This window comes from Triturus cristatus, chromosome 7 (genome assembly GCF_964204655.1).
Source record: "Triturus cristatus chromosome 7, aTriCri1.1, whole genome shotgun sequence".
Taxonomy (NCBI): domain Eukaryota; kingdom Metazoa; phylum Chordata; class Amphibia; order Caudata; family Salamandridae; genus Triturus; species Triturus cristatus.
The window spans coordinates 1,164,840,991-1,164,913,079 of record NC_140590.1 but is presented as its reverse complement, the minus strand read 5'-3'; positions in this window follow the sequence as shown (position 1 = coordinate 1,164,913,079).

Sequence of the window (72,089 nt, the reverse complement as noted above, 5' to 3'; positions counted from 1 at the left end):
AAGACCTGCTGACCTTCAGGAGAGGACTCAAGACCTGGCTTTTCGACGAGTAGCAGCAGCACTCCCCCCCTCCAGCGCCTTGAAACCCTTACGGGTAAGTAGTACGCTTTACAAATTAACTGATTGATTGATTGATTGATTGATTAATGTTATCACTGACCCCCATCCCACCCTGGCAAGGTATGGGGCAGGAGCAGGTGATTCATGCGCTAGTGAGGATAACAGCACGGGCTCTTATTTCTGGGGTGTGTTTGGCGCCAAATCCACCACATGCACCACAGCATATTGTGCCCCAAATCCATTTCAGCGCTCGGAAGTGGCCTTTATTGTTACGTGGCGCTATACGGATAAACACACAGTAACTTGCACTTTACTCCTTGTGTCTGGTGTGTCTGCTTTCCTATTCCACTGAGAAATATTGAGAAAGAAAGGTGTGTGTGTTTTTTTAACCCATCTGGTTTCAAATATTTTTTTTCAGATGTGGAATTCAACAGAGAGCTTTTGTTTTGTATTTCGTATTACCTATTTGTGATGATTATAGACAAACTTTGCCAGGTAGCCCCCCTCCCCAACAAATAAATAAAAAAACAAGGCTGGCCAGGCCCCTGGGGATGGGGTGCCAGGGGCATAATTGGCCTCTGGAGGGGGGCCACGCGGTCCCCCTCCTCAAAATTGTTTTGAAAAAAAAACAAGGCTGCCAGACCAAACAAAAAAAGGAACCAACAACTTGCCGGAGGCACCGCCCCCTCCCTGCAGCATTCTCCAAGCACGCCCCCTGGCGCGTTGTAAGTTGAGGAATTAATTCCTGTTCAATCCTGAGGGTCCCTGGGGGCCAACTAGCCCACCAGGTACTTCCAGTAAGAGCCACAGAGTTGCGTTGCAGAGAGGTGGTCCGAGCCAACGCCCATTTTTACACCACTCTGCAAACGTGGCTTCTGATGCACTGGTGGTGGGGCGATGAGGTCCTCTTGTGTCCTGATGCCCTCAGGACACAAGTAAACTTCATCATCCGAGCAGCTGTGTGCCAGAAGTGGCCTTTGCAGCGTTGAGTGTAGTTGGTGGACACGATATCATGCGGCGAGATGATGTCCGTGATGGAGTTGGCGAAAATCTGTTGTGTGTAGATTTAGATTCCGTATATAGGTTTCCCGATTTATGCCCTTATATAGGTATAATTCATATTGCCCTTATTTAGGCATAGAAAATCCAGCCCTTATTTAGGCATTGTCCATGCTAACCAAATACAGGCATGGTCTCCTACATCCGTTAATCTACGTCACAACGAGTTCTTGGAAAACCAGACTCTTAAGCCTTTAGGAATTTCCCTTGCTTGTATATTGATTTCTTCAAGAACTCATTTAGTATGCAGCAACATCTATTCCTTAGGGGTTCATTCATGACATTCCGATGCCCACCTACTTCTTACCTCGTACTACACTTAGGTTAGGTACACTGGGGTAGACCTATTTAGAAGCATCGGATGAGTATTCACATTTTAGCCAGTGTTATATATGTATGTATTTTATGAATATATGTCATAGCTACAAACCATGCTACTGCAGTAATATTTTATCTTACTGCTAACTCTGTACATATTGTACTTCGCAGCCTCTCTTATGATTGTAGCAGTTCATATCTCTTGCACGAGAAATAAGACTGTTCAATAAACCCTTTTAATTGAAACGCTCGTCTCTCTATTTCTATGCAACTCTGTAGAAAGGAAGCAGGCACGATTGACTGAGTGACACTGTTATCTATTGTTTCCACGGATCTGAGATTGTTCCGGCTCTAAGGGAAACAAAATTGTCATGTTTATGTGGTTGTCAGAAACTAATCCCTTCTTGTATATTCGAGAAGTTTCTAGTGACCTCTGAGTTAGCTGGCACACACAAGTAATTAAGTTTAATGTACTCGATAGAGACATACTGACCTCAGTCCTATGTCAAATCTGTAGTGTATGTTATTCCAATGCGCAGAGCCTATCAGGGATATAGGAACTACACTACACAGGGTTCCTTTGAGGGTGGAGGTAGGGCTTGCCAGTATCTTGAAGTTGAAAGTGTGCCATCAGGTCTGTGGGCTCGTCGGAGAGTGTGCTCCGGTGGAGGATGGATTTGTGGACGATGGCGATTCCTGCTCCCGGGCGGGTGGGGCGGTCCTTCCAGGAGATCTTGTATCCTTGGGGAATGGAAATGGAGATGTCCGGTCCCGAGGTGGTGTTAGTCCAGATTTCGGTAAAGAATGCTACGTCCGGTGTAGTGCTGTCGAGGAGGTCCCAGATTTCAGTGGCGTGTTTGTGGAGGGATCGGATTTTGAGGAGGATGCATTGCAGGTTCTTCGCTTCAGTTGTGTCTTGCGGGCGGATTGCGTTGTGTCAGTGGTCTTGGCTGTGCAGCAGGTGCAGCAGGTGTGAAGGCAGCAGTGACAGCTGAAGGGTCCGTGGGTGTCAGCTGGTGATGCTAGCTTGCACTTGTTGTTGCGGCCTGGGTTGAGAGCGTGGAGTGCCGCTGAGTCGTAGTGTTGGTCGTGCAGAGATCCAGGGTTCCTGGCGCTAGTCGCAGTCGGGTCGTAGACGGGTGCAGACGAGCTTGCCTCTGGCACCCTGGCGGCGCGGCTGCTGCGCGGCCACCATTAAGTAGGGGTCGGGGAGGGCTGGACAGCTGGGAGGCGGGGAGGGAGCTGGATTGGGCCGGTCACACTGGTCGTGCTGGGGGAGGGGCCACAAGGGCAGCAGCGGCAGGGAAAAACGGGCTGAAAAAGTCAAAAGGAGAGAGAAAAGTGCAAATAAGGCAGCAAAAGTGCAAGAAAGAGTGGAGGAAAGACACCGAGGACACAGGAGAGTGAAAGGGGGAGATTGAGATGAGGGTAAAAAATGAGTGAAAAACGGAGGAAAGACACAGAAGGAGAGTGAAGGGGGAGCATGAAATGAGGGGAAAACGACCGAAAAAGTACAAGAAAGAATGGAGGAAAGACACAGAGGACACAGGAGAGTGAAAGGGGGAGATTGAGATGAGGGTAAAAAAAGAGTGAAAAAAGAGGAAAAGAGGAAAGACATAGAAGGAGAGTGAAGGGGGAAGCTTGAAATTAGGGGAAATGACAGAAAATGGAGGAAAGACCCAGAAGGAGAGTAAAGGGGGGAGATAGAAGTGAGGGAAAAAACAAGTGAGAAGGAGAGAAAAAGCGAAGCAAGAGAACGGAGACAGAGGTCCACCGGACCAGCAGGGATGTGGCGCAGGTGAAACCTACGGGTGGAGGAGGGCCTCGAACACCAACACTCGAGAGTGCAGGGGCTTCGGGAAGGCCTCACTTAATGGTGGAGCTGCGAGGGAGGGAGAGCAATTTCACTGACAATGTGTCAGTGGTCTATGCATCACGTTTAGAATGTTGCAGGATCTTTGTTCAAATTACCTTAAGTAAAAGCTTAAATAGTATCTACCAGAGAGGCCCCTCCATTCCAGTGCAGCAAGTAATATCAGGCTCCCTAAGTTTAGACACACCTCCTGGGGTGGCAGATGTTTCGTGACAGGGGCACCTAAACTTTGGAACTCCCTGCAACAGCATAATAAATATCACAGAAACTTACTTTCCTTCTTTAAGTCACTGAAAACATGGCTTTTCCTTCTTCTCACATGCTCTGAGCAACTGTTTGTGCTTTATAAAATGAATTAACATAACATAACATGTTGTGGGAGTGACCAGATATCCTGATCAACACTGAATATGAATATAAATGTAAAACACATTTCAATTACTAAAAAGTTCTGAAAAAATATATATATATTTGTTGAAAACTTCAAATGTATTAAGTATTCAAAAACCTCACACATACACTCTTAGACACAAACACACACACACCAACACACAGTACCTGAAGTGAAGGAGTTACAATAATACTTAGAAGAATAGTCAAAAAGATCCTGTCATTAAAACTTTGAACTCTGGAACAGTGCTTTTGATATGGAACCAGGATACCACAAATTGAACGTATTTTCTCTTAAACATATGTATCTGATTTAAAGGAAAATAATATTAATGCTAATTATCATATACAGCCCATCTTAGAAACATATTTTTCTATTGAAGGCTATGACCATAGATACATTGATGGCCAATACAAATGAAATGTATCCACACTTGTAAATAGTCAAGACATTGCAACAACTCTTAGACTCTCAATAAAAATCAGACATTGCAAAATTGTCTTATAGAATTCTTGTCTGCCTGGTTCAATGTGGGTTGTTTGTTTTACACCTGTATTTCCGGGTGTCAGTTTTCTCATGTAGTAATGCTCTGAGCAACTGTTTGTGCTTTATAAAATGAATTAACATAAGATAACATGTTGTGGGAGTGACCAGATATCCTGATCAACACTGAATATGAATATAAATGTAAAACACATTTCAATTACTAAAAAGTTCTGAAAAAAAATATATATATTTGTTGAAAACTTCAAATGTATTAAGTATTCAAAAACCTCACACATACACTCTTAGACACAAACACACACACACCAACACACAGTACCTGAAGTGAAGGAGTTACAATAATACTTAGAAGAATAGTCAAAAAGATCCTGTCATTAAAACTTTGAATTCTGGAACAGTGCTTTTGATATGGAACCAGGATACCACAAATTGAACGTATTTTCTCTTAAACATATGTATCTGATTTAAAGGAAAATAATATTAATGCTAATTATCATATACATCCCATCCTAGAAACATATTTTTCTATTGAAGGCTATGACCATAGATACATTGATGGCCAATACAAATGAAATGTATCCACACTTGTAAATAGTCAAGACATTGCAACAACTCTTAGACTCTCATTAAAAATCAGACATTGCAAAATTGTCTTATAGAATTCTTGTCTGCCTGGTTCAATGTGGGTTGTTTGTTTTACACCTGTATTTCCGGGTGTTGTAGATCAAGACCCAGTTTTCTCATGTAGTAATTCCACATTGCAAAATGGTATGAGAACGTTCTCCTGCTTTTAGATGGTGGTAAATGTATGCAATAAACCCCATGTATTATGTGGTATTACTGACTAGAACAATTGATTTCACACTGTAATTCTGCATCCAATGGGGTTTAACTCGTAAATGAATTGCAGAGTTTTTGATTTCTACAGTACTACAGGAACTTGGTGTATGGTAGTTTCTACTTCACCCCCAAATTACAAGGATGGGCAGAAACAATAATGAGATCTTTTTAGCATTTATCTCTTCTAACATCCTTTCAGCTTTCAGACATTCCAATATCAGCAGAAACTATGGATCACCCTTTAGGGACTCCTGAAAATTATTCTAACACATTTACATTTGTCTGTCTTCAACAAAGTGGCATTTTATAACTTGATCTTAGTGACCCTGTTAATGGAAACCAGTTGAGGATAAATAGGAGATGAAAGGTTGTGTTGAATGTTTCCCACCACAAACAGTTTTAATAAAAAAGAGTTTCTGCCGTACAAAATGTATGCATGTTGAAAACTATTTTAGCCGTTATGTAAATGTAAAGGAGGTCCATATTCTCTCAGGGGACGATTCACAGAACTAATCTGAGATAAAATCCTAAACTTACTACTTTTGGTATTCATAAAAGGCATTTAGTAGTAGTAAAATCAGGACTCCTAACTTTACTACTACTAAACTGAGACAACATCCTAACTTTACGACTTTCGGTATTCACAAAAGGCATTTAGTGGTAGTAAAGTCCTAAGTTTACTACTACTAAATGCCTACTGGCTAGGCTCCTCACCTATACCTAAGAATACGATAAAGAGCCTAGGCATACAAATTGACTCAGATCTTTCCATGAGCTGGCAGATAGGTCCAGTTAATTCTGCCTGCTTTTTCCAATTATGGAAATTTTGAAAAAATTCACGTTTTTGGAGCAGAGAGGCCAGCATTCAAATCATCATTGCCATGATTCTATCAAAAAATTGACTATGTGAATGCAATTTATCTTGGCCTTCTGTGCAACCAGAAATACCGTCTGCAGCTGATACAAAATCAAGCTGGTAGAATCGTCTACCAATAAGGCAGATAATGTCATGTCAAACCATTGCTGAAGGAGCTCCACTGAATTCCAGTGGAGCAGCGATCCATGTTCAAAACAGGATGTAGACTATTCAAAGCCATACGTGGCACAGGTCCCAAGTATATATTCTCTATGCATATGAATCTATTGGTGGTCCCCAGATTCAGACACAAACGGACAGGAGGGTTGTGTTTCTCAATACAGGGACCTCAATTCTGGAACTCTCTCTGCCCACCACTTTGAGACAAGAAACAGACCACATGCGATTTATGAAAAAGCTGAAAACTTGGCTTTTTACCCAAGCTTACAGTTAAACTTGGGCTTTCTAAAGTGGTGACTTCATAACCCAGCACCAAGAGACCTGATGGTGCACGTGCACTTAAGAAACTCTTATAACATTGCATAACATAACATTTAAAATGTGAAACTAAGATTGTGTGAAAAAAGCTCCATTTATAAAAAAAGGTCGTTCAGTGCACGTTTCTATATACAGCTTTCAAATAGACCATGCAATTCCTCCCAAAAAATGTAAATATACTCACTACAAATCATCATATGGTAGTATATCATCTATCTGACATACCATCATATTGATTAATTTATGCTTCAAAATACACAACTGAGTCTTATTGTCACAAAGGTGGTTAGGAACTCCTCACCCTTCCATAAGGAGACTTTGCAGTCACAGTGATGATGGAGACAGCACAATTAAATTAATCTTGTTTATTAATCAAATTTATTGTTGCATTATGTATTTGATTCAAAATGGGTTAGGAAAATATTTTGCTTTTGAATAATAAGCATGTGCAATTTTGTATATTTTTACATAAGTTTGTATTAATTTATTGAATAATGTAATGTGATTCAACCTTATTTCCCATGGGTTTTTATTTTAAGTCCTTATGGGGCACATGTGTGAAAGAACAGGTTTCCGTCTCCTTAATAGTGATTTTTTGTGAATCGCGATTAAGGACTCACAAACTGCTATATAGGTAGGTTTCACATTTAAAATAGTGATTTCTACGTATTCTTCATTTGCGAGTCTCAAATTGCGAGTCACAAATAAGGAATGGCTTCCCATTAATTTCTATGGTCCAAGAGGCTCATAGGAATGAATGCGAATTGTGAGTGCAGTTTGCGGGTACCCAATAGGGTGCAAGGGTTCCAAAAGGACACCCTTAAAAACCCCTAAAATGTGCATGTGTGCACATGTTGCGCACATACATGCCCTAAGGGCATGTATGTGTTCTACATGGCACTTTGAAAAGTGCTTTTTTCGAGGAAATCGCAAATTACCACCAAATTGAAGATGGTGGCAATTTGCGATTCCCTACAGCAATATCGCAATTTGTGATGGCTACTGGAATAGCATTTAGGGAATCGCAAATTGCGATTCTCTAAATGCATGCACAAATAAGAGAATTGCAAATGTTGTGATTCCTTATTTTGAGAGCTGGTTTTTCTTTCCTTCATTGCACAACAGCTAAGTTTCAATCGCAAACGCTGAGACTCTGCGAATTTCAGTGTTTGCGATCGCAATTTAGCTTGATACATCTGGCCCTGTGACCATTATTTTCTATGGAAGGGTACTGCAGTACCCGTGGTTGGCCATGTGCAATGCTGGACTTATTACTGTTTTCTTTTTTTAAAGTAGCAACGTATACTTGGACTTTATGATTACCAAAAAGTAATAAACTTACTCAAAAGTGTAAGCTTACTCAAAAGTGTAAGTTACCTTTGTGAATCAGGCCCTTGCTGTTTAAATTGTCCCTAAGCTGCCAACAGATCATGCCAGAATACACACACTTCCTGCCTATTATCTGCAACTAGAACTAGAAGACACCACTGCCAATACCCATCTCACTGTTCCAAACATTCAACAAAGCAAAACATGATCCGTGGATAATGTACTGCTCCTTGAATATAAACAAGTTCATGTGTCCTGGAAAGTCTTTATTTTGCAATCCTAATTAATCCTAGGAGGGTCATTTTGCACCTGCCTGATAATCCATTGATTTGGCAGGAGGCTAAAAGCCAGGCCTCCATTGTCATTTGCCTGACTGGTGTATTTCTCATGGGAAAGGAGCAACTAGAGTGATCATACCATTCACAGCACTGACTTTTTTAGATTGGGTGACATGAATAAAGCCCTCATTCGGCAATCCTTTTTGTGTTTTCAATAAACCAATGGCCACAATACAGGGAGTTTGTTCACGGTCCCTTATATTTGTGATATGGCAGACACACATATAGTTCATGCAGCGAAGTGTCACAAGGCAAGTTGCTACACTGTGTTGAGTGAATGGGAGCAAACTGCATTGTAGTTGCAGAGATATGGTGCTGTCCAGCTGTCTCCCTGCGCTGGAGGACTTTTGACTGCCTGGCACCAAATTAGGCACCCTTGCTCCAAGGTCCCTGAGTTGTGGTTAGGATAATGTTTGTGCAGGAAGGGCTACCTTCCGGCACAAACAGTATCCTCTGAGGTGTATTCCTCTTTCTTTGTGTGCTACCAAAAGCAGCACACAAGTGAAGAGTAAGTAATAAGAAGACATATAAATGTTTCTCCTCATTACACTAGACTCAGTGAGGTGCATCATTTTGGAACAAACGCATGTTTAAAGACTTTAGTAAATCTGGGTTTGTATCAAAATACATAGGTGGATGCACAGGAACACCCTGCTTCATCCATGTTTTGCTTGTCCGAAACAAGGTAACCTGTGGCAGATCAGGCTTAAAGTGGCTTTGTGAATATCATAATAGATTTCAATGTTGGGCCTGTACAAAAAAAATGTGAGTCATCATCAAAGCAATTCTGGGCCAGAGTGCTTCTCCCAACAATAAATGGAGCAAGGGAAACCTGACTTTTGGTGAGATGATAACTCTGCAGGTTTACTGAGGAACTTTAGTGCGTATTATGGAGCTAGAGCAAGGAAATTACAAATACAGAGACAAAGAATAGGGCCACTGTGGGGAAGGTGGAGAATATGCCTGTGGTGGCTATGGCTATAGAGTAGAAACTGGCAGAGAGTAAGAACCACTTACGCCTGGCAACATACTTTGCTGCATGGTTCCTGATTTGCTCAGATAGTTTATCATTAGTGTCTGCTTTGTTTGCCCATCTTTTTGTGTTTCCTCTATTTAGATGATTGTTCTGCTACATGCATGTTCCATCTCGCATTTATTGACAGTGTGTCAACCTGCTGCCTCCTGTGCTCCAAATCATACAAATCAATGCATGATGAAATACATTTAAAAATGTTCCAGATTTTCCTCCCCAGTTCAAGTTATGAACACAGACACTGATAAGCAAAGAAAGTACGACTATTATCCTTCATGTAAATTTACACTGATATCCAATTTTTAGGAGCATTATTACTAAAAGATGGTGGGCAGTCACAGAGAGTTATTGACCAGCAGGGTAAGTTAGAAGACCTGATGCATTGATTAGGTTTTCAAGAGTGACATGAGCTGAGTTTATGGCTTCTCCTGTCTTGTATCTTATGTTGCAAGTGTGGTTTCTAGTTACTATTGAACCCTGAGCCAGCTTCTGTATTTAAAGATCCTCACTGAATATTTGCCCAGAAACTGAGAAAGGGGGTATTATAACCAAAATCAAAAGGTTTGTTTTTGGACTTTCAGGAAAAATGTAAAATGTTTGTGTCAAAAACAGTTAATAGCAATAGATTATTTAGTCAGTTTTGGCTGTATCTACTATTTCTTTTGCTTTCAGTAAAACAAATAAATATTGATGTGATGAAAATCAAAGAGATAGGTCAATGGAGAATTGAAGGATGCCCTCAATTTCTGGGTAAATATTTAAATAGCAGCAGAGAGAATAACATATATGACCTTTCTATAGTTATCAGTAGCAACTTAACATATATATGAGAGATCTGGTCGACGAGGGTAGACACTCTTTTTAGCAAAAAGTACTTTCTAATATGATAAGTTAAAAAGTCAAAAAAGATTCATTTAATTTAATTATATAAATGATATGTTCAAAAAATAAATTGATAGTAATTTCTGGGTGATGTCTCTCAAGTTCAATTAACTAAGGTGCTTTGTATGTGTTCTATTTTGTGGGAACCAAAATCAAATGTAATGTATGTTTAAGTCAGAATCCTGTCACATTTGAACTGGAAAGAATGATAATAACACTTCTTAATTAAAATATGACTGCTATATTCTACTGTGACATGAAAGTAAGCAAGGATTATGTAGGTTTCCTGGATGGCATGCCAACATGGAATAATGATGATCTGTGGCTTCACCTAAGACTCGGGCTAAAATGATTACCGTCATAGAGTTTTTCTCATGCACTGAAGGTATTCTATAATCCAACAAAAATGTAATTGCTCTGCATGTTAAGCTTATACGCTAGTGAAAGAGAAGCATAGTATACATGTATCTTGAATGGATGTTTATTTATTACTAATAGTGATTGGCTCATAAAATCCTATTTTTTCTTCTTTAATTTAATCAGATACTAGACTTGCCCATCTTTCTTACTGCTGCTTTTGTTTGAATAGTTTTCAAATTGATTTATGGTAATAATACAACTGAGTATTCATTTCTAAAATTTAACATCAGTATGGACTGTTTTATTTCAAAATCATTTTGCTTCTAAGTCACATTTATGTGCTTCATTTATCTCCTATTTCATTACACAACTACATTTTATTATTTCAGTAGCCGTGTATTTGTTTTCTTCCACCTTTGTTATGCTTTTTCTTTTGACATATCATTCACTGCAGCTCCATTACTTTGTTTGAATACATACATTGACAGTGTATATATAATTTGAATCCCAATTAATGTTTTTTTAAAGATACTGCAAACAAAATAGCTTTTTATTAAAATTATATAATTCTTTATCATCAATTATTGGAGAAAATGTGCGTTGAGAGATAATTTTGGTTTCTACTATTTTTGTACTTTTTGTAGAGTGGTCTTCGTTTATTCATCTACAATTTAAAGACTTTGGTCCTGATTTATAGGTGAGTTGGAGAACCAAAGTCTGTCACAGCAGGGAAGGACATTATTTGTGCCATCCAGATGATCACTGCCTTCAGAGCAGCCACAATACAGTGTTGCCTCCGAATTCACTGCTAGTTTGATATGCAGCCATCTTTTAGGCAGCAAACAAATAATGGACGGAATGCTGACAATACAAACATTCTCCCCCAGTCGAAAGATCGGGGTCAAATCCATCATTCTTTTGCCCACTACGCCATCCCAGTTTGGACCCAGCCATATGCATCATTCTTGACCCTGTGCCTCATGGGAACAGTCCAGACGGAACTGCCAGGCCAGGTCCTCCCTGGACCGGAAACAAGCATCCTGGGACCGGTTTCAGGGTATGTCACCCTTCTTCAGCCAGGCTAGCTTGAATCCAGTGGCACAGTGAGCAAGGGACCCACGTCTGGGTATAGCCATCCCACTTAGGGCAAAAAGTGTTACAGCAAACAAATGATGGATGGAATGCTGACAATACAAACATTCTCCCCCAGTCAAAAGATCTGGGTTAAATTCATTGTTCTTTTGCCCACTACACCACCCCAGTTTGGACCCAGCCATATGCAAATCAGTCTTGACCCTGTGCCTCATGGGAACAGTCCAGACCGAACTGCCAGGCCAGGTCCTCCCAGGACCGGAAACAAGCATCAAGGGACCGGTTTTTGGGTATGTCACCCTTCTTCAGCCTAGCTAGCTTGAATCCAGTGGCACAGTGAGCAAGGGACCCACTTCTGGGCATAGCCATCCCACTTAGGGCGAAAAGTGTTACAGCAAACACATGATGGACGGAATGCTGACAATACAAACATTCTCCCCAGTCAAAAGATCTGGGTTAAATCTATTGTTCTTTTGCCCACTACGCCACCCCAATTTGGACCCAGCCATATGCAAATCAGTCTTGACCCTGTGCCTCATGGGAACAGTCCAGACCGAACTGCCAGGCCACGTCCTCCCTGGACCGGAAACAAGCATCCTGGGACCGGTTTCAGAGTATGTCACCCTTCTTCAGCCAGGCTAGCTTGAACCGGTGGCACAGTGACAAGGGACCCACGTATGGGCATACCTATCCCACTTAGGGCGAACAGTGTTACAGCAAACAAATGAAGGAGGGAATGCTGACAATGCCAACGTTCTCCCCCAGTCAAAAGATCTGGAACACGAAACCGGTCCTAGGATGCTTGTTTGCAGTCCAGGTAGGACCTGGCCTGGCAGTTCGGGCTGGACTGTTCCCATTGGGTACAGGGTCAAGACTGATTTGCATATGGCTGGGTTCAAACTGGAATGGCATGGGACACAAAAAAACAATGAATTTAGGCCCAGATCTCTGTACTGGGGTGAATGTATGACATAGTTCTGCATTCTGTCCATCAACTGTTGTTTTTACATCTTTAAGGCAGCAGCACACAAAACTTATTTGATTTTCAAAAACAAATTCGCAAACTGGGAATTTGGGCCTTTTTTTCCTTTTATTCTGTTCAACACCCACAGGTTTTTCCTGATGTTGACAGATAGATAAACTACATCAGACCTTCCTTTCTAAGTAAGGTGGGCAGTCTGATGTCCTTACTCTGAACGCTGTTGGACTGAGCATTCTGATGACGGTGCAAGCTGGGCTATTGTTTTTTGGAAAGATGACATCAGCTAGACTCATAATATGGACTATGGATTTGATGGACAGGGTACTCAACCAGTTGTGTGTCACTGAGGGACACATTTGAACTGCTGTATTTTAAAATCCCCATCATGTCTGTGTGTATGTTTTGAGAAACTGTAGAAAGAAAAGTGTGACTGTTGATCCACCATACAATGACGACATGGCAGATATGTCAGCAGTTTCCTAATGTTATCTACCTAACATAGTCCCTAAAATGGGAATCTGTCCTCAATTGGATTGTTTCAGTGAATATGATTAGGACTTTTTGACACTATTGCTGTTTGGGACCATCATTACCTCCATTGAATAGGATGGACCATCTCACACACCCTCTTTGAGCAATAAATCAGCATCAGTGATGCTCCCTAATAGTGGAACAGATTCAGGTCAATCGTCAATCAGAAACCAACATCCACCAAACCCCTAAAAGGAGGCTAAGATTAAAAGATGTGGAAGGAGTAAACAGCTGCTAGTTTTGATGGCTGTCCCATTATTGCCTATTTCTAAAAGGTTACTATTCTTAACTTTGACTATTATGGGCAGACTCTGGTTTGGACAAATATGATCTAGGGCGTGGATGGAGCAAATCTGAGGTGGTCATTTCTTATGTGAGTTCCTGTTAGAAATTTGCTCTTTTGGCAGGGTCACCCCAGATTTGATTGCCTTTTGTTGAACTTAAATATTTATTAAAAATACGAATTCACTAGTGAAGTTTGCTTGACATAAATATTTAAAAAGTCAACCAATTACATGTGAAGCCATTTCCTAAGTGCAGTTTACATTTTTGTATCTTAATATTGTGTCCCAGTTCTTTCCTATGAACACTAAACCCTCCCACAATGAAAATAGCTTTGAGGGCATTCTGTGTACTTTACACATGCTAACCAGTAGTAACAGGCTCGTGCTCATCTTTTCAATGTGATAAAATTGGCATGCAGTGGATTAGTTTATTTAATTTATCTGAGTCCCTAATATATGGTACCAAATGTACCCTGGGGAGGTACATTAAATGCTACCAGTGGACTACAGCACTCATTGTCCATTCACTGTAGTGGCACTGTAAAGCATGTCTCCAGACCTACAATTGTAGCCTGACTGTGCAGTTTAAAACAGCAAATTCACCAAGATAACTCCTTTTTGACAGGTCTAAATCATCCTTAAAAATATTTATATGTCACCCTAAGTGCCCATAGAGCAGTGTGCATGGTTTTTAAAAGCAGAACATGTGAACGTTTATTGCTAAACATATCCTTACAGTACACATTCTCTCAAAGCTATTTGTACCGCAAGAGGGTTAGTTGTTCCATAGGAAAGCATTGGGATGCAATCTTTAGTAACATAATTATAGAATCTGCCTAGGAAACAGCTGCAAATATAATTTGTTGACATTTTAAATATATTTTACAAGTTAAATTCTCTGGTGAATTCAGAATGTTATTAGATATTTGAGAAAGATGACTTTTAAAAAGTCACCCACCATGAATTCCCTCACTGGAAATGAAAGTTGCATTTTGGACTTTCCCTTCTGCCAGCCAGTAATGAGCATTTCAGTGGGACTGAATGAGGTGTGAACTTGCTCCCATGACAGCCACAAAAGGCCTTTGGTGGGGAAGGTGTTGCTGTGACCTTGACAGTATGACCTGTGTGCTGGACCTAAGGGAATGTTTAATCTCAAAGACCTAACCTATCACAAGCAGATGTATCTAACACCCAGGCCAGCACCATTTGTTTGGTCCTCCAATCAGACCGGTCTCCATCACAGAAGATCGCTTATTAACATCACAGTGTGGTATACTGCTGGAGTGTCAGGTAGATCTGCTAGGGTTTCTCGTATAACTTTGGGAATAATATTCAAAGGACTGAACCAGAATGCCAAAACAATTTCTGTTTATCTACTGTCTGGCAGCTGAAACCTCAGCTTTGTTCTACCAGACGTCTGTCTCTGAGTTTATTGGAGGTGCAGGAACTGCCTAAAACTGGATTTTAGTGTTAGATTAGGGAGGACTGTAGAATCACCATAGTACACTTCTCACACATACCCTCAGCTCTCAAGGCCCAATTTTAGTGTGGCTAAAGACTTTTTGAAAATGCTAAAAGTGGGTAGTGTTAGCCTGAGAACTTTTACCTCATTGATAAGGATGCACACAAGGGTCATTCACACCTACTAGTTCATGTGAGGCTTAAATGTTGCATCTCCAGTCACCCACATCAAACCACTCCTGGACCAGTGGAAGACAACTGAGACCACAGAAGAACCCTAAGTGACTGGACCTGCTCTCCCTTTTATACCCAGGCCAAATAAGAAGATTCAATGGGTCTGAACGATTAGCTCCTATTCGAGCTACAGGGAAACAGAAAGCTACAAGAGGTCTTTCTTGCAACTGTCTACCTGACCAATGATGGCTGGACCTGGACTGGACCCTGATGTTGGCTTCTGTATGACATCCAGTGAGTCTTTAAGTTATTTTTCTGGGATCCTGCACGGAGTAACCTATCTGACAAACTGAAGGCTTGCTCACCTCATTTAGGGTCAGGCGCACCTTCAGTATGTTGACTACAGTAGTGTCTGACGCTGGCATACACACCTGACAGCCCAAAAGAAGAAGGGCCCTCAGAGGTTTGATAATTTATCTGTTTGGTCATGTTAGTCTCTCCTTTTTTTTTTTTTTTTAAAGAAATCAATAAAGTTTGCTGCATGGCTCTTTCAAATTGACAGAGGCGTCCATCAAACTTACAGTGAATTTAGCTGCCATGACAGTCGTTGCTGTAAATGCAAGAGATGTCCACTGGGCATGTGTACCTCTCATAATTTGGCAGGCGGGGACTCTCTCAAAGTGAACTCTATCCGCCAAACTATAAATTAAGCTCTAAGTCAGAAGCTAAAATTTTTTGCAAAGACAAGCCTGATTAATGTGTGTGACCCACACTCCATCGCTGTCAGTGTCAAATTGCGCCTAGTTCCTGATTTATTGTGACTATTGACTATCATGAAACACACAAAAGGTGAAGGGAGGCTGCTTGCAATAAGTCTAACCACTGGCAATCACTCGCGGTAGCACTCCTGCCCATCGTTCTTTTGCTCACCTGATGCCAAGTTTGAACCCAGCCAAATGCAAATCAATCTTGACCATGTTCCTCATGCGAACTGTCCAGCCCAAACTGCCAAGTCATGTCCTCCCTGAACCAGAACACAAGCAACATATGACTGGTTTTGCCCCAGGTATGTCCCCTGTCAGGTAAAACTTGGTCTCAGTGACACAGCGAGCATGGGACCCACAGCTGGGCATACTCATGCCACTTAAGGTAGCACACACAAAAGGTGATGGGAAGCTGCTTGCAATAAGTCTAGCCACTGGCAATCACTTGGGGTAGCACTCTAACCCATCGTTAATTTGGTGACCATGCCACCTCTGTTTGGACCCAATCATATGCAAATGAGTGTTGACCCTGTTCCTCATGGGAAAAGTCCAGCCTGAACTGCCAAGCCAGTTCCTCCCTGAACTGGAACAAAATTAACCCAGGACCGATATACTTATTGACTATCGTTTGTACTTTGCGCTTCTCGTGATATCTCTGCTTGAAACTTTAGAAATCATATCTGTGGTTTTCCTTATTGTGTGTTTGTCATCATGGAGTCATTTTCTGCATTAAATTGTACTCTCTTTTCTAATTTGCTTTGGGACTTTTATTGTTTTGCCTTTCAACATTATTACTGTTTTGGCACTGCATAGGTCCTTTACAAATGTCTCTAAGTTACGCATGTCTGCTCTTTACAATAACAATGAAGGGGTTGAGCGCATGTGAATTTAGTAACTATAAGGATTCACCCTGACAGGGAATGTGATTAGTACATGAGATGGGTACTTACCCCCCTTGAATAATAATCCAATTTTCCACAGTTCCTCAGTGCCCCTATAGAACCTCAGAAATTCTGTTTGAATAAATGCCATAAACCATTGAAAGAATGTCCTGTGCTGATGCAAATGATCATTCACTGGCTGAGGCTCCAACCTCATTGTGAAGTCCTTTTGGCAAAATAAACCAATATGATGAGCACCACCTCCCCATAATCCATTCTTCTTTCTTTGCCTTGAGCAAGTGGATTGCAGCCTGTTCAATGCCATCAGATTGAGAGCAGCAGAGATCAGCTGCATCATCTCTATGGTGGGTGTGGCTGGGAAACAGACAGAAGGTAGTGGCCAAACTAATGACTAGTTGAAGAAAATATAGCCACTTTCCAAAAGTGCAATGAGATTCATACTATGACCTTAGTATGGCATCTCATCAATCAGGAAGCAGTGTTTCGTGAGGACTTTGTGTTACCAGCTCAAGAAAAACAATCATTCTTTGATCCTCTGTGCAATTCATATCACAGTTGACATCCTGTTAGAATAAACCATACCCCTCCAATCAATTTGCCTTGACCGCCCTTGAAATTTTAGGGCCTCCTCCTCCACAGTCCTGATGAAGACCCGCTTGTGACACTCCACTAAGCGCCCATAGGGTTGAAACGTCGACGATCTATTGTGGCACAGATTGCAGGACATAGTTGTTGCCAACTATTTAATTTGTTTAACTTACTTGTTACTGCATTTTGAATCTGGCCTTTCAAAAACAAACCACATCCTCTCACCCTCACCTCACTGCACTATGTATTTATATCACCACTGAGCACCATTGTATCACTATATGAATTTGGAAGTATAAAATTCTGCAATGTGTTTTTGTTTATCGAATGTTATCAATTCTGATACATAAATCAATGAAAATCCTTTTCTCTGTGTTCTTGTTCCTCTTCCCCCCTTTTGTTCAAGAAATGTTTTTGCTTTCAGAAATGTATTATATGTTATGCTGAAGTAACTACGGCTAACTACAATACGCATTGTTTCTACCCAAGGGAACCATTGTTCTTTATACATTAAATACCCAGGTTCCTAGGGAAACAGGGTCACCCCATTGTGTTAATATATATCAGATTGAGAGCAGCAGAGATCAGCTGCATCATCTCTATGGTGGGTGTGGCTGGGAAACAGACAGAAGGTAGTGGCCAAACAAATGACTTGTTGAAGAAAATATAGCCACTTTCCAAAAGTGCAATGAGATTCACACTGTGACCTTAGTATGGCATCTGGGGCCAAAACCTGCCTTCTTGCCATTTTGGTATGAACATCCAGCTGGCAGTGGAACAAGATATTAGGTCATGGAGGACCCATTGAGGATGTAATATCACTCTCATTAAAAACCATTTGATATACTTGGCACCGACATGGGCCCTGAGGGATTGTCACAGCAGACACTCACAGGGTTACGCATATTCATAGGGTGTCCAATGACCCTTCTTGAGTTACAGAGCTCCTGCCAGGAATGGGGCTGATATAATGAATATATACCATTAACTGAATGATACGCTGACAGGTCACTGTAGAGGCCAGTCAGGAATAATGGAAAAGGCCAAAACAATTGATCACTGTAGACTGGGTACAGCTATTACCGCACTGAATGCCCACATTGGGAGAAGTACAGTAGATGGTTGCCTGTAACAGAGAAGTAAATTTGCCTATCAGACATTACACAGAGAAACACAAAGGACCACATGTGGGTTGGAAGAGAAGGACTAAAATGGTTCAGCAGCACAGCCCAAACAAATATATATTTCTCAGCCACAATATGTTTGAGGAAATAAATGATTTGTTACAAGAGCCTAATGAAACTAGGGGTGCAGTGAAGACAATAGTGTCCAAGCTGATAGAAGCCCTTCATGTAATCCACAACTGAAAAATAGTGCTGGAACAGAAAAAAGATATGGTTAAAATTGAGGTTAACCTACTAAGGGCTGATTTCAAGAAGCTCAATAGCAGTAAAACAAAGCAAATTAACTCTCAGATGGGGAATTGACTGCAGATAGGAAGACATAAAAAGCAACGATGAAAGCATTGCACATTGACAACAGGTCACACCAATCTAGATTGGTAATGCAGAGGGCACATTAAGGAAGAATTATATATGAATGATTGGGCTGCCAGAGTGGGTTGAAGGGCCAAGTATCAAACTGTTCCATGAAGACTTGATATTGAAAGTAATTCAAATTCAAGGGTTGAAAGTCCTTCTGTCAGAGGGTTTATCACACTTCTTGGTATAGAATGCGCACAGGGCCCTGGTTGTTCTGCACCACCAGAAGCCCTCATCACACATGTTTTCAGGTACAGCAATTGTGACCCAATCCTAAGGATGGTCCGATCAAATTCCACTACTTTAAGAGAATTCTGCAAACAGACTGTTTTTGAAAGTGCCAATAAAAAAATATAGGCAGAGCTGCTTTGATCTTCTGAAGAGTATCCTTAGGGAAGAGGAATACAATACATAGTGATTTTCACCATTCAGCTGTGAGATATATTAGAAGGAAAGACATAGCATGTCAATAACTGTTGGAGGCAGAGTAGGGATTGGACAGATGGAGATTCATCTGTCAATGTGAGGATCATGGGGATAGAAGGACATGGAACCCAGGCTGAAATACCGAAAAATAAACTGATCTACAGCAAAAGGCCAGCATGGCCAAAGGAACAATAGTTTTGGCTGAATGGTCAAATCAGTTGACACATGAAGAAGCAGGCCCTGAATGGTGTATTAGAAGCAACTAGCCTACTACAGAGATGTTGAAACATGAACTGCCTAACTATTTAGTGTTAAGTAATGTACACAGGTGTAGTCACCAACCTTCTATAAGGACAAGAAATTGGAAACGTATAAGGCGGAGACAATATTGTGCTCACAAGGAGGGTCAACAGGCTGTAAATAAATCACCTTTCTTACTTTGGTGAAATTGCACAGCAATTATGGTACTTGTGACCTCAACAGGGTGCAATTACAAATGTTGTAGATCATCTTACAGATGATACTACATATACATTACTACTATACTTTTCCTAAAATGTATATGAATAGGTATCAATTGGTTTGATTATGTGTTGTTAAATAGTTACATTTCATGTTTAGTTTCTTTTACTAATTGGTATAAATATTGTGAAGTCATGAGCTTTGTATTTTGTATGTGAATTTTGGTCTTCCTAGCCGTTGTTTGAGGTTTGGATTTTGCTCCCATGCATAACTTTCAGTCTTGTTCCAGTTTCAATTTGTAACCATAATTGCTAGGCTCTAAACCCCTCACTCCATGGTGGGAACACTTGCTTTGTATAGGAGTTCACAGACAAATTGACCACAGGCAAATGCATACAGTCCCTGTACCCCACCCTCTGCAGTAGGCCTGTCACTAATGCAAATGGTCTTCGGTTGTCTGCAGGAACTGACTCCAGTGCCTGGCCTCAGGCCAGCCTCTGCATCCAACTTATAGAGGATGGCTAACACCTGCAGAGCATTGCCGTTAGCTTTGAGACAAGATTTTGGTCAAGTCAGGCTCAGTTCCTAATCCTCGCTGATCTGTAGGGCAGAGCCCCCAGCCATCACCTGTGCCTAACTTGCCATAGGCAGTCAACGTCTTTACTGCATGGCCTTCAGCCAGAATGCAAAACCGTTGGTTGCATGCTCCATCTTATGCCCAGTCCTACACCAAACATTCTGTAGACATAACACCCAGCTGTCCATGGCCATGTGCAATAAGGTTGCCACAATTTTTGGCCTTCACAGCAGGGCCAAGAGGGGCCTTTGGCCAGGCACTGTACCGACTTCTCTGTGGGCAGTAAATCTCTGATGCACATGCCATTTTACTGTGTACAGTGGTGTTGAGGGTGGACACTGACTTTCAGCCAGAGGTTGAACATGTTTTCTTCAATCAAGAGGTCTAGAGACAGAAATTTGGGGCTGTAATAGGGGGTTTCTTTTTGTCCAAGCTCTGCAAATCTCAGTATTGGAAAACGTCATAGCATGGGTAGAAAACAAAAAAAGCTTGGAAACAAATATTATTTGGTTACTTTTTTTAATGAAGAGCTACCAATATGGGTTGCGACAAGAGAGGAATTACCATTTAATGCTAAATCAAACTTAACAACTTTGAAATGTCAGACAATATTTTTTAACATTGTCTTGTATGTGAATAGATTCCATCAGGAGTATCTAAAGAACAGTATCCCATATCGTAAGTTGTAAATAATTGGAGAAATTGAACACACAGAAAAATGTGCATGATGAGCATCAGAACATAATTGACAAGGGTTGTTAGTGAACAATAAAGAACTACAAAGGATACAAAAGTAGGTGAGAACAAAGTAAGAATTATACTGAATTTCTCAAAATAAGCTAGGCAAATTGTGAGAAGTTGGCCTGATACATGCTGTCCACTAGTTATAGTGGGCACCTTGTATCAGTCCAAACAACCCCTTTTGGTGATAGGTTAAAGACAACCTTTATTGAAAGCTATCCTAGTGGTCGCTATGGAGAGCAGCCTTCAGGCTAAGTCTTGAAGGAATGTAAAGCAGCTTGTTTTACCAGGCTATAATCTCCTGAATGACCAAATGAAAGGACAACCACACCAGGTATATATATAAAATATATGTATTTAAGATAAAACACACCCCTCTAGTCTCTTTATGAGGCTGGAGATCGAAATACTTAAGTTACAAGTCAGTATTCGACAGTAAAAGCACAAATACACGTTTGGGCCCTAGGGGCGTACCAAACCATACACCAATAAAGTGGTATAAGAACCACGACTGAACTAGACACAAGGCCTAGAGCCTGTAGAAGTGCTTGGACCACAAGGAACCTCCTAAGGTAGTGACACAGGGGACCCACGGGGGACGCATGCCGTGTGAGAACACAGCCGCGAATTGCCGTTAACTTCTGTGGGGAAAGTCGCGGTTGGAAATTAAGACTTTAAGGACACTTAGAGCACGACTACAAGCAAACCCTTTTGGACTTAGAGGTGTCTAGGGCCAACATCACAAAAAATCTACAAAAGGGTCTGAGGGGGACTAGTTTACAGACTACAATACCTTCAATCCCCAGAACATGTCAACATACACTAACAGAAGGTCTTAAGTCTAAAGAAAAACAAAACGCCGCATGATGCTATATATACTGTGCACACCTCTTCAAAAAATTAATGCATCACTAGGCAGGGAGATTAAGAGTCCATCAGCCCACCCTTATTGGCGGAGCTTCGTCATGTGAGACCCTAGGGGGTCAAAGTCAGGGCCCCTACACTCTCGAGCCACCCGGCTCTACTGGGTACCCGTCCCAATGATCCCCAAAGAGGAAAATCTCCTGCCAAAGTGTGCATCAATATTTCAAAGAATTCAAAGAAATGCAGTGCTATAACGTGATAGTGCTCTAAAAATAACTACGTGGTCAACAAATATGTTTATTGTGAATTGACCAGGTGTCATATCTAAAAAACCAAATTATTCAAAAAAATATACGACTAATTCCTGACTTGGTCTCTTAAGGTCGACATGTTTCAGCCGATCTGGTTGTTTCACCCGGCTTTCTTCAGGACCTAATAGTGATGGTATCAAAGGCTACTGCAGGATAAATTTGGTAAAATGGTGTGTATAACCAGTGAAGCTCAAAATCATAATATTTGTGATATAATTATGTGGCCATTGCCACCCTACCAGACTAGCATTGTTTATGCTTTGTTTAGGTGTTATCACCTCTTCTTCTTTCCTAAAAGAGAAGATAGTAAGGGTCAAAATAGTTTTGTAGGGTTAGCACAGACAAAAACAGCATCAGCGACTAATGTTCAATAGTGCCCTTCTCACGCACTACATATTTTGAAGAATGGCCAACTAGTGGTCCATAATACAAGAACATTCTCTTAGAAAATAAGGGATTGTAACTCACCCAACGTTCTGTGGGAGAAAAGCCTCACCTCACCCGGCAGATTGCTCGGTGTAGGAGGCACCGCTCTGTTAAAAAGATAGGGACACAAGAGGACGAGTTGTGTATATATACTGGTACTCAAAAGGTCCCTACATAAAAGTCAACAAAATAAACCAATCAACTCTTGACTCTAACACAAACGCACCAAATAAATGGCAGATCAACTGTGCCATGCAAACGGTTTAACTTTTAGCCAGCTCTGTTGTTGAACCTCATATACTATGGTCAAAGTAGAGGTTGTAGATTGAGCCGCCCTATGTAATCACATCAATGTAGGAAAATATCCCTCTGCTCCCTAATCGGGATATACTAGTTGAAGTGATGGTACCACCCTCCGTTCAGACCAAGTCATCATACATCTTATTTACATCTAGGGATTTGGAACTCTTTAGTTAACCCATAGTTAGACCAATGACTATATCTGGTCATATATTTAAACTGTTCAGTAAAAACAAATACCTCGGTCAAGGCACACAATCCTAGGTGTCTTTCAGCTTACCTATCCGTCGAGACCTCGAGCTGGACTCCGAGCAGTCTGGGAGGTGTCGACAGCAAGGTACGGACTCTTTAAATAGCCGCTCCGATTAGTCAGAACGGGCGCCAAAATGTCAGGTGTTGCTAATTGTACTTGCCGTGGGTGTGTCGTTGAACAAGCGCATGCGCGAGAGCAGAGTCGCCACTCTGAATGCGTGTGCGCAGCCCCGGATGTACACTAGAACACGCGCATGCGCAGAGGCAGAGTCGCTGATCAGGATGCGCATGCGTAGTACGATGTTCAAGAACTGCTTAATCGGACAGCACAAAATCAAGGGTACCCATTGGTCCTAGCCCCCAAAGTGCCGTGGTATTGACGCGTCCACGAACACTAAAATACTAAACACTGTACAACGCGTGCATGCGCCGTACTTGATGTTCATGTCCAGATCGTGTTAGCATATCCTTACAATAACGAACTGTGTCAAAAGGTTAAAGAATACCTCTTTCGATGCATGCACAGATGTATACGTGTTGCTTTTTTCAAGGTCTATAAGGGAGAGAAAACCAACCTGTCTGTCTCTCTATGATCTATATCTATAGTTACGCTACCCATACCAAACAGAGCATGACATAGCATATCAAGTCGAAAAAAGGGGTGTGATGTAGAACAGGGGATCAACACCCATGTTTGGCATGAAACCAACCTGCCTCCATAAGAGTGGAATGTGGCTGCCACTTCTACCCATTTGGTAAGAGAATAAGATTACGACATGCCGATAAAGCTCGTCTCGATCGTTGGGTTAGTGAAAACATGAATATGAAACCAGGGGAGAGATATATATGTGTGTATCCCCACCTCTCGGGGTGAGTGAAATCAATCTCAGAACAGGTTAAGTACCTCAGGAGATAACCCAAACCTAGGTCTATTTCCATGCCTGGGCCGACATATGGAGAAGTATCTGATAGCAGAATTGTCCTCCAAAATTATGAGGCTATGTAACAAGATATAGTGTGGCATGAAGAAGTAAGGTCTACTTGCTGTGTGATCCTAGTTGCTGCAAATACAGTGGATGTCATATGGATCAGGGAACAGTGGAGATCCTCGTGGTGTATTGGGAGAAAACCCAAACCTAGGTCTATTTCCATGCCTGGGCCGACATATGGGAAAGTATCTAATAGCAATATTGCCCTCCAAAATTCATGAGGCTATGTAGCAAGATATAGGATGGCATGAAGAAGTCAGGTCTACTTGCTGTGTGATCCTAGTTGCTGCAAATACAGTGGATATCTATGGATCAAGGAACAGTGGAGATATTCGTGATGTATTGGGTAATGAAAAACATGCATCACATAACAGGAGAGGGTGCGAATTCAGATGGAGGTCCAAGGGATGCTGTCATTAAGACCATGTGTGTCCGTTTTCATTTTGAAAATCCACTTTTGTTCTCTCACGAACAGGAACTTAGAGGTGTCACTTATATGTTGAGGAATGAATGGTCGTTCGAGCACAATCCATCTCATGTCATCAGCTCTGTGATGTTTTTCCAGGAAGTGATCTGTAAGACACGTGGACTGTTTTTTACACCGAATCGTGCTCTTATGCTCACTGATTCGGAGCTTAATTTTCCTTGTCGTGTAACCGATGTAGCGCAGAGAGCAAGGGCACGTGATCATATAGATCACGCTCTCTGAGTTACAGTTCGTGTGACTGTTCAGTATCCATGGACGATTCGTACCTATGTCAACAGAAGTAGTTTTGGAGGTCTGAGGGCAGACACTGCATGACCCACACGGGTAGTGTCCCCGTACTGGTGGTAGTGACCACAACGTGTTGACACCATGTGCTTGTTCGGTCCGTGGTCGTGTTGTGGAAATGTGGATTTTCCTGATCAGTTATGTCCCCTATCTTGGACCCCAACGGTTCTATATGCATGTTACAAGTACATGTATGTTCCCTCCAGTTCCAGTTTCTAAGACGCAAACATATGTGTGTCTACCGTCGACATGTTCTCTGTCAGATCCGCCATCACAGGGCTGGATATTCGATTCCTAAGTATGAAAGGCCACCGACTTTATATGGCTAAGTTACTTCATTTTTACAGTTCAGGCAAGTAGGCCCGATTCTGTCCTCAAGCCTTTCCCTGCTCTCTGTCTCTGACAGCTTCAGCTTGAGCTCGCATCTGTATCCATGAACTTTGTCCTACTCCCTGTGCAGCTAACGGTGCCTGCCTCGGCCAGTTTTCGCCTGTCTGCCAAGAAGTTGTATTTCACCTTCGAATTATCTATTTTGCTCTCCAGCCGATGCATTCCTGTCCAGTGATTTAGGTAAACATTTCCTTTAGCTCACAAGCAAAGGACTCAGCCTTTCCGTCCTCCTGCAAGTGATTCATAGCCCTGTTGCCATGGAAAGTTTTCTATCCCTCGCATCTCATATAGACACTTAGACGCTTGTACACGTACACAGTCAGTATAGAATAGATTCTGTCCGAGAGTCTCTTCCTTGTGGATAACATAGTTCTTTAAACATAGGATGTTAGATATGATTTGGGATTAGGTTGACTTGACCCCCAGACTTCTCGTCTCCACATGTAGAGCTAAATGTCAAGTCCCCTTCACCCCCTAGTTGCACGTCAATTACACGTCATGCTGCCGCGCGCGCATCTATGCCAAGTATTATCTTATAGATCCACCTATGTCTGATAATTCTAACCAATCATGTTTCTTTTATTCCTTATTACGCCTAGTTTCGATTATGTCACTGTTTTGTCACTTTTCTTATCAAATGTTACGCCTTCTACATTCGTTTCATTGTAATGTACTTATTATAAAAATACATGTCTGTTAATAAATTATTGTACTTCACTTCCTGAACCCTCGTGGTGACGGAACCTGAAGGCCGCGACTCGAGTCGGCCATTTTGAATGGAATAAAGCCCATTAGAAAACCTCTTATACCACGGATTCTGCCTCTTGTTATTTTGAGCTATTTACTTTATTTTAAGATTCCGTATGAAATTCAGTCCGGTATTTTTATTTACCACATAATGGCGCCCGAACAGGGACACTTTCTCATCTCACGCGCCGGCGGTGCGTTGCAGGCCCGGTCTCCTGCCACAGCTGGACGGACCATAAACGCGTACCAGCAGGATTTCCTGTAAGCTCCCTCCGGTCAAGCGGGGGCGACTGAGGCTGCGATCAACCCAGACGAGGCGGTGAGAAGTGCGAAGTATCCCGACCAGAGCCTAGCTGAGAGAGCAAGATCCGAGGTATACAGAGGCCCACCAGGTTTTCCGAAATCCCGACGTCCAGAGGGTCCGATGTCCGCAGTTATCGAGTCCTGTCCATTCTCTGAGGCCTTCCGTTTCAAGGAGCTACTCGGTGAGTACCATCGCCGGGGAGGCGTGTTGACGCGCACATAGGTTGTGCCGGTCAAGACGGATTTGGGTACACAAATCCGGTCTGCACTGTTTAGCAGTGTATATGTACTGTTTAGCAGTATATCAAGTATTCCGAAGTATTCAGTTATTGTCAAGAATTCAGCGTGGTGATTAGTTAGGCAGACTGTCATCATTGTCGATCATTGTTATAATGTTTAATGTTTAATGTTTAAAGTATTCAGAAATGTCTTGCATATTGTGGTATGAATGACTGTTCATTGTTCACTGTTCATTTATGGTGTTTTTCGTATTAAGAAAATTCAAGAGTAAGTATCAGATCAGTTGTCAATATGCCGCTCTTCTCGAAGTTAAGACAGATTACTACCAGAAAAGGGGTGCTTGAAGAAGCAGTTCCTATTCCTCCTAGGGACACCCCAGGGCATTTTATGTACCATAAACATGGCTTAGATGCCATATTGTTTCTTGATCTATGGGTAGATTATACCAAAGGATTACCGGAAAGTCAAAGGTGGCCCATAGCGGGAACCTGGGATGCAGAGTGCATCATGAAAGTGGAGGAAGAGTTATGGAAAAGAAAGGTCAGACAGTCACAGAAAGACGCTGTTGAGTTATGGCGTAAAGAATCTCATAGACGAACAGAAAAAGCACGTAGACAAGAAGAGAGGAGTAAAGAAAGTTCAAATAAAGTTCAAGAAAATCTATTAATTGAGGAAGGTATCCGAGTGAAATCAGAACAAGTGAATAGACAAAGAAATGCTCTTATGAATGGTATGTATCCCCTTCTAGCCGAAGGACTACCTAAGGCTGTTACAGAGATGCCAAAAGACTTGCCACCCCCATTATTTCCAATTAAGGTACATCCAAAGGGGCATCCCAGAACCGCAGAAGATGTTTTTCTTTCCTCATATCTAGACGATGCAGCTCCCGAGTATGCTAACGCCACACCACATAGACCGTCTGGCGGAGGGGTTCAACGTCAGGATCAGGTATCTGTCCCCGTGCAACAGCAAGTCCCGATACAAGCTTCGGCAAGCACATCTGTTTCCGCATCTGTCTCCGCAGTCGATCCTATAGGGGTATCGACACCCATAGTTGCTGTGTCACGTTCAACGAATCCATTCACACCCGACGCCCCAGATGGGGCCACGGGAGGTGCTAGCAGTACCTTTACACCACCCAGAATAAATAAACTTGTTTTTCAAGAGTCAGCGCATTCACGTACACCTAAATTCGTAAGTGAACGTACGCTTAAGGAACTCCTTGTAAATTGTAGATATGACCCAGTGGTTGGTAAAGAGGACGAAATGGTCCTGGCATCATTACGTATCAGGCGAGCCGCAGAGTATTTAGCAAGGTTACCAGGGATGACTACGCATCTAGATAACATATATCATTTTGTTCAAACAGGACGAGATCCAGGATGTATTAACAGAGCTATGGAATTCCAGAAAGTAGAGATACAGGGGGAACTGTTACGTTTCCTCATAAACTGTGTAATCAGAAATCAAGATCGTCCGGGGGTAGACCCGAATGCAATGCTTATTCTTACAAGATGGAGTCAGAATATATCAGAAGGGAGACACGATAAGCAAAATTGTATAATAGCCATGTGCCGAAAAATACGTAAAGAAATAGAGCGTATTCATGAAGAGAGATTGGGAACAGACGAGTTTGAGCAAGATGAAGTGTCCGAATCAGGGAATTCCGCAAGACAGTCAGAGACCATAGCCTATGTAGGCAAAGGAAGATACTGTGAAAATACTAGATGTTTTTCTGATCCCATACACTCTGTATGTCCAAATAATAGCAGAACGTATCCGACGCCTGTAATAAATCTGAAATCTCCTGAACATTCGTTTCAAGCCGCAGACAAAATACTACGAGAACGAAGAGGTTACCACCTCCTCGATTCCATGGATGAGCAAGAATTAGCCAGATCAGCCGTTCACTGGATTGACAGTCCTGAAAAATACGGTGATGAGACCGTAGCACACACGTTTTTTAACCTCAGTACAGATGAACAACGTTTAGCTGGAATATATATGATTCAGCAACTCCTCATATTATATAAGAGCCAACATGCTGACCCTGGTCCTTTAACTGATATATTAACGGAACTACTCACGAACAGATGGAGAGGTTCTAGTAACAAGCTAATTAAAGAGATATTAGTGTCACGTAAGCAGTATGTCCTTTTTGTAAGTCCGGATTCTCTCTCGCTGCCCCACAGAGAAAGAGCGCCGTACTATATGGATAGACAAAATCCCCTACGAGAAGTGCACCCAATAAAAGGCGAAGACAATGAGTTTCACCGTGTATTTGTTTACACACCCATATCAAAAATGGAATTATTAGAAATGAAAAAAGTAGTACCTAGTCATGACAAAGACCCAGCGGGTTTCCACCGAGAAATTAAAGACATGTTACTGATGGGAGAGTACACCTTTCCTGATATTATGACGATATTAAAGGTGCTTTTGCCTGCTGGCATATATGAAAAACTGAAAGAAAAAGAGTGGGAAGTGGGAGACCAAAAGATAGACTGGACAGCATTAGCAGAGGAAGAAAGGGGCCGAGCTGCAGGTTCAGGGCTCGGGGATAAAGTTAAACTATTACCAGGTTTACTAGTACAGGTACTGCCACGTTTATTAACTACAAAAAAGGAAGATTGGGGTGCAATCACAGCCTGTAAACAAAAGCAAGATGAAGACACAAGCGATTATTATGCTCGATTTGAAAAATGTTTTGGTATAAATAGTGGTATAAAAGCAAGTAGTGACTCATATCCACATTTATTTGTGACAAAATTAGTGGAAAATGCATTGCCTCCAGTGAAGAATAGAATATTGAAATTCGAGAGTACCTGGCAAAGTAACACTCCGTCGCAAATGCTACAAATGTTACAGTATCATCACAATAGAATTAGGGATGAACAAGAACACGAGCATAGACGCATGAAGGATACAAAAATGAAAATGCTAGTTTCTCAGACAGTACCAGCAGATGGTCACAAAAAGGGTGTGACACATTCTGGTGATTCTGCAGTTCCTGTAAAAGGAACCTGCAATTACTGTAAACAACTAGGCCATTATGTACATGATTGTCCAGTCCTGAAACGTAATATAGCTACAGGTATTGCAAAGGAGAGACCACGATTAGTTAGACAAGATCAGAATGAACAAGGAGCTATGCAGCATGGACAGTCCATGCCAGTTCAGCAACAGTCCATGCCAGCCTCACAGCAACCCATACAGTTTGTGCCAGCTGCACCACCGCTGCCTGCTACTGCCACACAAACCACAACACGACAAATGTATCAGACTGCACAGTATGAATACCCTGAGTATCAGCGTTACGCATGAACCAGCCTAGAGAGGGAAGTTGACTTACCGCTTATCGAGATTCCTGTAGATCAAGAAGGACCTTATGTACATAGTGAATTATTAGGTCAAGATAGAAAATTCTTACTCGATACAGGGGCAAGTCGAACAACCATAAAACGTAGTGAAGTTCCAGGGGCACCCCTCTCAGGCTCTCAAAATGTTTCCCTTGGTTTTTCGGGAAAACCTATTGTTAATGAAGTATCACAGCCTCTACCACTTACGATAGGACCTTTGACACGAACTACAGATTTATTGCTTACTAAATCATGCCCAGAAAATCTGTTAGGAATTAAGACTCTGAAAGCACTAGGAGCCATAATATGTTGTTCTCCGGAAGGAGTAAGGTTGTTTTTACGTGATTTTAAAGGTCACTATGTGTCCAGAGACATGGATCCCCGACTACAGACTTTACCAGTACATCTATGGGCACAAGGCCCTACGGATGTTGGCTGCATGAACATTACACCCTATCGAGTTACATTGAAAGCAGGAGTGGTACTACCACGAATGCGACAATACAAGTTACCGCATGATGCTGTAGTGGCTTTGTTGAAAATCATTGATGAGCTGATTGCCCAGGGAGTAGTTGTAGAAACAGACTCCAATGTATGTAATTCACCGATAATTCCGATTCTTAAACGAACTGATCCTACTGCTCCGCCAGTATACCGATTGGTTATTGATTTGCGTGAACTAAACAAGTGTATTGTACCACAATTCCCTGTGGTCCCTGATATATCATCATTGTTGACAGCAATTGATTCCGAAGCAACATTCTTTACTGTAATTGATCTCAAGAATGCCTTTTTCAGCGTCCCAATAGATCCGGAAAGCCAATACTTGTTCGGATTCAGTTTAAATGGGCGCAGTTTTAAATTCTCACGCGCTCCCCAAGGATTCACAGAAAGCCCCAGCATCTACAGCCAAGCATTGAAACGAGAACTTGACAGTATCCACATGCCAGTCAATACTGCACTGCTTCAATATGTCGATGATCTGCTGATCACCGCGAGAAGCGAGTCAGAATGTGAAAAAGCTTCTCTGACAGTTTTACATTTCCTAGCCGACAAGGGGCACAAGGTGTCCCCTTCTAAGCTGCAATTCTGTGTTCAGCGAGTTATTTATCTTGGTCACTCGCTGTCCAAGGAGGGAAGGCAGCTTACACCAGATCGCATCCAGTTAATTGCTAACATGTCAATACCCCGGACACAAAAGGAGGTGCGAGCTTTCATAGGCCTCACTTCATATTGTAGGCAGTGGATCCCTCAGTACGCATTTCTAGCAAAACCACTCATTCAGTTAACCACACAGGAGGCAGCCACATCGACTGTTCTCCCTTGGACTCAGGAACATACACAAGCTTTTGAAAGCCTAAAGGAAGCTTTATGTCAAGCACCTGTTTTAGCAACACCATGTTATAGCAAACCTTTTACACTCTTTGTTACAGAACGCGAAGGTACTGCCTTGTCAGTACTCACTCAGGATCAAGCAGGATCATGCAAGCCATGTGCTTATTTTTCCAGTACATTAGATCCCGTAGCTCAGGCTTTGCCTGCATGCCTGAAATCAGTGGCAGCGACAGCTTTAGCAATCAGACAAAGCGATGCCATAGTATTAGGACACCCATTGACAGTTCAAGTACCACATGCAGTAGAGGTTCTTGTGAACCGAACACAAACACAACACTTGACCATAGCAAGACTTACCGGTTATGAACTGACATTGTTTCAACCACACATAGAGATCCGACGGTGTAATACATTGAATCCTGCTACACTATTACCTGTAATTGGAACAGACCCACTAGCTCATGATTGTGTTGAAATCATTGAAATAAAGACGAAACCTAGACAAGACTTGACAGACGTTCCATTGTTAGATCCAGACCTGACGTTGTATGTAGACGGATCATGCATGAGAGCAAGTACAGGAGATTTAGTGGCCGCGTATGCAGTCACAACAGACACTGAAGTTATTGAGACACATTGTATAGATACTCTGTCAGCCCAAGCAGCAGAACTTATTGCTCTAACGCAAGCCTGTATTCAAGCCACAAATAAGAAAGTTAATGTATACACTGACTCACGTTATGCATTCGGAGTTGTACACGACTTCGGCGTGCTGTGGCGAGAGAGAGGTTATCTAACGTCCCATGGTGCCCACATTCAGCACGGGCCCCTCATTCATGCTTTGTTAGACGCAATACATCTACCCACTGCTATATCGATTATGAAATGTAAAGCACACACGAAGGTTACTGATACCATTTCTCAAGGCAATGATTTAGCTGACAGAACAGCTAAACAGACTGCTCAGAATCGCACATTAGACATGACAAAGCCAATAGTTCAGACACCAACACAGTGTATGACAATTAAGGATCCCACACTTGACGTAATTGACATACAGACACATGCCACAGCAGAAGAAATAAAGAAGTGGACTGAACTAGGAGGGATCCAGACAGATCAAGGATGGATGACGAAGGAGAAATCTGTATGGTTTCTCCCTGATTCCATGGTTCAAGCCATTATAGCTACAGTTCACAGTCCAGCACATTTAGGAGAGAAGGCTATGCTAGACAGCATTCAGCACATTTGGTTCAACAAACATTTACGAGCAGCAGCTAAACAAAAAGTTCGTACCTGTATGATATGTTGTCAGTTTAATCCAGGAAAGAGTGTTCCCGTAGAGCAGGGTGGATTTCAGCCTCCTGACCATCCTTTTGAAATCCTCCAGATGGATTATATTCAGATGGAACGTTGTCGAGGATTCAAATATGTCCTCGTAGTTGTCTGCGCTCTCTCCCGTTGGACAGAGGCGTATCCCGTATCAGATTACACTGCCCCGACTACTGCCAAGCAGCTAGTTCGAGAATTCTTCCCACGGTACGGTTTACCACGTGTTGTATATTCAGATAACGGTCAGCCTTTCTCATCCGAATTAATGAAACATGTCTCACTCTTGTTGGGATATCAGTGGAAATTCCACTGTGTCCGACACCCCGAGGCAGCAGGTCTCGTAGAAAGACATAACCAGACACTGAAAATCAGACTGTCCAAAATATGTAGAGAGAAAGGTGTCGACTGGATAGTAGCATTACCAGTTGCACTCTTTTACATGAGAATGGTAGCACACTCTAGAACAGGGCTATCCCCGTATGAGGTGATCTTTGGTAGACCACCGAATATGTGGGGGACGCCTATACCACGCAAAATAACTGACATTGACTGTAACATGCTGACAGATTACTTGGCTTCCTTGATGTCTGCACTACAATCTTCTCGTTCACAGGTAGCTGCAGCCTTTCCCGACAACACTGAGGCGAAACCCCATGACGTTGTTCCGGGTAATCTTGTCTTTGTGAGAAATTTCGACAGGAAAAGTCAACTGGAGCCCAGGTGGAAAGCACCCAAGTTGGTCCTGTTGACCACAAGAACAGCCGTGAAGATCGAGGGACGCAAAGGGTGGATTCATTCAAGTCACGTCAAAAAATTTCATGGACTACCTTCAGATATAGACACTGTGCCCTGCACTCCCTCACAGACTGATTCAAAACTTCCTTTTGTTGAACAGAATGACTCTCAGTGCTATAAATTAAAGCTTAGGCCCAAACAGTCGAGCAATTTGATTGTTTAAGTCCTCTCCAAGGTGAAGCGGTTGAATTGTCTCCGACATGTATCCCTTGGACCTGAGTAGAGAAAATACCCGAGAAATGTTGAAACGACAGGCGTATTGTAAATCACTGCGTAGCTACTGTATGAGGACATTATTAATTTTGTTTTTATTGAGTATTTTAGTAATTATTACGAGTGTGATTTTGCACATATATCATCCTATCTCTAGACATGTTTATAATGTTGCTGCAGAACATTCTTTTAGTGACCTACCGCCACATGAATTATCTTATAGACTTGCGCTGCGCAATAACACCTTCATTAGTATGTTACATCATTCCCATCAGACTAGTAATGCGACCAATTGTTGGGTGTGTGGCCGACTTCCTCCCTATCAGAATAACAAAGGAGTTCTGCCTTTCTTTCCACATCCATTCACACACAATGGCTCCTGTGGAGCATGGTTTAGTTTATTAAATTCCATAGACCCAGACACAGCAGTTTATCAACAACATTGGATATGGGGAAATCTGAATCTAGTTTTATTCAAAGTCTGTCACCCTAATAAGGAGGGTCACCCCAGTAGAACAGGAACTGATTTAGAAAATGAAGTGTATAAATTAGGTAATTTTACGCCTAATCTTATGATTCTGAATGTCAAATCCGAAGTTGAACTAATTCTGCCCACTATGTCAGTATTTCCAGTTAAGGGTGAATTATGTGTAAGAAAAGTTGGTTCCATACATATGGGCCATAGCCAATGCGTTACTACAGTAGAATATAGTGATCAAGGTAAATCTTCATTTAGAGCTTCTCGCCATTCTTACTTCATATGTGGTCAGACGGCATATATGCGTCTGCCTCTAGATTGGGATGGCACCTGTTACATAGCATTCCTTTTGCCACCTGTTTTCCTAGCTCCCCCTGATTATTATCGAAATGTTCATTTAGTACACAATAGAGAGCAAAGAGATCTCCCAGTTGTCGATTATACTGAGACAGCATGGGACAAGTATGTAGATTTCAATAAAGGTATCTTTCCCTATATAGGTACAATATCAAATAGTAAGCTGATACGCAGACTCACCAAGACTCTTGAAGCTGTAGTAAACGAGACTATAGCCGCCCTAGGCAATCTGACAGAGGAACAATCAGTGATGAGAATTGTTGTTCTCCAGAATCGTCTTGTCCTTGACGTCATCCTGGCCGATAGGGGCGGAGCTTGCAGGGTCATCGGATCCAGCTGCTGCATATTCATACCAGAAAATTCGCCATCTGTATATAAAGCTATAACACACCTTCATAAGATTGTAAGCCAGATACACGAAAATCCAGGCACTTGGACGTGGTCCGGGTGGTTTTGGAGTGTGATATCAGCCTGGGGATGGAGAGTTTTATCCTTCCTAGGTATTGGCCTTCTTATGCTCTTCAGTTGTTGTTTATGCCTGCAAGGTGGACCAGCGATTTGTGGTCTGTGTGCCACATCATGCATTCCACATCACAGGTCCCGTTCAGAATGCCGGAAGGAAGAAGAAATGATGCTCCATGAGCAAATCAATGGAATGATGAAGATTGATGTCTCGTGAAGGGCAAGAAGGGGACAAGGAGGGAATGTGGAAATGTGGATTTTCCTGATCAGTTATGTCCCCTATCTTGGACCCCAACGGTTCTATATGCATGTTACAAGTACATGTATGTTCCCTCCAGTTCCAGTTTCTAAGACGCAAACATATGTGTGTCTACCGTCGACATGTTCTCTGTCAGATCCGCCATCACAGGGCTGGATATTCGATTCCTAAGTATGAAAGGCCACCGACTTTATATGGCTAAGTTACTTCATTTTTACAGTTCAGGCAAGTAGGCCCGATTCTGTCCTCAAGCCTTTCCCTGCTCTCTGTCTCTGACAGCTTCAGCTTGAGCTCGCATCTGTATCCATGAACTTTGTCCTACTCCCTGTGCAGCTAACGGTGCCTGCCTCGGCCAGTTTTCGCCTGTCTGCCAAGAAGTTGTATTTCACCTTCGAATTATCTATTTTGCTCTCCAGCCGATGCATTCCTGTCCAGTGATTTAGGTAAACATTTCCTTTAGCTCACAAGCAAAGGACTCAGCCTTTCCGTCCTCCTGCAAGTGATTCATAGCCCTGTTGCCATGGAAAGTTTTCTATCCCTCGCATCTCATATAGACACTTAGACGCTTGTACACGTACACAGTCAGTATAGAATAGATTCTGTCCGAGAGTCTCTTCCTTGTGGATAACATAGTTCTTTAAACATAGGATGTTAGATATGATTTGGGATTAGGTTGACTTGACCCCCAGACTTCTCGTCTCCACATGTAGAGCTAAATGTCAAGTCCCCTTCACCCCCTAGTTGCACGTCAATTACACGTCATGCTGCCGCGCGCGCATCTATGCCAAGTATTATCTTATAGATCCACCTATGTCTGATAATTCTAACCAATCATGTTTCTTTTATTCCTTATTACGCCTAGTTTCGATTATGTCACTGTTTTGTCACTTTTCTTATCAAATGTTACGCCTTCTACATTCGTTTCATTGTAATGTACTTATTATAAAAATACATGTCTGTTAATAAATTATTGTACTTCACTTCCTGAACCCTCGTGGTGACGGAACCTGAAGGCCGCGACTCGAGTCGGCCATTTTGAATGGAATAAAGCCCATTAGAAAACCTCTTATACCACGGATTCTGCCTCTTGTTATTTTGAGCTATTTACTTTATTTTAAGATTCCGTATGAAATTCAGTCCGGTATTTTTATTTACCACAGTGTGTGCACTAGACTGTTACGCAAACTAGGACCCTTTCTAAAAGCAAACAGAGGAGATGGAATGTTCTCAGCGGCCACATTCAAAATGTGCCAATGCTTCCGTATCGTCTTCTGTAGTTTATTTGAGAGGGTGCAAAAGGTGGTTACAAAAGTAAGCCTCTCATTGGGGGTCCTCATAGTGCTGTTGTCCAAAAGAGCATCCCGATGGTTATTGGATGCTCTTTTCCAAGCCTGACGCACTAGTCTTTTTGGGTACTGGCGTGACTGCAACTGGTGAGCCAGTACCTCTGCATGTTTGTGAAAAAGGTCCTTCGTGGAACAGTTCCTCCTGATACGCAGGAACTGGCCCACTGGAAGATTCTCTCTTAAGGCCCTCGGGTGATGACTGTCAAATAACAAGAGAGAATTTCTGGACATTGGTTTCTTGAACAGTTCACAGTGTAGCGAATTGCCGATGGGGAAAATTGAAATATCAAGGAAAGACAGACGCTGTTGATCAAACTCTATCGTGAATTTCAGGAAAGTATTCTGCTCGTTGAGCCAGGCATGAAAGGCCTGAATCTCATGGCTGGAGCCTCGCCAAACCACCAAAATATCGTCTATGTACCTCTTCCACAACACCAGATGTTTAAAAAAAGGGTTGTTGTGGTTCAGTACATGATGTTGTTCGAAAAGATGGACATAGAGGTTGGCGAGGCTCGGCGCAAAAACACTCCCCATTGAGGTACCAGAAATTTGTAAGAAGATCTGGTCCTCGAAGCGAAAAAAGTTTTCGGTCATCGCTATTCTTGCGCACTCCATAATGAAATGGACCGGAGTTATGCTATCCAGATCCCGCCCTTCCAGAAGCCTTCTGATAGATTCAAGGGTCTCCAGTTGCAGGATGCATGTGTAGAGAGATTCTACATCAAAACTTGCCAGAATGTCAGTATCGGGATGGAACTCAATGTCTGGCAACAGCCTCAAAACATCAGAGGTGTCTTTAAGATAGGTAGGCATTTCAGACACCATGGGCCGTAAAAAAACATCTACAAACTTGGAGAGGGGCTCTAGAAGTGAGCCTATCCCAGAAATGATGGGACGTCCCGGAGGGGGTCTTTGGCTTTTGTGTATTTTGGGGAGGCAGTAGAAGTAGGGCATTACTGGATTACTTGTCACCAGAAATCGAGCCTCTTGCGACATGATCCATCCTTCTGCCTCCCCTTCCTCAACCAGATGTTTGATCTCCAAAGCTAGCCTGGGTGTCGGGTCTATTTCCAAAATTCGATAGGATTTGTCATCTGTAAGTTGCCGAAGGCATTCTCTCCGGTAAGTGACAGTGTCCTGTAGGACAGTGGCACCCCCCTTGTCCGCTGGCTTGATAATAACGGACTTGTCTGTGCCAAGGTTTTGAAGAGCTACTCTGTCCTTTCTGGAAAAATTGCAGAAACTTGCGGGCCGTGTGTCACATAATGCCATCATGTCAAACGTCACGGCTTTTTCAAAGGTGGATACCTGAGACGGGACTTGGTGTGCCATAGGTGTGAAACTACTCTTGGGTCGTAACCCAGTGTTAGTAGTATTGGTGTCTTCATAAGAAGAAGTGACATCGTCTGTCGATCTGCTCTTAAAAAAGAAATGCAGCCGGATTTTTCTGAAAAAATGTTCAAGCTCACATCTCATAGTGAAAGGGTCACCTGGAAAAGTGGGCACAAAACCCAACCCTCTGTTGAGGACACTCAATTCACTCTCCGTCAAAATTCTCGAGCTCAAATTGACTACGAGATCGGTTCTTAATTGTTGGTTGTGCTGTGGGTTTGCTGAAGATTGCCCCTGCTCCGGGTGTTCGGGAATGTGGGGTCTGATTGCCAATGAACAGTTGTTGTGCCTCTCCGTTTGCCCCTCGTTCGGCCTGGGCCTTGGTCTAAAAAAGGCTGGTTAGGATAAAAATGGGGTTGTGGTGGAAAAGGTGGTACATGTGATGGAAAGGGAGGTTGGTAGCCCCAGGGTCCCGGTGGCCACCATTGGCCCTGGTTAGGATAGTAGCCCTGTGTCCCACGCCCCCTGTTGTATCCACGGGATCGGCCCCTGCCTCGCCCTCGGGGGAACCCATTGGAAGATGACTCTGAGTCAGTTGATCCCTGCTCTGATCCAGAGGAAGAGTAATTCGATCCATATCGTCTGCCCTTGTTGTTGAAGAGTGGGGCCACGTAGTTCTCACTGGTGTACGGGTAGATTTTCTCCCATGAGAAACGGGCTAAGTCCTTTTTGAACTTATCGATCTTATTAATCAGGATGTTATCTCTATATTCCTTGTTAGTCTTATTGGCCTCGTCCATATTCTTTTTGTACAAAGCAGATGTAATAGTTGTTTTGATCTGTCCCTCCATTGTTTGTATTTCAATGAGGATCGCATCTGCCTGACGCTTAGCCGTGCTGATAATTAAAATCAGCCAGTCACGGGTACAGCGCCAGGCAATGAGCGACCAGTCTCGCATGAATTGCTTATCAGTGAGGAACAACCTAGGTGCGTTGGTGACTATTAGACCAGTCGGCGCACATTTGCCTCGCAAATACTCAGTCATAATAAGCCCATGGACAGCTGTCCTTGACTGTGTTTTCTTTAAATTAAGTAATGTACCCCAATCATCTTTGGAATGTCCAGTCAACTCTGGTAGCGATTCTAGAATACTGGGATTGTCAGATAGGATGGAACTAAGGGTTTCATCGTCGAATGCTAGGCCTGCAAAGTCAGCCATAGTGGTGCAGAAGTATACAAAGAGTCAAGAATTGAAGGGAGCGGAAAAAGACCACTAGACAATCTAGAGTCTATAACAAAGACCCGCAGCCTTGGCTGCTCAAACAACTTCACAAAAAATCTACAAAAGGGTCTGAGGGGGACTAGTTTACAGACTACAATACCTTCAATCCCCAGAACATGTCAACATACACTAACAGAAGGTCTTAAGTCTAAAGAAAAACAAAACGCCGCATGATGCTATATATACTGTGCACACCTCTTCAAAAAATTAATGCATCACTAGGCAGGGAGATTAAGAGTCCATCAGCCCACCCTTATTGGCGGAGCTTCGTCATGTGAGACCCTAGGGGGTCAAAGTCAGGGCCCCTACACTCTCGAGCCACCCGGCTCTACTGGGTACCCGTCCCAATGATCCCCAAAGAGGAAAATCTCCTGCCAAAGTGTGCATCAATATTTCAAAGAATTCAAAGAAATGCAGTGCTATAACGTGATAGTGCTCTAAAAATAACTACGTGGTCAACAAATATGTTTATTGTGAATTGACCAGGTGTCATATCTAAAAAACCAAATTAGTCAAAAAAATATACGACTAATTCCTGACTTGGTCTCTTAAGGTCGACATGTTTCAGCCGATCTGGTTGTTTCACCCGGCTTTCTTCAGGACCTAATAGTGATGGTATCAAAGGCTACTGCAGGATAAATTTGGTAAAATGGTGTGTATAACCAGTGAAGCTCAAAATCATAATATTTGTGATATAATTATGTGGCCATTGCCACCCTACCAGACTAGCATTGTTTATGCTTTGTTTAGGTGTTATCACCTCTTCTTCTTTCCTAAAAGAGAAGATAGTAAGGGTCAAAATAGTTTTGTAGGGTTAGCACAGACAAAAACAGCATCAGCGACTAATGTTCAATAGTGCCCTTCTCACGCACTACATATTTTGAAGAATGGCCAACTAGTGGTCCATAATACAAGAACATTCTCTTAGAAAATAAGGGATTGTAACTCACCCAACGTTCTGTGGGAGAAAAGCCTCACCTCACCCGGCAGATTGCTCGGTGTAGGAGGCACCGGTCTGTTAAAAAGATAGGGACACAAGAGGACGAGTTGTGTATATATACTGGTACTCAAAAGGTCCCTACATAAAAGTCAACAAAATAAACCAATCAACTCTTGACTCTAACACAAACGCACCAAATAAATGGCAGATCAACTGTGCCATGCAAACGGTTTAACTTTTAGCCAGCTCTGTTGTTGAACCTCATATACTATGGTCGAAGTAGAGGTTGTAGATTGAGCCGCCCTATGTAATCACATCAATGTAGGAAAATATCCCTCTGCTCCCTAATCGGGATATACAAGTTGAAGTGATGGTACCACCCTCCGTTCAGACCAAGTCATCATACATCTTATTTACATCTAGGGATTTGGAACTCTTTAGTTAACCCATAGTTCGACCAATGACTATATCTGGTCATATATTTAAACTGTTCAGTAAAAACAAATACCTCGGTCAAGGCACACAATCCTAGGTGTCTTTCAGCTTACCTATCCGTCGAGACCTCGAGCTGGACTCCGAGCAGTCTGGGAGGTGTCGACAGCAAGGTACGGACTCTTTAAATAGCCGCTCCGATTAGTCAGAACGGGCGCCAAAATGTCAGGTGTTGCTAATTGTACTTGCCGTGGGTGTGTCGTTGAACAAGCGCATGCGCGAGAGCAGAGTCGCCACTCTGAATGCGCGTGCATTGAAAAAAGCAACAGTCTGGAGGACTTTCCGTATAATTCTTTCCACCTACCTCTCAGCAGCATGTATGAGGCAGGTGAGTGGCTGAGGTTGGGGAAATAGGGGTCAACCCCGTTATTTCATCATTTCAAAAGGCGCTGATGGCACTTTCTCTACTCCTAGCTATTATAGTTAGTCATTGTCTATTTTTGGTCCTGGACTTACACTTACAAATCACTGTTCAATGTGTTTCCGCAGCTGGCTTTAACAACACAAAGAAGACTCGCCTTCCCAGAATGCAGTGCTTTCACAAATTAAGACACAGGACTGCCACTAACAAGACACCCCTGTCTCCTGGACACATCTAACCAGGTAACCATAGGAAAGGCCTGCAGACTCACCTCTTTCAAGCAGTTGGAACTTGCGTCCATGTAATGTGTGGAATCTCAAACCAGTCCTGGATTTAGACCCCCACAACAAGATGTGTCGTGGGGCTTATATTTTCCCTTTTAACATTAGTAGTATGGGCTTAAAATCTGCATCACTAATGAGAGATGTCACACATGGCATGAGGCCCCTTGGCAGCTGAGTCCCTTCTTAAGTGGCAGAACAGCTAGGTTGACAGCACCATCTACCACCTTCTAACTTAACCTATTACAAACCCTACAGGTCTGGTTACTATGTGGTTGCTTCACAAAATACAAACATGGGAAATGCTGATTTATGACACATTTCAATTACTTTTACGGCACAGTTACTTTTTCGACCCAAATGCCAGTTAATTATTCACCTTAGGGCGAGAGGTTATTATGATTGTTGCTTTGTTGCAGTATTCGAACGTGTTTGTGTTCTGCATCTGGCATTACACATTCGGGTAAGCATGGCTCCCTGCCGCTCACCATTATCATTACTGGGTCACATGTGAAAGTTCCCAGAGACAATGAGTTGGCCACATATGCTTGCAGGTCCCACGAAGCTGGGTGCTTTATTTTTATTGGACAAGCAGTTCCTTTGCATTGAACAACATTGGGGCAATTACATGTGTAGACTCAATAGTTTAGATGCATGTAAAAAGGTCCCTCCACATCGGGGTGCCTCCTAGGCAATATGAGTTTGGAAGACATGATTAATATACCCCAAAATGTGTGCTAATGAACCCAAACACACTCCCCCGGTTTTTTACAAAATGTTACCGGTGACATTTTAGCTGTCATCAAAATCATAACACGGTGTAAGAAGGCGAGGCGCACCCTTTCTGATCCCGGCAAGGAGAAAAAAAAGCAACATAGAATGCACTGAAATGTAAACCAGAGAGCAAATATGGGCCTTGAAGTTTTTGACACATGCAGAAATGCGCCGAGTGACATCTGAGCTGCAACAGCCGCTGCAGCCAGCAAACCACAACACACGAGCACAGGGCAGGGAGGTTCACTTACAGCGAGGTCTGTGCAGGAAGGAAGGTAAGGTTACACCGGGCTGGGGCTCCCCCCTTCTGGTGTCTTTTGGGGGTCTTTGATGTAGCTGAAGTGAAAGGGAAAGAAGGAGGGTCCCGCTCCAACACCGAGTCCCAACACGTGTAAAAGGCAGGGCTACTGCCCGGGGCTCTGGGTCCAGGTTCGGCACCACCACCCTCACCTCTCCAGCCTCCTGTCAAAGTTAAACACAGAGGGAGGGGTGCTCCTGCCGAGCGCTCCTCTGACAGGCAGAGAGAAGGGAGGGGCCCCTGGGCAGTAAGTGAGGATACACACGCAAAAATGGAGCCGTGATGCTAGCTTGAAGGGAAACCACATTTCCTGTGCAACAAGTACTTTTGAAATCTTCTTCGTATGTATATGTTTACTTTATGTACGGATCGCGCATTTGGTCATGCCAAGACTGTTTTAGTTAAATAACTAAAGCGCAAACTTAACTTAAATAGAGTCAAGAAGCACATTTTAGAGATGTCAATTTGATTCTTCAGCCCCCACATCCTGACGCCCTGCATGCACGGGGTCTTGAGCCTGCAGCCGCGCGCTTTGCAGTGTGCCCTTGAAGTGCGGTTTATTAGCAGTGAGCGCAGCAGAGCACGGTATTACTAATCCAAGGCCCCGGAAGTAATGGTCCAGCCGCTCACGGGCCACAGCCGCCATGTGAGTGGCGAAGAGGAATGTCAGACACAAACAAGCATTGGCAATTCAATAGCAATTGCATTTACCCGAGACATTGCATTTAAAACGGGAGTGCGGGCAAGCAAGCAGGAGCATGACCGGGAGTGCGCGGGAAGGGGGCGGGGCACCCAAGAAGTCACTGACTGGGTACGAAGGGAAAGAAAGTAGTCTGAGCAGTGAAGGGGCCAGTAGCCATGGAAGGATACAAATGACTGACATGAATGTCATGGGGAGGGACTAACAAGATTAAAAATAATCGGAAGGCAGCATTTATAACCTAAGCCAATCAAGAAGATGGGCTGGAGAGTGGGCGGAGCTTCCACGAAGCTTCCACACTATAGTGTATACTGCATGCCTCGCAAAGCGATGGCAGCGCATTCGCGCTGCAATGCTAGGCGAGACCTAAAAAGGACATTGGTGCAGACCAGCAAGGTCTGGGGGACTCCTCCAGCAACGGTAAGTCAGGGTACATCTGTAGCAACCAGAAAAGCCCAATCAGAAGAGGAGTTGCCTTTGTGAGGACCCACTAGCCAACGGGCTAGTGATCGCAAAGGAGTCTCAAGCAGTCACACTGGAAACTGGCCCACGGGTCACTCATGGAGTGGAGGCCAGAGATCATCAGTGCTGTAGATGCCCAAGGCGGGGGCCACTAAGAGACCAAAGCACAACTTCAAGGAATACCAGGAAGATGATGGAGCTGCAAAAGTTTACGGGGTCCAGGGGTCCTGGTTCCACATCACCCACGATAGCCATGGGCCTCAGCTTTGTTGTGAACTCAGGGTAGCCTCAAGAAAGTCTAGAAATCCACCTCTGGTGATGCAAAGACTTCGGCGTCCGGCAGGAGCTTCAGAGTTGCAGACCAGATAGTTGCTTCTTTGGTGCCTGCCAAGCAGGAGAGTCACTCCTTGACCCCAAGGGACATTTCTTCAGTCTTCTAGCGAGAATAGAAAGTTGAAGGTCCAGGATATATGTTGCCGAGTATTGTCCAGGGTAATCTAAAGTCTCAAGGACTGGGTTCCTATACTTATACTAAGATAGGGGGTTGGACATACTCTGGGTACCCACCTATGGGAGGGTTTGGAAAGAGGGGTGGTTACACCCATTTTCTTTGCCCAGTTTCGTACCAGAGCAGGGGCAGGTAGTCCCTGCAACCGGTTTTAACTGGACGATGCACCAGGACACCAAGTGTGCCCCCAGTGCAGGACTTCAAAGCACTAGAGAGTGCTCCCGCCCAGTCCCAATACATATCTGCCTGTCTGGGGAGGTGGTTACACCTCCCTGGGACAGGAAACCTATTGTCCAGGCCTTCTCTGCCAGAGTTTCAGTCAGCAGCAGGAGGCCAGACATGTGTCTGTGGCAGTGGCATCCATTTTGTGATGCCAGGGCAATAGAAAGTCTTTACCGGGTAGACCAGTGTGAACATGTCTCTCCCTATAGAAGGGTGGAATGCTACCCCCACCGCCAGAACTGGTGAGGGGCAGGATTCCAAAGTGTTTGACACCAAACACGACATGTTTCCGTGCAGCCAGTCCAAAGTTAGCATTTACCGCGAAGTTATAATGCACTTAAGAGTATATGGTCAGGCTGCACCAAAAACAGCATCAGAGGAGGTACTCTGAATGCTGCAGAGGGGCTCTGCTCATGCAGGGGCACCCTCTCACATAAAAACCAAGCACTCTGCCTTCAGTATTGTTAAGGCCTGCCATAGGAGTGACTTATAGGTTTTATATGTGTGTGCAATGGTAGTGATATAGGTAGCCTATACCACAGTAAGGGGTGCAGGCCCCACCTTACCCAGGCTGCAGTAGCAGACCAGTGGAGTCCTTTTGGAGTGCTTCCCAAGGGTGGCATAATACATGCTTCAGCCCCTGGTAGGCCCCTGAGGTACCTATGCCCTAGGTACATAGTATACCATATACTAGGGGCTTATAAGGCACACCAAAATCCAATTAGAAATGTACCTAATGTACATGGAAACCATTTTAGAGAGGAAGCAGCTAGGATGGGGTCCTGATTAGCAGGGCCACTTCCAGACTAAGGTTGAAAAACAGTGAAACACCAGCAAAAAGTGGGGGTACCCATGTAAAGCAGATCCTACTCTCCTACACAAATTGAAATAATTTTAAGAAGTAATTGGAATGTCTTAAAGAGGGATTCAACAGTATATGAACCTGTATATGCTACACCTACAGTAACCTTCAGGAGAGACAAAAATATTCGAGATAAATTAGTAGAGATCCATTTTAAAAACGAGAGCACCGCAGGATGGTTGAACAATTGAACATTATTTTTTCAAATGTATTAATTGTAATGCATGTTACATTGCAGACACACCAAAGGCATTTTGGTTGTGAAAAGTAACCATAAACAAGAAATTGACATGTAAAAGTAAATTTGTATTATATATGTTGACATGCCCATTCAACTTAAATTATGTGAGAAGCACAACGTGTGAATTACATCAGCCATCAGAATAATGCTAGAAACTAGTGGTAAGGCATTTAAAAGTAAAACACGAAAGTGATTGGCTACAACTAAAGTTTTGTGCAATTAACATAGTAGAAGAGAATGAAAGAGGAGGAAACATATCAATCAATCAATCAGGGACTTTTACCACGCGCTTCTCATCTGTGAGGGTCTCAAGGCGCTGGGGGGTGCAGCTCCAGGTCAGTTGAAAAGCCAGGTCTTGAGGCTCTTCCTGAAGGTGTGCAGGGTAGGGAGGCGTTTGATTTTGAATGGGAGCTCGTTCCAGGCTTTGGCTGCAAAGTAGTAAAAGACCCTTCTGCCTGCTCTGGTTCTGCAGATGCGCGGGGTCTCTGCTTGGGCAAGGTCGGCGAAGCGTAGGTTTCTTTTGGGTGCGTGGAAAGAGATTCCTTTGTTGAGGTATTTGGGTCCAATGTTGTGGAGGGATTTGTAGGCGTAGGTGAGTAGCTTAAAGGTTACTCTCTTCTCAAAGGGAAGCCAGTGGAGGTCTCACAGGTGTTGGTTCTGTGCTCATGTCGTGGGGTGCCGAGGACAAGTCTGGCTGCGGTGTTCTGGATGGTCTGGAGTTTGTGTAGCAGTAATTTATTGATTCCAGCGTAGAGGGCTTTTCTGTAGTCAAGTTTGCTAGTTATGAGTGCATGGGTGATGGTCTTTCTGGTTTCGGGGGAGATTCACTTGAAGGTCTTCCGGAGGATGCAGAGGGAGTGGAAGCAGGTGGAGGCGAAGGCGTTGATCTGGCGAGTCATGTGAGGGAGGAGTCTGGGATGATGCAGAGGTTCCGGGTGTGGTCTGTCAGGGTGGGTGGATTTCCGAGGGCAGAGGGCCATCAGGTGTTGTCGCAAGTGGTGGGGGAGGGTCTAAGGACAAGGACCTCGGTCTTCTCTGAGTTGAACTTTAGGCTGCTGTTGCTCATCCAGGCTACGATGTCTTTCATTCCTTCCTGGAAGCTGAGTCTTCTGTCTTATGGGTTCTTCGTGAGGGAGAAGATGAGCTGGGTGTCATTGGCATAGGATACTATGCTGAGCCTGTACTGTCTGACGATAGCAGCGAGGGGGCCATGTAAATGTTGAAGAGCGTGGGGCTCAGCGATGATCATTGGGGTACTCCGCAGTTAATCTCTGTGGGTTCGGAGAGGAAGGGTGGGATTCTGATCCTTTGGGTTCTGCTGTTGAGAAACGAGCGGATCCAGTCGAGGGTGATTCCCCATATGCCAGATTTGTGGAGTCTGGCTGCAAGAGTGCAGTGGGAGGTGTCGAAGGCTGTGGTGAGGCCTAGCAGGATAAGGGCCGCGGTGTGGCCCTGATCGAGTAGCAAGCATATGTCATCGGTGGCGGTGATGAGGAGGGCACTCTCTGTGCAACATAGAGACAAAGTTGGGCACATTGAACTCATGGTACATTTTATATTTTACCACTGTGACCCCAAAAGGATTAAACCAGAACTAGGATCTTTTCGTGCATCTACTGCAATGACAAAAACAAGAAAGTATGCAAATGAAGATGAAAAGCTTCATAAAAAGCTACTATAATAAAAACTAGGTAGCATGTAGAAAAGAGAATAATCTATTAACAAGTCTGATGGAGAAATGTGGAATTGAACGGATTAATAGTATTACAACTCTTAGGCATGTCTAAATGGTCAATAAACAATGATGACTTTGATGAAAGATCCACCTACTGGCCAAACAATCTTCAAATAAAAAATGTATATTGGCAATAGGGAGAACAAACAGCTGGAATCGAAACAAGCAAATGAAGTGCAAGAAAAAGTCACCCATAAGAGGGCCTAATGAAGTACAAAACAATATGATCCAAAAGAAACACACTAGGGGAATAGGGTATTATTGCAGAACAGGGTATTATTGTGTTAATCGTAGCAGTGGCAAAGGAGGTAAATAGTTTCTGGGATGTAATGGCATATTTTGTAATTATTTTTAGGTCTGGGTTTCCATAGAAAGAAAGTTATTTGTTTTGCTAATTGCTTTTCGTACCGTTTAACACATCTTCATTAAGCTTTATAAAAAAATGTTCATCAACCTCTGCTCCTTTCTGAATAGTTTCTCGGTGATCAATAAAGCAGGGGCTGAAAAGAATGGGTGGTCCATAAATGTTGCTTTCCCATATTATTTACCATAGGAAATTTCAGGAAGTGATACAGAAAATCAGCTAAGCATAATAACACCAAATAGTCCAGAAAGTTAGATGTTTACAGATTTTTGTGATTTGGTGTAAATGTAAATCAGTTCAGCTGTTTTCTAGGTGAAATTGGCAGAATTTGGGGTGTTTTTTTAGGCAATCCACATTAGGCTTATAATGCAGAGTTTGGGGAAATTCCGCCAACGGTGGCAGTTTTTTTCTCACGCATGGCCCAAAAACAGTAAGTTGTCAAGCCCAAGTGAGATTTGGAATCCCCTAGCAAAGTTTTCCGTTGCTAGGAGGGCACCCCACAAGATTTCTCCAATGTGGGAGGTCACAGGTGCTCAGAAATTACCGCTCAAGTAAAAAATCTATTAGAGCGGCAGCAAAATAAGCTTGAGAAGCTGCCCCCTCTGGTGCTCCACGCAGTGCTGTTTGCGCTGATATTTCAGTGCGGAATGAGCTCTCAGCTTTAAATTACAATGTGGTGTGACAATTCACGCCCATTCACAAAATTTTGCAGAATCTCAAGGAGTTATATTGTAACTCTGCGGGATGCTGCAAAGTGAAACTCTGAGAGATCCATCCAGGCCTACTGTTTCATGAAATGTACATTTAAAGATATGCTATAGGTGGTCATGAAGGGATTACAAAAATAGCTATATCTTGGTGGTTGGTCCTGCAAAAGCATCGGGGTACTCCAACGGTACAGTAAATTTAAACAAATAAAGCAAACTAATTAATTGAGAGACTTTTTTTCCTGTTGCTCATTTCAAACTCTCTGGTCTGTTTCCTGCCATTCTGGACCAAGCAACCTGATTTGCTTTGCCACAACATGATGACAAATGTTGAGGCCGCCTTTACAGGCCACAGGGACCCCGGATAGTGTCCTGATAATAAATGAACCACCTTTCTTAATTATATGATAGCGCGAGAATATATATTCTTTGTCACGTCTGTCTATTCATTTTTTATGTATACTTATAGTCCACCACACTAGGCTACAGTAACCATCTAAGCCCTACTCTACTACTACAGTTCCAAAATGAAGAGATTGGGGACTCTAATGGCTACAGACTTCTGTTCCAGCATACTATAAAGGTATACTACTTACCTGTTCTTTAAATAACAACATATACTTCTGTATCCTTATAGCCCATGTAGTAGCTTATGCTGACCATTAAAGGCACACTTCAGAGTAAAGGCCCAAACCTAATTTGAGCGCTTATAACAAAGGAGTGGGTCTTCAAGTACCACTGTAGGCCTTTGGTCATGCACAGTGTGTTCAGGTCCTGCATCAAATTCCGGTAGGTGGCAAACCACCTATGCCACTTGGCCAAAGGCTTTACATGGTGGAGGGTTTTCCATAGCGTTTTCTTCTTTCCAGGCCTTGCACCCAACTCCGTATGGTAATGTGCAGTATAGTGTTGGGCACAGCAGGCGAGACCCTCTGTCCAATCCTTGTGTTTGACCAACCCCCACTGCTTATGGTTGTAGCCAACTCCCAATGGGTAAGAAATCCCCTCAACTCACAGCCTTTGTCCAGGCCCTAGCCCAACCAATCATGGGCAGCCTAAATACAGTGCACCTTCACCCCACATCTTTAATATTTATTCTTTTAAATGTATTTCGCTGTACCTCTGTACTCCCATGGTACCAATGCGCAAGAGTCACCATAAACTAGTGCAAGACCGTGCAAGCTTTAAATCATGAAGCTTGCATGGTCTTGCGGTACCAAGGCTCCCACATTTAATTTTGATCTTAGGAGTGTCCCTCTAGGTCCCCCCCAGAAGTACTAGGTTTCAGAGTTCCTCTATCCTGTATTATATATGTTTTTACTCATAACAAGAACATAGTTTTTCTTTAGACTGTATTTTTACACTTTTTTTAAAAATTGTCGAAGATTAGACTAATAACATGAAAAAAAGGGCATCAAAACATGGATTCTTAAAAAAAAAACTAACTACTAACCAAGAACTAGTGGCTAGGGTACTTTACTGTCCTACCAACAAACATACTCTACAATCCATGCAGAAGAGTGCACTGGGCTAATAGAAGTGATGTCAGTCTTGCTAAAGGGAGTCTGTCTCTTGAATATAAGCACTATCTCCATACTGGCTAGCATGGTTTGGAGCAATTAATGTTGAGGCTCCTTCATCTTCCTGCGTCTTCCTCTAAGCAGCATTGAGCTGTGTGGCGTGCCACGTCCAGAGATGTTTTAAGATTCAAGGCATATCAAATGAATCTTTCTTTAGGACCACTGAAAAAGTTCTTATTGTAAAGGGTGCAGGTCAATAGTTTCGCAAACATGTTTTTTCCCCTAGGTTGTAGCTGGAAAAAACAGTTAATGGACTCTGAGGCTCCTCAGCTTCCACACAGTGTTTTTTTGTGATTTTTGTTCTCCATGGAACAGAATTGGTAGATCGAGAAATTACTGCCAGATAATAATTATTGTCCTGCTTTACAAACACCCATATACATTGGTAGTGGCCTTAAGCATTGGCGTGTAAAAGAGCCCTTACTAATGGGATTCACTCTAAGACGTACCTAGAACAAGTCTTAATGAATCATATTTAATAAGAGAACACAGAATTTGAATTGACAAGATTGGTGTGAAAAAAATGTCTCCTATATGATTTTATACTGCTGAATATCCTTAAAAATAATAGGTTATAACTATTATTGATTGATCAAGAGTCTTAGTGAATGGGATCTCTTGACTCTAGATAGTACTGTTTTTGTAGGGTATCTGTAGAAACTGTACTCAATTGTATACATATATGCATACCACTCTTGTTCACCTTTAATAAATCTTTCCTAAAACAGGGAGTCATCATTGGTTCTCAAGCACGTCCTCTGTTCATGAAGGAATCCCCAAATTAAATTTGTATGTAAAATGTACATTTATGGACGAGCTTCTACATAATTCTAAACACATTAATGCACATCCAAAATCTCTGTAAACTTAATTTTTATAATTTAGATTGTAATTGCTTTTGTTATTGTTCCTGTGGTATTACACATTTGTATGCTATTTAGGTGAGAATTATATATTTATTTTGGAAAAAACATTTATTAAAATATTCATGTAACCAATGCAGTTTATGTTCCAGCGGCAAGATCATAATATAGAATTGTACATCATCAAATACTTGCATCCGGGAGCAATTCTTAAAGAACACATTTGGCATTGCAAAATGTCAAACGCTTTTGCATGCGTACTTTGGCTCGAAGATATATGCAACTATCTGGAGCAGCCTTATTAAAAGAGCTTAGCATCATCATTTCTCAAATCTCTCATTTGGAGGAAGGTTTGGTCCATGTCAAATATTGACACACACACCTAAATAGGGAGATGATCTAACCACATTACAGAATCCTCAATGTAATCAAAATAAGTATGTTCCAGACATCATACTCTTGCCTTCAGCCCAAACCAGCAGACAATGCAAACTGCCATACCAACTGACTGGAAACAATTATACAGAAGAGTTTGCCTCTTTACATAATTATCTTTCTCTATTGTTCGACCTACAGTTCAGAAAACCTATCATCATAGCCACATGTACCCCATATCCACCACCATTCACAGCCCAATAATCAGTCTTGTACCTTACCCTATGTTTTCACACAGAATGTTGAATTGTAATGCCTGGTTTCATGTGAAGTTCTTTGTTGCACCTGTTATTGAAGATACACATTTATTCAATAGTAAATACGTAAATAAATAAACAAATAAATGCAGATGTCAACTACTAGTGCACAATGAATTAGAAGATATAGTCCCAAAACAGGTCTTGAATCTACACTAAATAATCCCAACCGAGAATTTACTGTGAATCCTTCCAGTCTCAGACTTACTCCAGAGGAATCAAGTGGGAACATAGGGAAGGGAATATAAAACATTGTGATGCTTGATGTGGTGACATGAGATAGAGAAGACCCAGTCTGCACTGGCTTTGGTTACTGGACTCGTCCTTTGACTGACTTTCTGGTAGGAGGTCAAAAGATTTCTCGATACAGATGAGGAGTACCAGAGAGTTAACACACATGGAATACAAAACATAACATTGTACAACCTAAAACCATTCAATTTTGGGTGATTATCTTAGCCTGAACCAGAGCAGATTAAACGGTGATGAGACCAGACGTTGACCACAATAGCAATACTGATCCACAGAAGAGTGGGGTATACTTTGAACAAAAGTGTACAGATGGTAGATGAACAACATAAGAACAACAAGATCAAAGTCTAGACATAGAAGGACAGCGTGTTGCCTAAAAATGGGAGCTAGGAAGGCAGAAAACAAGAGATGTCTGCAATAAAATTTCAGGTAGGTGAACTCATGCTTGGCGGAGAAACAGTACAACTACACATCAATACTTGGTATGGTCCATCATGAATGCAGATTTTTAGCTGTCGAAATTAAACTGAGACCCCTTCCTCACTTGCTTCTTTGCTGAAATCCTGACACCATGCCTGTATCCTGCCCACCCATTTCATAATTCAACCATTCCCTATCTGCAGTTCAGCTCGTAAGCATTCAGGTGACAGAATCTTACAACAAGCAAATTGCAATCTCTGCATTTACTGTGAACAGAGAAGAGGTAGCAGACTGGCATACATAGTTTATTTCTTAATGACAGTACTTTACAAAAAAAGGGGAGTTCCCTGCTGTCCTAGCAGTCAAAGTACCAATATCAGTTACAAATTGACATCAATGCATTCTTCAATTGAAACATCTCAGATTTAATATCCATATTGGAGGTAATGGCCTTCATGCAAACACCTTCTATATCCTGCCTCATTTGGAGTATGAGATTTCAAATCTCTAAATGACAGAGCAGCCAACAATTATTTTCACCATCAGAAGAACCCTGTGGTGCAGGCATCTACCAGCACCCAGTGCAGACATGTCATCTGAAGGTCTTCCCTATACGGTTGATGCATTTCCATTATGTGTATCTTGTTAGCACCATCATGCAGATAATGGATATCCCATTGAGAGATTTTCAAGTATGTCCTTGTGAGGATTTGGGTCTTTGGTCTGTATTCCTGTCAGTCTCGTCTGAACAACCTTAAGCTTAACCGTGGGTAGCTATGGCTTTCGAGCAGGAAGGCTTGAACAAAGGAACAGGGTATACTTTTAGGAATTTTTAGAATCCAAAATTAGCTAAATTCACTGAAAGGTTCTAGAGATGTAAGTAAGAGAGTAAGTTTATTAGTATAAGTTAATAAAAACCTTTACAATATTTTGCTTAAAACAACATGACAGATCAAAGAAACATATTTACAAGTTTGAAAGCATAACTTAAAAAACAGCTGATTCCTGATCAATGTTATACCCTAAAAAGCTAGGGTTTCTCTAATGTGATCGGGCATAAAATGTTCCATTCTAGCTAATTACGTGTTCAAAATTTCAGCGGTGTGACAGTTCATACAGTGTGCGATGCAAAACTATTAGACTGAAGTCCTGAGTATGTAATTAGAGTTGACAGACGGAGTTCTTATTGCATATTGCATGCTCACAAAATGCCTAATGCATTGAACTTGCAGGTAAATGCCTTTAAGTATCTTGATTTTTCCACATAAAAGACAAAAATACAACAAAATCCATAATTCCACGATGGAAGAGCATAACTTAAAACAACTGATTCCTGGTTAATATCAGACAATAAAAAAAGCTGAAGCTTCAAAATCACGATCAAGCAAAAAATATTCCATTGGAACTAAATAAGTGTCACAATTTCATTGGAATGACAGTTGCAAATGTATTACTTTGTTTCGAAGACTTGAATACTGAATGCTTTCTTAGTTTAAGTTAACAGGCAGAGTTGTTGACGTGGACGAGTTTTGACATGTCATATTACGATGTCATAAAGTTCCTGGTGCATTGTGCATGGAGATAAATAACATTAGGTCTCTTGAATTTTAAAACAGCCGTAGATAAATTTAAATGTTTAACGTTGTGTATGTGCCATGTCGTTATTAACCTTAAACGGGCTTTTGGCAAGTTTGCATATTGCAGTCTCATAAAGTGCCTGGTGCCATGTGCTTGGAGATAAATGACTTTAGGTCTCTTAATTTGGTAAACAACTGTGCAGATGAATTCTACATTTTAACATTATGTGGTTACTGTAAAAGTAGTAAAAAAGGAATTTTGTGGGTGGGGTCCAGTCCTGAGAAGTTACAAAACCAGGTTTAAAACTCTGGAAATTGTGCACCAGATCTCTTAATTTTTTTCCCTGCCACCTCCATGAATCGTACAAAGCGACACACCAGCTGTTCGTCTCCACCTCCGAGGCATGCCTTCACTGTTTGTCTACAGGATCTTATCCTACTGTTTTTAAAGATGGGTTTCATAAGCAGTTGTCGTTCAAGTTCCAGTTCTCCGCAAATACATACTAGATGTAGAACACTCTCTTCTGCTTTCCCACATAGGCGGCACTTGGTCTGCTGTCAATAGATGCTTCCAAGGAGGAAGATGCGGCAGGATTGGTAAGATGCCCATTCAGGAGAGTAAGTAAGTATTTTTCCTTTTTTATCCTGCTGAAGCCAGTGCCTAAATCGGATTGTGAAAGAGGCCTGGTGTAGCACTGCAGCACAAACCATCCATGGGCCCTTTCTTTGAGCGCTGCCTTGTCCTCGATTTTTGACAACCTTTTCACTGTCTTGTTTACAAGTTGCTGAAAGCTATTATGTGTTTGTGAGACTGCCCAGAGGTTCTCCAGACCTGAACGATTTATTGATGCTGCCAGGTAGTCCATGGCTGTGTATACCTTGTTTGAGTTTATTTCATTCCTAAGGTGGGTATTTTATGTTCCTGCTAAAGACTTTCAAATCCTGTGCCTGCATTTCACATTGGCACCATTGTGGGCTATTTTTTGAGACTGTAGTCCAATTTCCAACCAGATTTGTGAGGGCAAGACATAAATGGGTAGGTTCAACATCATTCTTGCTGATCTTGAGAGTGTATTGTTCAGAATCTCCACGTCTCTTCCCCTCAGGCACTCGCTCCCATAAGTGATAGCCGGTTTAAGCTTCGATTGTAAGACCTGAAATAGTGGGATAAAGCTGGGGCCGGCAGTTTTGAGTTTGATCTATTTCCAAGCTACTGCTATTGAGTTGCCTCTTCTCTTGATGGCTTCTTTTTGTGTTTTAAATGTGCCTTTGTTGTCAATTATCACACTCAGATACGTGTATTCTTCCACTGCTGCTAGGGGTGTGCCTGCCAAATGCCAGCGATAACTTGATGTTTTCTTTTTTGGGTTTAATCGCATTACCTTCAAATTATCTCGGTTAATCGTTAGGCCATTGGTAGCTGCGTGACTGCTGGTTGTAACTAGCAGGTGCTGATCAACACAACATCATCTGCATACAGCAGATTTTAGAATGGCATCCCTTCCATCCCGGGAGCGTGTGACTTGCAGATGTTTGATTCCGGCGAAAGGTCTGCCATAAACAAATTAAAGAGCATCAGAGCCAGCACACACCCCTGTTTCAGACCCTTCGTTGTTGTTATTTTCCTTGACAGGAAGTTGCCAGTTCCTATCTTAACTTGGACCCATCTGTTGGTATGTCAAAGAATTATCCTATTTAAAAGAGGGGATGGTATTTTCATTTTGTCATGTTTGGGCCAAAGTTTGCTCCTGTTGATATTATCAAAAGCTACGGAGTAGTCAACAAAACACAGAAATAAGTGGAGTTTTGCTGTTTTAGCACCGTCTATTAGTAGTGAAAGGGGGAGTATGTTGTTATGGTTCCCATGCCCTCGCAAAATCCCGTCTGATTAATGGGGATGATCGATTTTTCATTTGCTCAAGCTGTAAGGTTGTCCAGGAGGAGACCAGCATAGTATTGGTCTCAATATCGATTAATGCTACAAGCCAGTTGCTGGTTGCTTTGTTCTTGTCTCCTTTTTTGAATATTGGGGATATTATAGAGCCTTTCCAGGAGTTGGGTATGGTATCTCCTCCTCCTATTTGTTCGAATAGCAGTAGTAGTGCGGCTGCCCAATATTCCGGTTCAGTTTTTAATAGGATTGGGGGGATCCTGTTGGGGCCAGGTGTGCCCTCCTGCTTGCCTTTAGTTATTCGGATCTTAATCTGGTGGGTCGAGAATAGAAGGGGATTGTTTTGCGCTATAATGGTTATGACGCGGGGAGTGACCTCAACAGTATATGACAAGGCCCAAACTTCCCGATCCTAAGACTTTCCTCATCTGAGTGAATGATCTAAGATATGGGATTTCCAGGCTTCTTCCGCTAACTGTGAGTATGCTTGGGTTTTCCACGCTGTTTATTGTGCACTAGAATCTTGCCCTGTTGTATGTCTTTACAATAGCTTGGCCCACAGATTGTCTTCCAATTCCCTTTTTGCTTGCAAATTACTTTTTTCCTTTTCACTTTTAACTGCCGAAGGTCATTCTGAATTTTGGGGTCAAATCTTGTTTGTTTAGGTCTACGTGATGTTCTGTTTAGTGCTTTCTTAAGCGTCCGAAGGTTTGGTATCTTAGTCATGGGGAGATGGTTAATATGGTTGCCCAACAGACGATGTGCGATCTGTGTTTGAGGCATTTCCCTAGGGATTAAGCTGTACCTGATCTTGTGGTGTGTGAGGCTCCTAATTATTTGGTGACACATTCACAGCGAGTTCTCACATTGGTGAATTCCTCATCCTGGTTGTCCCAAATTGTCTTTGCTAGAGCTTGCAGCTTTTCATGTTGGCTGGTTTTATATTTTAACCTCTTGAAGTTCTCAGTGTGAAGGGAATCTGGATCCTCCACTGGCTGGTTCAGAGTTAACTTTGCTATTCTCATAGTGATTTCCTGTGGCAAATGATCACTTTGATCTTGTGTCCCAATCTGGAAGCCTGAAATCTTGCTGAAGAGTGGTTAGGTGACAAAGGTGTAGTCTATTAATGTGCTGGCAGCAGCATTATGAAATGTTGCAAAGGGAGGCTCGTTGCCCAGGAAATGCCCATTAATTGCCACAAGGCTTAAGTGTTCCATATCTCATATAAAGTTCCTGGTGAGTGCTGATTGATGTGTCTTTTTGCTCTGTTCCTTGCTAGGAGTGTTCCAGGCCGTGAATTGTTCCTCCATTGTCTCATCCCTTTTTTGCAGCCCTAATAGATGCATGCTGAAGTCTCCTGTCAGCAGGTGATTGGTAGTTGATTCTTCGGAGAGTAATCTGGTTATTTCTGAACCCACCAATTTGACTCCTTTGATTTTGTCACGTGGATGTTTGTATATGTTTATCACTATTATTTGTTGTTTTGTGTTGGCATCCCATAGATTCACGCTAAGAGCTTTGATTCCATTTGTAGGGGTAGTGGTAGTATCTATGTCTTTGGTCCCCGTTATGGCCCTAACTGATGAGCAAATTATTAGGAAGCCCATTTAGGTGCCCAAATTTGGCTCCTTTTTCTGTGTGTTGAGTTTTGAAGCTGAGTAAGTGCATAGGTTCTACAAGCCATGTCTCTTACAGTAAGATAAGGTCAAAGCCCTGGAGATAACCAAGAAAGTCTCTGTCCGGTGCCTCATTTCCTAAGCCATTTATGTTCCAAGATCAGATTTGGAGTTGTTGGCCACCTATGGGGAGTTGTTTGGCACTGAGTCGAGCACTCTCGCCGTGTGTATTTATTTTTCGGGCTAACCAGGGCCAGTCTTCCTGTATAATTGTTCTGTCCTGTTCTTTTCGTTCTGTCAGTAGTTCGTTGAGGGTGGGTGCCCAGTGAAGAAATTGCTGGGTCCAGTCTGTTTGGTTTCAAGGGGTATGGCTAGCCCAGCTTTTGATGTGGGAGTATTTTGATTCCCCAGGCTTTTAGTTGGAACTCTTCCTCCAGAATCCTCCTCGCTTTTACCTCTGAGAGCCAGGTTGCCTTGGTTGCTTCTCTGCTTGACAATTCTTTGATGGTTTTAAGCTCTATTCTTTCTCGGTCTGACAAGCTTATATCCGCCAAGCTGCTGATTGATTGAAGTAATAGCTAAATATAGACTTGAATGCTAGAATGAATAAAATCGAGCGACTTTTTAGTTGTGTGTTATTGGTTGTTGAAAGTTTCTCCCGAATGACCTGGCCCTCTTGAAGGTGGAGATTGAGAGAGGTAGCTAGCACTCAAAGGGCTCCCCTGGCAATGGGGAGCTCTGTTTAAGGAGGGTGAGTGTGCCTGTGTATTGTTGATTGAAATGAAATGAAATTGTAATTACTGCTACTCACGGTCTTCGTAATTTTATCTACTGTGTTATGAGTTAGCTTGGACAATTCTCCCTCAGCCCTTTACCACTAGAATTCTGGGACCCCCAATGATGTATTTGTGGCCAATTGGCATGATTTGTTTTCTACTTTTGAAGACAGTTGTTCCGGTGTTAGACTATCAAATGGGCTTTTTATCCCTTCCTTTTTTCTTTCTATTTGGAAGTAGTCAGTTTTGTTCGTCTTCCTCTTTCTTCCTTTCCTCCTCTGCTTGTGGCTGTACTTTAGGTCCTCCTTCTGTAGACCGATGTTCAGGTCTTGTGGTTAAGTTCCTTGTGGTATTGATTGTACTCCTTCCGGTTGCTGGAGGTGATGAATTTGTTCTAGGTCTCTGTTTGGTTCTTTTGCGTTGCAGTTTTTGCTAAGACCTTCCGCCCTGGATTTCTCATTTTAATGATCTTCTGGTTTATTAACTATGCTTATCCATCTGGGATTTGAATGAATGGGGGTCCTCGTGTCCTTATGGGAATCCTTAGGAGGCGCTTTTCCCCATCTTTAGTTTGTGGTCACCACTGATTCGCCAGTTAATCCTTCTTTGTTGCCGTGTGTTTGGGCCTCTTGAGCAGTTGTGCTTGTAGTGTTCGATAATTTCTTGATGTCTCCTAGAAGGTCCCCCATCACTTCTGGGAGAGTAGATAGTTTGTCTACTATGACAAAACAGGTGCAACGTGTTTACATGTATTGTGTTTCTTTCTGAACCCTTTGCATCAAATTGGTCATGTCTGATAGCCTGTTGTCGATGTTTGTAACAAATTAAGGATGCTTAGTTGAATATCCATCTTGTCAGAATGGTACTGGATTAACTTGATGGATACCTGCATAGTGTCCAATAAAGAAGACCAGAACTTTTCTGTATCTAACCAGTTCACTTCTTGGAGACAACTTTGATGGACGCGGGTAGCTTCAACCTACCTTGAACTTGAGGTGTGTGCGACATCATTCCACTCTTGTTCGGGAGTTGAGTAAGCTGCTATGTTGGCTGTTTCTTTGTTGGAATCCTCTGTGCCACCCGTTTCTTGTGCCCTGGTGTTTCCTACTGGGCATTTGGGGGATTGATTGAATGCTGTTCCAAAGAGTGCAAAAATTGAAATAATTCATCTGTGATCCTCTGTTATCTTCACCTTGCGATGTCCCTGCCCCTTGTGGGCTGATTGGGGTGCATGGATTGTCCTGATCTGTCTCCGGGATTGAATGACGTGGTTTCTGTGAGTCCTGTGCCTCTTGTGGCTGAATACCATAATGACTGAATTGTTTTTGTTCCTTTTTGAGGGGAGTTTCGATACTTTCTATCTTAGAGCCATGTACCATGCTTTCCGGTGGTGCTGTACATACTCCGCTGTTGATTGTGGAAGATAGGAAGGAAATGAGGGTAATTATGTGAGCTTGTTGGGTTTTTGGCAAAAAACGAGTGAAAAACGGAGGAAAGACACAGAATGAGAGTGAAGGGGAGCTTGAAATGAGGGGAAAACAACAGAAAAAGTGCAAGAAAGAGTAGAGGAAAGACACAGAGAACACAGGAGAGTGAAAGGGGGAGATTGAGATGAGGGTAAAGTGACAGAAAATGGAGGAAAAACCCAGAAGGAGAGTGAAGGGGGGAGATAGAAGTGAGGGGAAAAAACAAGTGAAAAGGAGAGAAAAAGCAGAGCAAGAGAATGGAGACAGAGGTCCACTGGACCACGAGGGATGTGGCACAGGTGAAACCGGCCGGTGGAGGAGGGCCTCAAACACCAACACTCGAGAGTGCAGGGGCTTGGGGTAGGCCGCACTTAATGGTGGAGCTGCGAGGGAGGGAGAGAAATTTCACTGACAATGAGTCAGTGGTCTATGCATCATGTTTAGAACGTTGCATGATCTTTGTCCAAATTACCTTAAGGACAAGCTTAAATAGTATCTACCAGAGACACCCCTCCATTCAAGTGCAGCAAGTAATATCAGGCTCCCTAAGTTTAGACACACCTCCTGGGGTGGCAGACGTTTAGAGACGGGGCACCTAAACTTTGGAACTCCCTGCAACGGCATAATAAATATTACAGAAACTTACTTTCCTTCTGTAAGTCACTGAAAACATGACTTTTCCCTTATTAACTCTTCTCACTTGCTCTGAGCAACTGTTTGTGCTTTATAAAATGAATTAACATAACATAACATGTTGTTGGAGTGGCCAGATATCCTGACCAACACTGAATATGAATATAAATGTAAAACACATTTCAATTACTAAAACTTTCTGAAAAAAATAATAAAATGTATTTGTTGAAGACTTCAAATGTATTAACTATTCAAAAATCTCACACATACACACTTAGACACACACACAAACACATACACACCAACACACAATACCTGAAATGAAGGAGTTAAAATAATACTTAGAGGAATAGTCAAAAAGATCCTGTCATTAAAACTTTGAATTCTGGAACAGTGATTTTGATTTGGAACCAGGATACCACAAATTGAACATATTTTCTCTCGAACATATGTATTTGATTGAAAGGAAAATAATATTAATACTAATTATCATACACCGCCCATCTTAGAAACAATATTTTTCTATTGAAGGCTATGACCATAGACACATTGATGGCCAATACAAATGAAATGTATCCACACTTGTAAATAGACAAGACCTTGCAACAACACTTAGACTCTCATTAAAAATCAGACATTGCAAAATTGTCTTATAGAATTCTTGTCTGCCTGGTTCAATGTGGGTTGTTTGTTTTACATCTGTATTTCCGGGTGTTGGAGATCAAGACCCAGTTTTCTCATGTAGTAATTCCACATTGCAAAATGGTACGAGAATGTTCTCCTGCTTTTAGAAGGTAGTAACTGTATGCAATAAACCCCATGTATTATGTGGTATTACTGACTAGAAAAATTGATTTCACACTGTAATTCTGCATCCAAAGGGGTTTAACCTGTAAATGAATTGCAGAGCTTTTGATTTCCACAGTACTACTGGAACTTGGGGTTTGGTAGGTTCTATTTCACCCCCAAATTACAAGGATGGGCAGAGACAATAATGAGATATTTTTCGCATTTATCTCTTGTAGCATCCTTTCAGCTTTCAGACATTCCAATATCAGCAGAAACTATGGATCACTCTTTAGGGACTCCTGAAAATTATTCTAACAGATTTACATTTGTCTGTCTTCAACATAGTGGTATTTTATAACTTGAGCTTAGTGACCCTGTTAATGGAAACCAGTTGAGGATAAATAGGAGATGAAAGGTTGTGTTGAATGTTTCCCACCACAAACAGTTTTAATAAAAAAGAGTTTCTACCGTAGAAAATGTATGCATGTTGAAAACTATTTTAGCAGTTATGTAAATGTAAAGGAGGTCCATATTCTCTCAGGGGCCGATTCACAGAACTAATCTTAGATAAAATCCTAAATGTACTACTTTTGGTATTCACCAAAGGCATTTAGTAGTAGTAAAGTTAGGACTCCTAACTTTACTACTACTAAACTGAGACATTATCCTAACTTTACGACTTTCGGTATTCACAAAAGGCATTTAGTGGTAGTAAAGTTAGGAGTTTTACTACTACTAAATGCCTTCTAGCTAGGCTCCTCACCTATACCTAAGAATACGATAAAGAGCCTATGCACACAAATTGACTCAGATCTTTCCATAAGCTCGCAGATAGGTTCATCTTGGCCTTCTGTGCAATCAGAAATACCGTCTGCAGCTGATACAAAATCACGCTGCTAGAATCATCTACCAATAAGGCAGACAATGTCATGTCAGACCATTGCTGAAGGAGCTCCACTGAATTCCAGTGGAGCAGCGATCCATGTTCAAAACAGGATGTAGACTATTCAAAGCCATACGTGGCACAGGTCCCAAGTACATATTCTCTATGCATATTAATCTATTGGTGGTCCCCACATTCAGACACAAACGGACAGGAGGGTTGTGTTTCTCAATACACGGACCTCAATTCTGGAACTCTCTGCCCACCACTGTGAGACAAGAAACAGACCACATGCGATTTAGGAAAAAGCTGAAAACTTGGCTTTTTTTCCCAAGCTTACAGTTAAACTTGGACTTTCTTAAGCGGTGACTTCATAACCCAGCACCAAGAGACCTGATGGTGCACGTGCACTTTAGAAATTCTCTATAACATTGCATAACATAACATTTTATATGTGAAACTAAGATTGTGTGAAAAAAGCTCCATTTATAAAAAAGGTCGTTCAGTGCACGTTTCTATGTACAGCTTTCAAATAGAGCATGGAATACCTCCCCAAATAAATGTAAATATACTCACTACAAATCATCATTTGGTAGAATATCATCTATCTGACATACCATGATATGGATGAATTTGTGCTTCAAAATACATAGTGATTCCTACGCATTCTTTATCTGCAAATCGCAGAGTCGCAAATAAGGAATGGCTTCCCATTCATTTCTATGGTCCAAGAGGCCCATAGTGATGAATGGGAATTGTGTGTGCAGTTTGCGAGTACCCAATAGGTACTCACAATTGCGCACGCAATTTCAAGGGTGCAAGGTTTCCAAAAGGACACCCTGTTGTACCCCTTAAATGTGCATGTGTGCACATGTTGCAAACATACATGCCCTAAGGGCATGTATGTGTGCCACATGGCGCTTTGAAAAAAGCAAAAAAGTGTTTTTTTCAAGGAAATCACAAATCACCACCAAATTGAAGTTGGTGGTAATTTGTGATTCCTTACAGCAATATCACGAATTGTGATGGCTACTGGAATAAAATTTAGGGAATCATAAATTGTGCGATTCTCTAAATGCATGTGCAAATAAGGGAATCGCAAATGTTGCGATTCCTTATTTTGCGAGTTGGTTTTTCTTTCCTACATTGCACAACAGCTAAATTACTATCGTAAACGCTGAGATTCTGCGAATTTCTGTGTTTGTGATCACAATTTAACTTGATATATCTGGCCCTGTGACCATTATTTTCTATGGAAGGTTACTGCAGAAGCCGTGGTTGGCCATGTGCAATGTTGGACTTTTATATTGTTTTCTTTTTTTAAAGTGGCAATGTATACTTGGACTTTATGATTACCAAAACGTAATAAACTTTCTCAAAATTGTAAGCTTAATCAAAAGTGTAAGTTACCTTTCTGAATCAGACCCTTGATGTTTAAATTGTCCCTAAGCTGCCAACAGATCATGCCAGAATACACAGACTTCCTGCCTATCTACAACTAGAACTAGAAGACACCACTGCCAATACCCATCCCACTGTTTCAAACATGCAACAAAGCAAAACATGATCCGTGGATAATGTACTGCTCCTTGAATATATATAAGTTCATGTCTCCTGGAAAGTCTTTATTTTGCAATCCTAATTAATACTAGGAGGGTAATTTTGCACCTGCCTGATAATCAATTGATTTGCCAGGAGGCTAAAAGCCAGGCCTCCATTGTCATTTGCCTGACTGGTGTATTTCTCATGGGAAAGGAGCAACTAGAGTGATCATACCATTCACAGCACCGACTTTTTTAGAGTGGGTGACATGTTTAAAGCCCTCTTTCCGCAATCATTTTTGTGTTTTCAATAAACCAATGGCCACAATACAGGGAGTTTGCTCACAGCCCCTTATATGTGTGATATGGCAGACAAACATACAGTTCATGCAGCGAAGTGTAGCAAGGCAAGTTGCTACGCTGTGTTGAGTGAATGGGAGCAAACTGAACTGCATTGTAGTTGCAGAGATATGGTGCCATCCGGCTGTCTCCCTGCGCTGGTGGACTTTTGACTGCCTAGCACCAAATTAGGCACCCTTGCTCTAAGGTCCCTGAGTTGTGGTTAGGATAGTGTTTGTGCAGGAAGGGCAACCTTCCTGCACAAACTGTATCCTCTGAGGTGTATTCCTCTTTCTTTGTGTGCTACCAAAAGAAGCACACAAGTGAAGAGTAAGTAATAAGAAGAAATATAAATGTTTCTCCTCATTACACTAGACTCAGTGAGGTGCATCATTTTGGAACAAACGCATGATTAAAGACTTTAGTAAATCTGCGTTTGTATCAAAATACATAGGTGGATGCACAGGAACACCCTGCTTCATCCATGTTTTGCTTGTCCAAAACAAGGAGACGTGTGGCAGATCAGGCTTAAAGTGGCTTTGTGAATATCATAATAGATTTCAATGTTGGGCCTGCACAAAAGAAATGTGACTCATCATCAGAGCAAATCTGGACCAGAGTGCTTCTCCCAACAATAAATGGAGCAAGGGAACCTTGACTTTTGGTGAGATGATAACTCTGCAGGTTGACTGAGGAACTTTAGCACGTATTATGGAGCTAGAGCAAGGAAATTACAAATACAGAGACAAATAATAGGGCCACTGTGGAGAAGGTGGAGAATATGCCAGTGGTGGCTATGGCTGCAGAGTAGAAACTGGCAGAGCGTAAGAACCACTTACGCCTGGCAACATGCTTTGCTGCATGGTTCCTGATTTGCTCAGATAGTTTACCATTAGTTTCTGCTTTGTTTGCCCATCTTTTTGTGTTTCCTCTATTTAAATGATTCTTCTTCAATATGCATGCTTCATCTCGCATTTATTGACAGTGTGTCAACCTGCTGCCTCCTGTGCTCCAAATCATACAAATCAATGCATGATGAAAGACATTTAAAAATGTTCCAGATTTTCCTCCCTAGTTCAAGTTATGAACACAGACACTGATAAGCAAAGAAAGTGCGACTATTATCCTTCATGTAAATTTACACTGATATCCAATTTTTAGGAGCATTATAACTAAAAGATGGTGGGCAGTCACAGAGAGTTATTGACCAGCAGGGTAAGTTAGAAGACCTGATGCATTGATTAGGTTTTCAAGAGTGACATGAGTTGAGTTTATGGCTTCTCCTGTCTTGTATCTTATGTTGCGAGTGTGGTTTCTAGTTACTATTGAACCCTGAGCCAGTTTCTGAGTTTAAACATCCTCACTGAATATTTGCCCAGAAACTGAGAAAGGGGGCATTTTAACCAAAATCAAAAGATTTGTTTTTGGACTTTCAGGAAAACTGTAAAATGTTTGTGTCAAAAACAGTTAATAGCAATAGATTATTTAGTCAGTTTTGGCTGTATCTACTACTTCTTTTGCTTTCAGTTAGGTCAATGGAGAAGTGAAGGATGCCCCAATCTCTGGATAAATAGTTAAATAGCAGCAGAGGGAATAACATATATGACTTTTCTATAGTTATCAGCAGCAATTTAACATATGTATGAGAGATCTGGTCCATGAAGGTGGACACTCTTTTTAACAAAAAGTACTTTCTAATATGATAAGTTAAAAAGTCAAAACAGATTCATTTCATTTAATTACTATAAATTATATGTTCAAAAAATAAATTGATAGTAATTTCTGGCTGATATCTCTCAAGTTCAATTACCTAATGTGCTTTGTCTGCAAAGTAGCCGTGTTCTATTTTGTGGGAAACAAAATCAAGTGTAATGTATGCTTAAGTCAGAATCCTGCCAAATTTGAGCTGGAAAGAATGATAATAACACTTCTTAATTAAAATATTATATACTACTGTGACATGAAAGTAAGCAAGGATTCTGTAGGTTTCCTGGATGGCATGCCAACAAGGAATAATGATGATCTGTGGCTTCACCTAAGACTCGGGCTAAAATGATTACCTTCATAGAGCTTTTCTCATGCAATGAAGGTATTCTATTATCCAACAAAAAGTTAATTGCTCTGCATGTTAAGCTTATACGCTAGTGAAAGAGAAGCAATAGTATACATGTATCTTGAATGGATGTTTATTTATTACTACTAGTGATTGGCCCATAAAATCCTATTTTTTATTCTTTAATTTAATCAGATACTAGACTTATCCATCTTTCTTACTGCTGCTTTTGTTTGAATAGTTTTCAAAGTGATTTATGGTTTATTTCAAAATCATTTTGGCATCTAAGTCACATATATGTGCTTCATTTATCTCCTATTTCATTACACAACTACATTTTATTATTTCAGTAGCCGTGTATTTGTTTTCTTCCACCTTTGTAATGCTTCTTTTTTGACATATCATTCACTGCATCTCCATTACTTTGTTTTAATACATAAATTGCCAGTGTATATATAATTTGAGTCCGAATTAATGTTTTTTTAAAGATACTGCAAACAAAATAGATTTTTATTACAATTATATAATTCTTTATAATCAAGTATTGGAGAAAATGTGCGTTGAGAGATAATTTTGGTTTCCACTATTTTTGTACTTTTTGTAGAGTGGTCTTCGTTTATTCATCTACAATTTAAAGACTTTGGTCCTGATTTATAGGTGAGTTGGAGAACCAAAGTCTGTCACAGTAGGGAAGGACATTATTTGTGCCATCCAGATGATCACTGCCTTCAGAGCAGTCACAATACCTGTGTTGCCTCCGAATTCACTGCTAGATTGATATGCAGCCATCTTTTAGGCAGCAAACAAATGATGGACGGAATGCTGACAATGCAAACATTCTCCCCCAGTCGAAAGATCGGGGTTAAATCCATCATTCCTTTGCCCACTATGCCACCCCAGTTTGGACCCAGCCATATGCAAATCAGTCTTGACCCTGTGCCTCATTGGAACAGTCCAGACCGAACTGCCAGCCGGGGTCCTCCCTGGACCGGAAACAAGCATCATGGGACCGGTTTCAGGGTATGTCACCCTTCTTCAGCCAGGCTAGCTTGAATCCAGTGGCACAGTGAGCAAGGGGCCCACATCTGGGCATACCCATCCCACTTAGGGCGAAAAGTGTTACAGCAAACAAATGATGGACGGAATGCTGACAATACAAACATTCTCCCCCAGTCAAAAGATCTGGGTCAAATCCATTGTTCTTTTGCCCACTATGCCACCCCAGTTTGGACCCAGCCATATGCAAATCAGTCTTGACCCTGTGCTCATTCGGTACAGGGTCAAGACTGATTTGCATATGGCTGGGTTCAAACTGGAATGGCATGGGAAGCAAAAAAACAATGGAAAAGTGTGACCGTTGGTCCACCATACAATGACGACATGGCAGATATGTCAGCAGTTTCCTAATGTTAGCTACATAACATAATCCCTAAAATGGGAATCTGTCCTCAATTGGATTGTTTCAGTGAGTATGATTAGGACTTTTTGACACTATTGCTGTTTGGGACCATCATTGTGACGAAAAACTTGAAAGACCTTCATTGAATAGGATGGACCATCTCACACACTATCTTTGAGCAATAAATCAGCATCAGTGATGCTCCCTAGTAGTGGAACAGATTCAGGTCAATCGTCAATCAGAAACCAACATCTACCAAACCCCTAAAAGGAGTCTAAGATTAAAAGATGTGGATGGAGTAAACAGCTGCTAATTTTTGATGGCTGTCCCATTATTGCCTATTTCTAAAAGGTTACTATTCTTACTTTGACTATTATGGGCAGACTCTGGTTTGGACAAATATGATCTAGGGCATGGATGGAGCAAACTGAGGTGGTCATTTCTTATGTGAGTTCCTATTAGAAATTTGCTCTTTTGGCACGGTCACCCCAGATTTGATTGCCTTTTGCTGAACTCAAATATTTATCAAAAATACGAATTCACTAGTGAAGTTTGCTTGACATAAATATTTAAAAAGTCAACAAATTACATGTGAAGCCATTTCCTAAGTGCAGTTTACATTTTTGTATGTTAATATTGTATCCCAGTTCTTTCCTATGAACACTAAACCGTCCCACAGTGAAAATAGCTTTGAGGACATTCTGTGTACTTTACACATGCTAACCAGTAGTAACAGGCTTGTGCTCATCCTTTCAATGTGATGAAATTGGCATACAGTGGATTGGTTTATTTAATTTATCTATGAGTCCCTAATATATTGTACCAAATGTACCCTGGGGAGGTACATTAAATGCTACCAGTGGACTCCAGCACTCATTGTCCATTCACTGCAGTGGCACTGTAAAGCATGTCTCCAGACCTACAATTATAGCCTGACTGTGCAATTTTAAACAGCAAATTCACCAAGATAACCCCTTTTTGACAGGTCTAAACCATCCTTAAAAATATTTATATGTCAACCTAAGTGCCCGTAGAGCAGTGTGCATGGTCTTTAAAAGCAGAACATGTGAACGTTTATTGCTAAACATTTCCTTACAGTACACATTCTCTCAAAGCTATTTGTACCGCAAGAGGGTTAGTTGTTCCATAGGAAAGCATTGGGATGCAATCTTTTGTAACATAATTATAGAATCTGCCTAGGAAACAGCTACAATTATAATTTGTTGACATTTTAAATATATTTTACAAGCCAAATTCTCTGGTGAAGTCAGAATGTTATTAGATATTTGAGAAAGATGACTCACTGGAAATGAAAGTTGCATTTTGGTCTTTCCCTTCTGCCAGCCAGTAATGAGCATTTCAGTGGGTGTGAACTTGCTCCCATGACAGGCACAAAAGGCCTTTGGTGGGGGGGGTGTTGCTGTGACCTTGACAGTATGACCTGTGTGCTGGACCTAAGGAAATGATTAATTTCAAAGAGCTAACCTATCACAAGCAGGTGTAGGTAACACCCAGGTCAGCACCATTCGTTTGGTCCTCCAATCAGACCGGTCTCCATCACAGAAGACCGCCTCTTAACATCACAGTGTGGTATACTGCTGGAGTGTCGGGTAGATCTGCTTGGGTTTCTTGTATAACTTTGGGAATAATATTCAAAGGACAGAACCAGAATGCCAAAGCAATCTCTGTTTATCTGCTGTCTAGCTGCTGAAAGCTCAGTTTTGTTCTACCAGACGTCTGTCTCTAAGTTTATTGGAGGTGCAAGGACTGCCTAAAACTGGATTTTAGTGTTAGATTTGGAGGACTGTAGAATCACCATAGTACACTTCTCACACATACCCTCAGCTCTCAAGGCCCAATTTTAGTGTGGCTAAAGACTTTCTGAAAATGCTCAAAGTGGGTAGTGTTAGCCTGAGAACCTTTACCTCATTGATAAGGATGCGCCCAAGTGTCATTCACACCTATTAGTTCATGTCAGGCTTAAATGTGGCATCTCCAGTCACCCACATCCAACCACTTCTGGACCAGTGGAGGACAACTGAACCTGCTGTCTGAGACCACAGAAGAACCCTAAGTGACTGGACCTGCTCTCCCTTTTATACCCAGGTCAGATTCAATGGGTCAGAAAGATTATCTCCTATTCGAGCTACAGGGAAACAGAAAGCTACAAGAGGTCTTTCTTGCAACTGCCTACCTGACCAATGATGGCTGAACCTGGACTGCACCCTGATGTTGGCTTCTGTCTGACACCCTGTGAGTCTTTAAGTTACTTTACTGGGATCCTGCACGGAGTAACCTATCTGACAAGCTGAAGGTTTGCCCACCTCATTTAGGGTCAGGCGCGCCTTCAGTATGTTGACTACAGTAGTGTCTGCCACTGGCATACACCCCTGACAGCCCGAAAGAAGAAGGGCCCTCAGATGTTTGAAAATTTGTCATTTTGGACATGTTAGTCTCTTCTTTTTTTTTTTTAAGAAATCAATAAAGTTTGCTGCATGGCTCTTTCAAATTGACAGAGACTTCTTTCAAACTTTCAGTGAATTTACAAGAGCTGCCATGACAGTCGTTCCTGTAAATGCAAGAGATGTCCACTGGGCAGGTGTACCTCTCATAATTTGGCTGGCGGGTACCCTCTCAAAGTGAAATCTATCCGTCAAATTATAAATTAAGCTCTAAGTCAGAAGCTAAAATATTTTCCAACGAAAAGCCTGGTTAATGTTTGTGACCCACACTCCATCGCTGTCAGTGTCATATTACACCTAGCTCCTGATCTATTGTGACTATTGACTATCATGAAACACACAAAAGGTGAAGGGAGGCTGCTTGCAATAAGTCTAACCACTGGCAATCACTTGCGATAGCACTCCTGCCCATCATTCTTTTGCTCATCTTATGCCACCTAAGTTTGAACCCAGCCATATACAAATCATTGTTGACCATGTTCCTCATGTGAACAAGTCCAGCCCAAACTGCCAAGTCATGTGCTCCTTGAACCAGAACACAAGCAACACATGACTGGTTTTTCCCCAGGTGTTTCACCTGTCAGGTATAACTTGGTCTTAGTGACACAGTGAGCATGGGACCCACAGTTGGGTATACTCATGCCACTTAAGGTAGCACACACAAAAGGTGATGGGAAGCTGCTTGCAATAAGTCTAGCCACTGGCAATCACTTGGCACTCTAACCCATCGTTCATTTGGTGACCATGCCACCTCCGTTTGGACCCAATCATATGCAAATTAGTGTTGACCCTGTTCCTCATGGGAACAGTCCAGCCTGAAATGCCAAGCCAGTTCCAGTATCCATAGGGAAGAGGAATACAATACATGGTGATTTTCACCATTCAGCTGTGAGATATATTAGAAGGAAAGACATAACATGTCAATAACTGTTGGAGGCAGAGTAGGGATTGGACAGATGGAGATTCATGTGTCAATGTGAGTATCATGGGAACAGAAGGACATGGAACCCAAGCTGAAATACCGCAAAATAAACTGATCTACAACAAAAGGCCAGTGTGGCCAAAGGAACAATAGTGGTGGCTCAATCATCAAATCAGTTGACACATGAAGAAGCATGCCCTGAATGGTGTATTAGAAGCCACTAGCCTACTAAGGAGATGTTGAAACATGAACTGCCTAACTATTTAGTGTTAAGTAATGTACACAGGTGTAGTCACCACCCTTCTATAAGGACATGAAATTTGAAACGTATAAGGCGGAGACAATATTGTGGTCACAAGGAGGGTCAACAGGCTGTAAATACATCATCTTTCTTACTTCGATGAACTTGCGCAGCAATTATGGTACTTGTGACCTCAACAGGGTGCAATTACAAATGTTGTAGATCATCTTGCAGATGATACTACATATACATTACTACTATACTTTTCCAGAAATGTATATGAATAGGTATCAATTGGTTTGATTATGTGTTGTTGTAGTTTGTATTTTGTAAGTGAATTTTGGTCTTCCTAGCCGTTGTTTGAGGTTTGGATTTTGCTCCCAAGCATAACTTTCAGTCTTGTTTCAGTTTCGATGTGTGACCATAATTGCACTGGGTGTTTTCTAGGTGAATAACTCAATTTTTCTAATGATATGTTAAGGTGTTATAACCATCGCTAACCTTGACGTTACTTCAACCTTTGATTTTTTTCAGTGAATACTGGAGCTTTTGTCTAGTGTCCAGCCCTCCACTGGCATCCATTCCCAGCTGCACATGGCCTTCAGCTGTGTACAGCAGAGGTTGGAGGCAGGGCCTGCCCTCTGACCAGGTCCTATGTCCAACCCACCTTAGGCGGCTAAAATTTTGGCATGCAAAATGTGGCCGTGCATACCATGGGGTTACCAGATGTCATGGTCTCCAGCTAGGCTCTATACCCCTCACTCCATGGTGGGAACACTTGCTTTATATAGGAGTTCACAGAGAAATTGACTACAGGCAAATGCATACAGTCCCTGTACCCCACCCTCTGCAGTAGGGACCCGACCTTCACAGTATTCCGTTTATGTAAAAAAGGACAGGGGGACATTACCCATACCATTTGTTCTTGCACGGAAACACTTCAAAAAAGGAGGCAACTGTTAAAAATTCCCTTTAATCAAAGAGCGATTCGGTCAAGGAGGCAGGCAGTATTGACCTGCTTTGACCCAGCATCCCCACAATTGAACATCAGATTAGTCAAATTTCTTGAAGCAGCCCGGGCAAAAATACCAAACTGACATCAAGATCTTCAGGCACCACAGCCTTAGGCCCATCAGCTTTTTGTTGGGGGTGATCCAATTGATGTAGGCATCTGGGACACTTGTAAAGGTGGCCACTGTACGTTTAAATTTGTATTTTAACTTGTAAAGTCAATAGAAGCGCTTTTATTAACAGAGTGATGATATTTTATGGTGGTCGTATATTATATTATACATATGGTTTTTAATTTTGTATGTATTGCATTGGTTTTAAGTAACTCTACAAATAAAATAAACTTCAAACTCTGCAGTAGGCCTGTCACTAATGCAAATGGTATGCGGTTGTCTACAGGAACTGACTTCAGTGCCTGGCCTCAGGCCAGCCTCTGCATCCAACTTATAGAGGATGGCTAACACCTGTAGAGCATTGCCTTTAGCTTTGAGCCAAAATGTTGGTCAAGTCAGGCCCAGTTCCTAATCCTCGCTGATGTGGAGGGCAGAGCCCCAGCCATCCCCTGTGCCTAACTTGCCATAGGCAGCCAGCATCTTTACTGCATGGCCTCCAGCCAGAATGCAAAACAGTTGGTTGCATGCTCTATCTTATGCCCAGTCCTACACCAAACACTCTGTAGACATAACACCCAGCTGTCCATGGCCATGTGCAATAAGGTTGCCCCT